The sequence below is a fragment of the Zingiber officinale genome, chromosome 2B (assembly GCF_018446385.1).
Source record: "Zingiber officinale cultivar Zhangliang chromosome 2B, Zo_v1.1, whole genome shotgun sequence".
NCBI classification, from domain to species: Eukaryota; Viridiplantae; Streptophyta; class Magnoliopsida; order Zingiberales; family Zingiberaceae; genus Zingiber; species Zingiber officinale.
This window is the reverse complement of record NC_055989.1, coordinates 106,094,372-106,164,687: the sequence shown is the minus strand read 5'-3', so window position 1 is coordinate 106,164,687 and position 70,316 is coordinate 106,094,372. Positions and strand designations below refer to the sequence as shown.

The window sequence follows — 70,316 nt, the reverse complement described above, 5'->3', positions numbered from 1 at the left end:
AGAAGGGCGGAAAAGTTGACAGAGATATTCATATAAAATATAAGTAGAATAATTAAAAATAAAGGAATATTGTGCTATATATATGTTATTTGTAATCTTAAGTACTTCTAAAGTTTAAAGGGGAATAATTAAATCTATTATATTCTATAAAACTAAATGTCGAACTGTGAGTACAGAACATATAAGAATTATAGATATAAGGATATTAAAGTAAATATGCAAATATATAAAAATGGATATGTGTTGTTGTTTTTTTTTTTATTTGCTTGCAAACTTGTTTTATAGATAAATTTTCTAATTTTTATTATTGATTATTTGTTTATCTTTGATTATATCATATTAGATGAGATAATTTTATATATGTCTCTTATATTATATCATATTAGAAATGAATTAATTTTCTTATATAGATAGAAGTAACAAATTACTTTTTTTAAAAAATAGTTTTAATATATAAATTCAGAATTGTAATTTTTAAAAATTCTTCAACAAGGTGATTTACTTGTTTGATTATTCTAATAATTCATTGACTTTGATTTTTCATTTAATTTATTTTTTATAGTAATTTTTTAATCAAAAATTGATGTGCAAAAATAGATAAGGGGTTTCAAGAAAAAAAAATTATATATAATGATAATTGTTTTTATTTGTTTAGTGAAAAAAAGGAAAGAAAAATTAATTATATATATATAATTTGTTTTAGATAAAAGAAAATGCTTTGACATGAAATGCAATAAAGTTTGCTTTCCATAAGGAATGGATACAAATTAACTAAATGTCGAGATATGAGACAAAAGGAAAAGGGAAATAAATTCCAAAGTGTATTGATCAGTCTATTGATTTGATAAAGTTTATTATGTTAGATTTTATTTCTCCATTGCCTTACATGTGAATTTATAACACACGAATTATCCATTAAAGATTAAATCCAATAAATAAATCTATGTTTAATTGTGAGTTCGGTTTAATAGATATGGATTAGGTATGTAAAAATTCCTAATCTATTTTTTTTTATTATTGATGGACTAATAATAAAAATAGATTCTAAGGTGATAATTAAGCTCATCTAGATGCTGTTCACAATCCGTCTCTAAATTATATGAAAGGAGATGAATCATAGAGTTAGTTTATAATAGATTGTCAAATGAGAGAAATTTTTTATAAAGGATATACACTTGTCGGGATTTGATTCCTTCCTATTGTCCAAATCTGTCAATTTTTTTCCTCCAGAAAAGAGAGATGATATTCCTCGCCATAACCCCCACTGAAGATCAAGTTTGCTTCTTGATCATGAGGTTGAGTCGGCAACTTCAAGATCATGGCTTTGAACTTCGATTTGGACAAAGCTGATACATACAAGACAATAAAGAATTATATCAACATCAACCAAAGAAGAACAAAATGCTCACTTCTGATGAACAATTCATCAAAGGCTTTTGCCAACCAAACAATCTTGTCTTCATTCTTCCATGATGAAGGTGATTTCTATTTCTTCCTCTCTGTCTCTTTGTCATCTCTGTCCAGCTTCTTTAGTCTTCTCAGGCTCCCGAGGCAGACATTTGACCCTTACAAGCTCACCCACTTCAATGATGACCTGAGAAACTTAACAAAATCCTGATCAAAACTCAAACAGCTCAAGCTGTTGGTGCTCGAAGAACAGGCGAATACTGAACAAGTCAAACTGCATGGCAACGCTGCAAACTGATTGGCAATTGTTAGACAGTGTTTGTTGCTTTTGTTCTTTACCTTTAAGCCTTTCACCAGGTCTTTCCTGGTGTGGGAAGCACTGCTAGACAAAAATGGGAGGAAGATAAAGAGGATAAGATGGATAAATGGAATATAATATTTTTTTTTATAACAATTAAATCATAAAACACATAGTTTATTTATAAACTGCTTATATAACTTATGACAACCCATTAATTCCACAATTCACCCCACTAACTCAACTATTCTATCCTACTAACTCCACAAATGTAAATACATTGAATATAGAATTTTCTTTTAACAGCTACTAGTACTACTCATTACCACCTCATTAATCCACTAACTCAATTGTTAATTTTGAGTCATTTTATTAACACTCCCCCTTGATTCAAAATTAGAAACACTAAAACATGATCTAAAATAAATAAACTTGTTTCTTGAAAGTGACTTCGTCAAGATATCCACCACTTGTTCATGTGTACTGTAGTGCTCCAACATAATTTTATTATTTGCAACTAAATTTCGAATGAAGTGTAAACGAAAATCAATATGCTTAGTCCTCGCATGAAAAATCGGATTTTTTATCATTGCAATCGTCGCCTTGTTATCACAAAAAATAGTAGTTGCATCTTTTTGTTGTCAGTGAAGATTTGCTAGTAATCTTCTAACCCAAACTGCTTGACATGGTGCTGAAGTTGTTGCTACATATTCTACTTCTGAAGACGATAAGGCTGTGATAACTTGTTTCTTTGAACTCCATGAAATTGCTCATGGTCCAATATTAAAAATACTAGTTGAGGTGCTCTTTCGATCATCCACTGAACTTACAAAGTCACTATTAGTGAACCTGCAAAGATTAAATTTTGAAACTTTAGTATAATAAATTCCATAATTTACGGTCCCATCAATATAGCATAAAATCCTTTTAGTTGCTCCAAGATAATGTTTCGCAGGATTTTGCATAAACCTAAAAATTACACCAACAGAAAAGACAATATCTAATCTAATATGAGTTAAATAAATTAAACCTCTAAACCCTAATCTAATATGAGTTAAATAAATTAAACCTCTAACCAGACTTTTTGAAATTTTTTGCATTAGCTTTTTCTAAACCATCTTTCAGTTACAAATTTTCATTTATATTCATTGGTGTAGTAGCTGGATTGCAATTGAATAAGTTGAACCCTTTCAGAAGATCTGCATATTTTCTTTGTGAGATAAAAATCCCATCAACTCATTGCTTCACTTCAAGACCAAGAAAATAATGCAATATTCTCATATCTGATATCTCAAATCTCTTCATCATATTAGATTTAAAATCGGCCAATAGAGAATCAGAAAACTCATATAAATTATACAATCAGCATAAATACACACAATAATATAATCATCTTTACCTTGTTTCTTCACATAAAGAGTGACTTCATTTTCATTTCTTGTGAAACCATGTTGTCGAAAATAACCATCACTTTTGCTATCCCATGTCCGTGGGGCTTGTTTTAACCCATAAAGTGTCTTTCTCAACTTGTACACCTTCGTCTCTTTGCCTTCAATTATAAAACCTTCTGGCTAATCTACATAAACTTTTTGCAAATCTCTATTCAGAAATGTAAATTTAACATCAAATTAATAAACAAACCAATGCAATTGTGCATCTAATGCTAGGATAATTCTCACAGTTTCAAATCTAGCAATCGGAGAAAAAGTTTCTTCGAAATCAATACCTTGTTGTTACGAATACCCTTCTGTAACAAGCCGAGCCTTGTGTTTCTGAATGGAACCATCAGCATGATATTTTGTTTTAAACACTTACTTAAGACCAATCACGTTCTTGCCTTCGGGTAGATCCACCATCTCCCACGTTTTATTTTTATGGATTGCAATTAACTCTTCTTTGATTGCATTCCTCCATTCTTCTTTTGTTACTACTTCTTCAAAGGTTGTAGGATCTGTAACAAAAATAGAAAATTGACTTGACTTATAGATTTCTCTCAAAGATCTAACCTTTGCTAGAAGTGCTTCATCAGAAGATTCTTATAAGGAGGATGAACTGCTACTTCTTGAATTTGATGGTGAGGAAGCTAGTGATCCCAAAGGAGATGATTCAATGCCTTTTGTTGTTGGAGTTCTGTTCTCCATTGGGATGTGAACTTGAGTCTCGTCACCTTGTGTATTCCAATTCTACCTTGAATTTTCATCAAAATCTATATCTCTCCTTATAATTAATTTGCTAGTAAGAGGATTATACAACCGATATGTTTTTGATTGATTGCAATATCCAACAAATATGCATTTTCATATTTCTTCTCAAGTTTATGACAAAATTGAGAGTTAATCAAAGTAATACATCTAAAATTTTTTAAGTGATTTACCGATGGTTTTCTACCTCGTTATGCTTCATATGGTGTTTGATTCAAAATGACCCTTGTTGGAAAAATATTCAGCAAGTAAACTGATGTGGCCACTGCTTCAACCCCAAAAAGATTTGAAAGTCCTATGATATTTAGCAAACTTCTAGCCATTTCTACAACTGTTCAATTTCTTCATTCGACAACACCATTTTGCTCCAGTGTATAAGGTGTTGTCAACTCCTTATGAATACCATGTTTTTCACAAATTTTATTAAATTCTTTAGATAAGAATTCACCTCCTCGATTTGTACGAAGAGTCTTTATTAAGGTATCCTTTTGATTTTCCACAAGCGCCTTGAATTTTCTAAAATTTCAAAAGTTTTCGACTTATCTGTTGATACGGTGCATGATCGCGGGGTCAGAGAGATGACGTGGTCGGAAGTCAATCCCTTAAGATGGTCAGAAGTCAAGCTCGTGTGGCGGTCAGAAGTCAAGCTCATGTGGCGGTCAAAAGTCAGGCCTACGTAGTGCTCAAGAGTCCGACCTACATGGAGGTCAAGAATCCGGCCTATGTGGAGATCCAAGGGTCAAGTTATAAGATGGTCCTGGTCAAGCACAAGTGCTAATCCGAGGTTAAGCCTACGTGTCGAGTAGGAAATCGGAAGCAAGGATACAGGTCATGACTTATAGTCTTGCGGCACAGGACACAGGCACCAAAGCGTACAGGTCGGGATGTGCCAACCAAGGATATATGTCAGGATTTATAGCCTTGCGGCACATAACACAGGGACCAAAGCGTGTAGGTCGTAAGGTGCCAACCAAGGATACAGGTCAGAACTTATAGCCTTGCGGCACAGAATGCAGGAACCAAAACGTGCAGGTCGTGATGTGCCAACCAAGGATACAGGTCAAGATTTATAGTCTTGCGGCACAGAACACAGGGACCAAAGTGTACAGGTTGGGAGGCGCCAACCAAGGATACAGGTCAACATTTATAACCTGGCGACACAGTACAGGGACCAAAGCGTACAGGTCGGGATGTGCCAACCAAGGATACAAGTCAGGATTTATAGCCTTGCGACACAAGACACAGGGACCAAAGCGTACAGGTCGCGATGTGCCAACCAGGGATATAGGTCAGGATTTATAGCCTTGCGGCACAGAACACAGGGATCAAAGCGTACAGGTCGGGATGTGCCAACCAAGGATACAAGTCAGGATTTATAGCCTTGCGGCACAGAACACAGGGACCAAAGCGTACAGGTCGTGATGTGCCAACCAAAGATACATGTCAGGATTTATAGCCTTGCGACACAGAACACAGGGATCAAAGCGTACAGCTCGGGATGTGCCAACTAAGGATACAGGTCATGATTTATAGTCTTGCGGCAAAGAACACAAGGACCAAAACGTACAGGTTGTGATGTGTCAACCAAGGATACAGGTCAGGATTTATAGCCTTGCGACACAGAACACAGGGACCAAAGCGTACAGGTCGCGATATGCCAACCAAGGATACAGGTCAGGATTTATAGCCTTGTGGCACAGAACACAAGGATCAAAGCAGACAGGTCGAGAGGTGCCAACCAAGGATACAGGTCAGGAATTATAGCCTTGTGACATAGGATACATGGATTAAGGCATACAGGTCGGGACCGACAGTATCGGACTAAGGCGTACATGTCGGGACAGAGAGAATTGGACTAAGGCGTATAGGTCGGGACAGACAGTATCGGACTAAGGCGTACAGGTTGGGACCGACAGTATCGGACTAAGGCGTACAGGTCGGGACCGACAATATTGGACTAAGGCGTACAGGTCGGGACATAGAGAATCGAACCAAGGCGTACAGGTCAGGACAGACGGTATCAGACTAAGGTGTATAGGTCGGGACAGGCAGAATCAGACTAAGGGTTACAGGTCGGGACACAGGATAAGTGGAACCAAACCAAGGCATACAGGTCAAGATGCAAGGTAAGGCAGAGTAGGAGTTCACAAGACAGACAAGCAGGACAGGGCTGGTGTCTAGATCGGGATTTGGGAAGCGACAAACGCAGGTCAGGAAAGGTAGGTCTACATCCACAGATCGAGCCCGGAAGATACAGGGACCCAGTCCAAGACTAGGATTAACAGATCGGGGTAGGCATACACTACACGACAAGCAAGCCAGGGAATCGTAACAACCTGTCAGGGAATAATCACTGACTGTCAGAGAATATGCTAACGGTCGGATGCTCATCGCCCGCTGATTTCCTCCTAGACCTATAGGAGGACACCATGTGTCATTCACCGCCAGACAAAGCCTGATATCCGACATTCTCTGACACCCGTCAGACTCCAGAAGCATCCTTCGCAGTATAAAAGGAAAGTTTTGTCCCTTATGCAGGTACACTCACTCGTCTTTTCACACTCGTCTTTCACTTTTCGTCCTTTCTCTGTGCTTCTGGGAAAAAAGTACCTGACTTGAGCATCGGAGGGCCTGACCTGGGGACTTTTTCCTTGGTTTCTGGTCTCTAACGACTCGTGGGCTCGTCTAAGTGTGCGCAGGACCCTTGCTTCGTCACCACCCCTCGTCATTCGCTCGTGTAAGCTTTTTCCCGAGGGTGCTAGATCGACCAAGCTCCGCAGCGACTTTCTGTCAACCCGGCGACAGCGCGACCGACCCCCATCCGACTCAGCTTCAGGATCATCTACTATAAAATATATCCAACTCTTTCGACTAAAATCATCAATAAACATTAAAAAATATTTAATCCCGCCAAACGATGTAGTTCTCATAGGACCACATAAATTAGTGTGAATTAGCTTAAGACATTCTGAAGCTCTCCATGATTGCCCACTTGGAAATGACTTCCTTATTTGTTTTCCATAAATACATCCTTCACATAAACCAAGAGAACTAATTTGAGGTAATCCAAAAATCATACCTTTCTTATTTAAAAGTTCCATGCATGTTGAGATGCTCATATCTCAAGTGTCATATCTTGGATTTATTATCTTCGCTAGCAATAAAAGTTTGGTTTCCCACATTAGAGATCTTCAATGGAAACATCTTATTTTCTATCATTTGCACACTAACAATAGACAGTCTAGAATCTTTGTCAAAAATAATACAAACTTCGTTATCAAATTAAATACAATAGCATAGCCACCCATCATCAATTGCTCAATACTCAACAAACTATGTGCCAAACTAGGAACAAAATAGACATTATAAAATAATTTTACTTTACCATTGCTAGTCTCCATGGCAATAGTGTCTTTGCCTTCGACTTGTATCTACTTATTATTTCTACGTTTTACTAGCATCTTCTGTGATTCATCAAGATCTTTAAATAATGACTTATTGTCAGTCATGTGATTCAAATATCTACTATCCAAAAATCAAATATCGTTTTGAACTTCGTTATAATGAGAATAAACTATAAATAACTTACTTTCCTCGTTTTCTTCTTTAACATGATTTGCTTGTGAGCCATTTCTACAATTTGCCTTTATATACCCAAATCTTCTGCAACCATAACACTGAATGGAATTTGTATTCCATTTGTGATCCCCGTTGAATTGCTTCTCTTGTCCACTAAAATGGTTTCTTCCTCTGCCACGTCTTCTACCACGAAAACTTGCTCTTCCACGACCTCCGTTAGTGTTGATTGGTCCTTAGAAGATCGTACCGACTCCACTGTACAAAAATTTTGTACAAGTGTCGAACCTTTCCTAAACAACCTATTGTGTTCTTTAGAAATTAAATTAGGAATCACAAACGGAACTTAACATTATTAATTCCAAATTTAACTTATCTATTCTTAATGGTTTAGATTTGGATCGCAAACGATGCTTAACATTATTGATCCAAATCCACCTATGTTATAAATTTAATTAAATATTAATTTCCAAAATTACCTTCCAGGACTACATGGCAAGGCACTAGTCCTTCTTGGGTATGAGATCATCCACCACCGCCTAGACAAAGCCTTTTAAGGAAAGCTAATATTTAATTTCCTTATATAACTCTAGGTTTAACCAAAAAGAACAATCGAATCACAAATTCGAAAAACAAAAAAAACACAAACTCGAATCACAAATTCGAAACTATAGAATCATATGCCTCTTGTGTTTGGAATTCATACAAAGAAAAACTAGCATGATGCGGAAAATAATTACTAGTTATATCTTTTCTTTGTATGCTAATAACCTCGAGATCTTCTGCCATATTCCTCGTCTTCTCCCGGACGTCGTGTGGGCGACGATCCTCCAAGATGAACACCACCCAAAAACTCCTCCTTCTTCTCTAATATTCGGCCACCACCACCACCAAGGAAAAAGAGAGCAAGGGGAAAGGAAAAAGAGAGGGGCCGACCACAAGAGAGAGCACAAGTAATATAATAAGAATTGATTCCTCATGAGGCCTCTCCTCCTCTTCTTTTATAATACTTGCCCAAGGCATACAAGGAAAGATTTTTACAAAAAATTAAAATCTTCATCTTGTTTTTCCTTTCCTCCTTTTTAATTCCTTTTTTTCTTCTCTTTGATTGATTTAATTGATTGGCTGGCCCCTTGCTTGGGCACCAAGCAAGGGTGGCCGACCCTAAGAGGAAGGAAAATAAAACTTTGTAAAAATTTTATAAACTCTTATAAAATTTTACAAGCTCTTTTTTAATCTCCTAATGTGGATGTTTTAAAAAAAATAAAGTTTTCTTTATTTTAAAACAAGTTTTAAAATTTAAAACTTCTCATTTAAAATTTTCTTTTTTAACATAGTTAAAAAAAGAAAAGTTTCAAATTTAAATGACATTAGAAAAGGAATTGTACTTCTCTAATGTGCCTTGCTTTCATTAGCTGGTCCACCTCAGCTCGGATGATCTTATTTTGCTCGACTAAGAAGTTTCGCTTCTTCTTCTTGACCGATCGGGAATCAGGCAGAAGATGTAGTTTGTGTTTAGTGTTAGAGTGTATACTGAAAGCCTAAGTTTTTGTAAACATTTATTTCGAATAAAGAATCACATTTGGTCAAATCATCTACATTTGTTGTAGTTGTTCAATTAATTTATATTGTAGATAACATAGTATGTGGTGTTACATACAGAAGATGATGTTATCAATACCTTATAAATTATAAACAGTAGCTCATGACCAAAATGGAAAGGAACAAACCATTGGAAGGTCATAGTGTAATTAGGAATTAGTTTATCTTGACTATATAATTACACTAGTACACTTAGAGTGTATTGAGTAGGACCATTTGAGGTCGTTTCTTTTATACTGACTTTATAAAGGAACAAATACCTCAGTTATTATGAAAGTGTGTGCTCTTAATCCTAATATAATAACAAGCACATATATTTGATATTTATTTCTTTAATTTATCAATGGGTGAGATTTAGTTCGATGAATCAATAAGCTCGATAAGTTGGGAAATGATATTACTTATAGTGTGTGTTGTTGATTATAGAAGAAAACTGTGTCCTAGTAATCTAGGTTGATAATGTCCCAAGATGAGCTCATAAAGATTGTCATGTTAAACCTTGCAGGTGGATTTAGTCCGACATGACGATAAGGTTGAGTGGTACTATTCTTGGATTAAGATATTGATTAAATGAGTTGTCAGTAACTCACTTGATTAGTGGGCATTCGACATCTTAAACACAGGGAGACTAATACACTCATAGTAAGAAGGAGCCCAAAAATGTAATTTGGGATTGGTGCGGTAATTCAATAATAGTTCTCTACTGGAATGAATTATTATTGATAAAATTAAGTTGTGTGTTCGGGGCGAACACGGGATGCTTAATTTTATCGGGAGACCAAAACCAATTCCTCCTCTCGGTCCCTATCGTAGCCTCTTATTTATAGAGTACTATACCCACCTTCATACCCATGAGAAGGGGGCCGGCCAAGCTAGCTTGTGGTTCAAGCTAGGGCCGGCCAAGCCTTGGGTGGCCCTAGCTTGAACCCAAGTTTAGGTGGCCGGCCCCCATTAAATTAAAAAGAATTTTAATTTTAATTTTTATTATGTGGAAGATATAATTTATTACAGAGAATTAAAATTAAAATATCTCTCTTTAAAAGATCTACAAAAGATTAAAAGAAAGAGATTAGATTTCTTTCCTTATTTGTAGATTGGAAAGATATTTTATTTTTTCTCTTTGAAAAATTATTCACATGTTGAAAATTAAAATTATAGAAATTTCTTTTTATCAACCATGAAGGGATTTTAAAAGAAAATTTTATTTTTTAAAATTTCCAAAGACAAATAAGGAAGTTTTAATTGTTGATTAAAATTATCCTATTTGCTCTACATGAGGTGGCCGACCACATACAATTAATTAGGAAATTTTATTTAATTTTTCTTAATTAATTGTTGTCAAGAAAAGTTAAGGAAATTTTATTATAAATAAATTTCCTTATTTGCCAAAGTCAAGGAATATAAAAGAATGGGTAGAGGTGCCTTCATGGGTTACAACTTCTATTGTTCTCTCTCTCTTTTCCTTGGTGTTGTGGCCGGCCATCCTCTCTTTCTCTTTGTGGTGGCCGAATTCTTCATCTCTCTTGAAGCTCTTGTGGTGGCCGGATACTACTTGGAGAAGAAGAAGAAGAAGGAGAGAAAGCTTGCATCCCTTGGAGCTTAGTTGGTGATTTTCTTCTTCCTTGGTGAAGCTTTCTTGTTTTGGCCGAACCTAGCTAGGAGGAGAAGAAGGTGTTTGGTGGTTTCTCATCTCGGAAGATCGTTGCTCACACAACGTCCGAGATTAGAAGAGGATTACGGTAGAAAATCAAGAGGTCTTTCTAAAAGGTATAACTAGTAATTTTTCTTTCCGCATCATACTAGTTATTTTTGGAAACAATACCAAATACAAGAGGCTTACGATTCTAGGTTTTCGAATATGTTTTTCGATGTTGTGTTCTTTTGTTTTTTTTTTCTTTGTGATTTGATTGTTCCTTTCGGTTAACCTAAAGTTATTTTAGGAAATTAAATATTAGCTTTCCATAAAAGGTTTTGTCTAGTCGGTGGTGGTTGCTTCCATATTTAAGAAGGTCATGTGCCTCGCCACGTCAGTACTGGGAACCAATTATGGAAATTAATATTTAATGGAATTAATAACTTAAGGTGACTTGGGTCGAACGTGTTAAGTTCCGTAGGAGATCCAAGTCAAAACCTAAAAGAACAAATAGATTAAGTTTTGGATCAAACGTGTTAAGTTCCGCAGGCGATCCAAAATTTAATTTAGAAGAACACATGGTAGCTAGGAAAAGGTTCAGACCTTTGTACAAAATTTTTATACAGTAGAACCTCTAGATTTTCCGAGTAGCAACCAACAATAGCCACCTCGGGCTTGGCTCCGGGTAGCTCTTCGGGGGACCAAGCGAAGATGCCCCTATTGCGAGTCAAGCATTTGAGCAGATCTGTCTTGATCTCGATAGGTAGGTCGCTTGATATGCAGGTGAGACTTTTCGAATGCTTAGGATAAAGTTGGACCTCCTCCCAAGGGATGGGCTCCTCTGCTATAGGCAGAGATTCCTCTTGGATGACGTGGATCTTGCCATCATGGGTTCTCTGAATCTTACGGGCCTTCACTTTCATTATGTCGATATAACACCTACGAGAGACTAATAGCTCACCTTTGACTTCCCCGACCTGGTCTCCCACAGGGAATTTATTCTTCTGATGGAAAGTGGAGGTTGTCGCTCGAAACTCGTGTAGTGTCGGTCTCCCCAAGATGACGTTGTACGAGGACAGCAAATCCACCATTGTGAAAGTGCTTCTCCGCATCCTCACCAAGGGCTCGCTACCCAATGATATGGCTAGATTGATTTGGCCCATGAATCTTATTTCATTGCTGGTGAAGCCATATAATGAAGTGACTACCTGGAGCTCACTGACGTCGATTTGCATGCTCTACAATGCGCTCTTGAACAGCACGTGGACAGAGCTTTTGGTATCCACAAAAACCCTGGCCATGCGACTGTTGGCTATGACGGCTTTGATTATTAGGGCATCATAGTGAGGGAGCTCCAATCCCTCCAGGTCCTGCGGCCCAAAACTGATTATGGGCCCAGCAGCTTACTCTCGACTGCATCCTATAGCGTGTATTTTCCAGGCAACGCTCATGAGATTTCTGAGCCCTAACGGAATCTCCATCTGTGCGCCCCCTCGGAGATTATTCTGATCTCTCGAATAGCTGCATTTCCCCTATTCTCTTCCTCCAGGGATTCCCCTGGCTCCTTGATGTGACCTGGCTGTTGGCTTCCTGAACTTGTATTGTCGAGCAGGGGCCTACTTGACTGACCTGTCATGGCCTGCTGGCCAGCCATCGGCATTTGAAGTTTGGACGCAATCTCATGTGGAGGCAGGCCCAATTCAGCAGCGCGCTGCGAGTCACAGACGAACTGGAAGCAGTTCCCAGTGGCATGAGTGTAGGACCTGTGGTAAGTGCAATAGCGAGGTCCCTACTAACCGAGCCTTGGGACTTGGACAATTGCCACACGTGGGGCCGACTTGGAGTCTTGATCGGGCGCGAATTGCGGTCGGGCATTCCGGCGGGTGGAAGAGGCGCCCGGAATAACAGGTCCTCCGACGCTCAAGCCATGTACTTTTCCCCCATAAGAACAGTGTACAAAGGAGAAAGAAAAGTAGAAGACAAGTGCGAATGTGCGAGAGACCGTAATTGCTCAAGGGAGAGGACCTCCCTTTTTATATGACAGTGTGTACCTCTGGAGCTTAACTGATGTCAGGGAATGTCGGGTGTCAAGACCTGTCTGGTGATGGAGGACGCGTGACACCCTTTTGTGGACTGGAAGAAGGTTCCAATCGTAGATGACCGCAGAATATTGGAATATTTCCTGACATACAACAGTTATTCTCTGACAAGCTGTTACGATTCCCTGACCTTGTTGTCGAGTAGCATCTTTTGTCCCACCCGGGTATGACTAGGGTAGTTAGGGATGATCTGTCTGGTCTAACACCTTACCTAAGTCTTGAGGGGCATTGAGAGCTGAGGTGATATCGCTCAAAAGCTGACCGGGAGTTGGCCTACTGAGAGAACCAGACTTAGATATAACCGAACTTTAAAAATTCAACCAGTCAGAGCAGGCCAGGCCCCATCCCGATTGCACATCCTGATTCAGATTTGGGATCCTGATTTGTAAGCACCCGGTCGGGCATTATGCGTCTGACGACACTAGGCGGTCCTACCTCTTCTTTCCCTAGCTGCTAATTGTCACATCATCCTGACTGTTAATTATCACGTCCTCCTGACTGTTGACTATCACATCCTCTTAACTTCTAATCATCACATCTCCTTGACTTCTGATGATCGAATCCTACTATTGCATTGTATCACCGTTCTAGTGTTACTATGGCCGCGTGAGCAGTGGAAATCGGGACTTGATAGGATCCTATTGTTGAGGAGGGAATCAACCCAATGTACAATGTTATGATAGGGTGATGACCCGATCGAATTTATCAAGGTTGTATTACAACTATACCCAGGCGAGAGAAGAGCGAAAATCTACAACCAGATTACATTTGACTTTCATAAACATTGATTAAAAAGTTAGCCGAATCACATTGAGAATACAATAAGAGTATGCCACTTTCTCTCTTGATTAATGTGTTTTTATGCGATGACTACCTCACTTAAATATATATTCATATTATTATAATCATGTCTTCTAAAATTTGTATTTTCTTACTTTCTTTTTGTTATTTTTATTTTTTATTTTATTCATTTTCTTTTGCCTACATATTCATCTTAATATTCTCATTTCTATTACTATCATTATATACTTGTGTGATTACTTCGTAACTCAAAATTTAATTTCATATAAGATAACAAATTTAATCATCATTTTATAAATTTTACCATAAAAAACACCTTACACCTTCCATTATTAATGCAATTTCATATAAGATAACAAATTTAATCATCATTTTGTAAAATTTTACCATTAAAAAAACACCTTAGGCCTTCCATTATTCAATTGTTCAGTTTGTATCTTATATAAAAGATAAATTATTTATGTATTTTTTTTTTTATTTTTTAAAAAACATAAATATATTATTTTGTTAGAATTTTAAATGTTTTTTCTTAAATCATCTTAATAAAAATTAGGTGATAGGCCAACTCCAAGCCTTCTTGCTGACTTGGGAATGAAATAATTAAACTCAACTAAGCTCGTCTCAGCCCAAGCATGACCCATTTACTCAAATAAAGTATTCACCTTTTGGTTCATAGGAGATCTTAATAAATTACCATTTTCGTGGAGTTAGTAATCCCTTTTGACACATTAGATCTTGTATTTAAACTGATGGTTAATTAGATTTTGACTCAGGATCTAGCTCTTATGATGATGCTGATGTTAAATGCCAATTGGGAAAGTGGGTAATCGTGAAGTTATATTGATTACTTGTACATGAGTCAACTTAATTTAACATAATTCGAACCCTAAATTTACAATCCTATAAATCCACATGTTCACAACATCAATATTTATGAATCAATATAAATCAATTAATATATCTTGAAAGTTTTAATATGGAATAAAAATCTCATTCATAATAGAATTTTTATTTCTTTTCTATCTCTTTTTCATTCACATTTTTATTTTTATCAGCAGTACCTACCTCAACCAAAACTAGGACTCTTCCTCCTATGAAGTTGGCCAAAAGGCCCAATCCATCTCTTTAGCAGCCGTGCTCACTCGAGTCGGGTCTACATTTCTACCTTCCTAACACAATCATATCGGAGGATCCGCAATTGCAGTACAATGAATTTACACACAGAGCCCTTTCATATTCTCAGTCGATTCCAAGAGGAAGAAGAAGCAGAGAGAATGGACCAGTCGCCAGTGAGAAGGAATGCATATGAATATAGTGGCCAAAAGTTAGTCATGAGACCTGCAGAGAGTAAAAGCTGCGAGCTGGGAGCACAAGCCAACAACACAGTTCTTCAGTGGCTCTCACGTTTTCTACCACGCTCTTATCTAGAAGTTATAAGTGTCAATTTTGTTTTTATTGACACACTGCTAATTAATTTTATAATAACTGGTTCGATGTTATAAAAAAATTTTATACGAGATAAATTCAAAAATATTAACATGTGATTTATCAATTCAGTATTTTTAGTCAATCATTCGTCAAAAAAAAATTTATCTCTTAATTTATTAAATTTAAAATTTAATTTTTATTTGTCTGAACCAAATTAAAAACACGTTCTAATGCATCATTATCTCAGGGCTAAAGGGCAAGTTCTGCCAATAAGTACGATTTTTATGTGTCCATATTTCCTTGGTTTTTATTATTTGGTTTGCTTAAGAAAATCAGTCTAAGGGTACTTTATGAAACGAGTGTCCTTTAATAAATACCAAAATTAAATTATGCGCTTTAAGTATTTTTTAAAACTTGAGTACTTATTTGCTAAATTGATCATTTTACATTATACGAATTTACCATCCAAATCGGCCTGCAAAGATTAGATGGTAAAGTGAATTTTATCAAGTTTATGGACCTGAACGTAAAAGAACTAGTAAACTTTTTGGAGCAAAATGTAATACTGACAATGCTATTATAAGGACTTATTCGGCCATCCCGCTCACCACCACTGCCAACGCCGCCTCAGTGAGCGTGAGTGCGAGGCCTCCTGAGAGGGAGAGCGAGTTCCATGCCCGAAGCCCCGTTTCCCCTCGCCGGGAAACACTCGCCTCTCGTCCGCCGATGGCCGTCTCGCCCGACCGCTTTGCCGCCGCCGCTAACCTCCTACTCTGCCCCGAGGACGCCGGCAAAGTCTCGTCCTGGGAGGAGCTGGAGGAGGAGGACGACGACTATATTGAGGCAGGCGGAGCCGCTTCCTCTGCTGCTGCCGAAGAATCTGAGTGGCCCCCACCAACGGCTTCCGATGATGATTATTCCGCCACCATCGCCGCCCTCCTCGCGGCGGAGGCCGACCATCTCCCCTGCCCCGACTACGTTCCCCGCATCCGCGCGCGCGCCGTCGACGCCTCTGCCCGCCACGACGCCGTTAACTGGATCCTCAAAGCACGTGCTCTCTCTCCTCCTTTTATTCCTTGAATGCCCCTCGTGTCTCAATTACTTCCCGCAATTGCTTTCCATAGGTAAACGAGTTTTACCGATTCCGTCCGACGACGGCGTGGCTCTCCGTCAACTACCTCGACCGCTTCCTCTCCGACCATCTCCCGCCGGTAACCATTCTTTAATTCATCGACCAATCTATAGATCAATTGACGTGGATGGGCATTTTGGGGGCAGAACGGGAAGGGAGGGTGGCCAATGCAGCTACTCTCGGTGGCCTGCGTCTCGGTGGCGGCGAAGATGGAGGAGACGCACGTGCCGCCGCTTCTCGATCTCCAGATCCTGGATCCGCCGTTCGTGTTTCATCCCCGCACCATCCGACGGATGGAGCTCCTCCTCGCCACCGCATTGCGGTGGCGCCTGCGCGCCGTCACCCCCTTCGACTTCCTGCACCACTTCGCCGCCTCCCCCGCCCTCCTTCCCCGATCCGCCACCGCACTCATTTCCCGCGCTTCCCGGCACGTTGTCTCCACCCACCTTGGTATGTATCCCATCCGCGCAATGCCGTAAACCTTCCGAATCGATCGCGCGCTTATTTTCGCTCGGTGTTCCTTTTTCCCAGCAGTGGATTTCTTGGAATATCCGCCGTCGGCCATCGCAGCGGCCGCGTTGCTTCGCGCGGCGGAGGAAATCGCCGATTCATCTGCCGGGGACATCGGCGACCTGGCGCCACGCCTCGGTGCGTGGATAAGCAAGGTAATTAACATATTAAAATGGCAGAGCCTAACTACATCCGGTGCGAATACCGCAATTCACAATTGCCAATTGGACAATAATATAAACGACCTATAATATGAATTGTGAAAGACTGGTAAACGTAGAAGCGGTGACTGGACACCGATGGGCGGGGACTTGTCTCGCAACTTTATGACAACCGAATCGGGCAGAAGACTTTTACTTCGGGCAGTTAAAGTATTAACGTGCAGCTGTTTGTTTTTTTGACTGTTCTCGAGGAGCAGGAAGTGGTGAGTAGGTGTCGCCAGCTAATGCAGGATCACGCCAACGGCACGTGCCCAGCAGCTCGGCCGGCGAAGACCGCGGACCAACCCGGGGCCAGCTGCGAAACCGGCCAGAGGCCGGGCGACGGCGATGGCGACGGCGATCCGCGTTGCTCCAAGCGCCGGCGACTGGGGGAGAGCGTCGATAATAAATTTAATTAAATCAAATTCCAAGGATTAAGAATGTAATCTCCTTATTATTTTTGTGATTAAGAGAGGAGCCTCGGTGATTTTGTCCCTAATATCCGTTTAATTAATTCCGGCCGTTGGATCATTCACGGGATCTGGATGACGCGATGCCGACGTCATCCTGACTGCGACATTATTTTCGCGTTGTTGCCCGCCAGCTAAGAGTCTCCGTCGTCCACGTGGAGGATAAAAGAGATGCATCCGACGGTTCGTGGGGGACGAAAAGACCGCGGCCGTCGTTTCCCGCCAATCCCCTGGACGCGTCCGCATGGGGAAGTTTTTTTTTTTCGCACCGTACGCGAATGGACATTAATGTCCCTACGGAACCGTTGACCCCACTCCGGTCCGGTCTAAGGCAGTATATGGATTCCTCGTCTCTTGGGCCCGCGACGAACTTGGTTGATCCGGGAATTGAAATTTTTATTTTATTTTTAAAAAATTTAACTTAAAATGGAAAATTTAAGACGTTCATGGATTTGTTTGTAACTCAAATATAAAAATTTTAATGTTTTCTACATTTTTTTTTTATTTTTTTAGTGGACTTATGAGTTGGCTTATCGAGTTTGTAACTTGTTAGGGCAGATTAAGAATTTTTCAATCTGCCAAGATGATAATTTTACTCATCTGACCCTATCAAATGATCGGTACACTATGGACCGATTCGTCCGCTATTGGTCGATTTGTTTGATCATTTTGTTATCATGATTATTAAAGGGGCAATTTACTTAGGAGAGTGGAAAGTGATATTAAGAAAAAGTTTTAGCAGTGAAAAAAAATACTGTTATTTATTTCATTAAAATTTTCAAATTGAAGAGAAATGTAATTCATCAACGGATAATTTTGGAGCTAAAATTGATCATCTCTAAATCAGACGGAAAGCAGTTGATGGGAAAAAATGATGCATATACACTTTTTTATTTACAAATTATACTATATAAAAAAAATGATATATGTACCATTTTTAACATATAAAATTATACTATGTACTTAAAAAATGATCGTATGTATTCTTTGTTTATTTATAAAATTACATCATATCATATGTATTCATCTTCTATCAAGATAAATAAACATACAAAGAAAGAGATTTTTTCATCTTTTCTTTTCTCTTTCTTCTAGGATAATTTTCTACTGTTTACTAAACATAACATAAATATAGTGGGGAATCCAAGAATTATTTGAGCCGTCATTAATAAATGATAGTAAATATTTATTTTTATAACCTTCCGTAAATTAATACGAATAGTATTTTGTTTTTTTTAAAGTAAAAATAGAAAATAAATTGATATAAATTTTACTGTAAATATTTAAATTTTCTAGATTTAAAATTTTTTAAAGAACGCCTTATTTTACAATTTAGAGTTATTTAGGGTTACATATTAATTTTATATAAAACTATTATATTGGTCCTAATTTATCTAATTTGAGATATTTTAGGTATAATAATTTTAAATATTCTACGTGATTATAAATTATTTTACGTTGTTCCCTTTTCATTTATTTTGAATCAAATAAGAAACTATATAATGACTTCATAAAGTCCATATAAACCCTAAATTGGTCTAAGCTTATATTGTACTGTGTAAACTAATAATTACATTGTTTAACGTTGATAAACATGGATGATTTTTTTCATTAAAAATTATTATATGGGTATTGATATGGTAGAATTTGGATATTTAGTGTCGAGAGCTTCTCAATGCCTCCAGTATCAAAATATTGGAGAGAACTGAAAGAGATCTTAGTCCTACGCCAAAGGCTCAAGTACTAAAAGCATCCGTAACGCCACGTTAAAACGGCATTATAATGTCACTGTAGCTTTAACGTGGCGTTACAGAACGCCGCGTTAACATTAATCTCTTGAACGTGTTTATTGTTCTAAACGCGTTCAAGCTCCATTGAACGCTTCATGGGGTGGGCCCGCCCGGGCCCACCCCATGTTATAAATATAATTTTAAATTTTTTCCACCCATGTTATAAATATAATTTTAAATTTTTATTTATTAAATAATTTATAAATTATAAAATTAAAAAAGTAATAATTTATATTTTAAAAGTAATATTATTATTAAAAAAATAATAATAATTTAAATATTTTAAAACATATTTAAAATATATTTATTTAATATGATATAATTTTAAAATGGTTGAGTGGATTGTGGGATCCATAAATAATGAGTTTTAATGTTAAAAGGGATAAGGGTGAAAGAAGATGTTATTATAATGAGTATGTGGCAGTGGGTCCCATACTTTTTGATGAGATAATGAGTGTTATAACATTGTAGTATTGTGGATGCCCTAAGCTTGATGACTAACTCCCTTCAATTTTTTTTCCTTCCGGACAGATCCGACCGGCCCTTGGGCAGTCCGGTTTTTTGGTTATCCCAACTCCTCAATCACATATTATTATAGGGCATCATATATATATATATATATATATATTTTGATAGAGCCATCTATCATTGCGATAGATATAACGGAAAGAGAATTGATTTTATAAAAATGAAAATGCACTTTTGATTTACAATTGTTTTCGATGAATCAAATTAAACACATATTTAAGGAAGGAAACAAAATTTCAGTGTTTCGTGGGTTTCTCCAAGAATCTACTCAGCTACCGGTCCGATAGAAGAAAGAGAGGGAATGGAATAATTGGAGAGGGTGGAACGATAAGCAGAAAAAGATCCAATAGATGAAACAAGATCGTCTCATTATTGACGGAGTGAGTTCACGGGATCGTAAAGTGTTGTTACTTTGTGGGGATCGACTCACTCGATGATCACCAGCAACTTTTTTTTTTTTTAATCCAAGTATATGGGCTTTCCTATTTATGGAGGTGGACAACCCTCCTCCTAATTCGTCCATGGAGTATATCTGGAAACACAACACTAATAAGTTGGCGATCAATTCCCTTAGTCGCGTTGTCCTTGTAAAATTGTCCGACGCCAAATCGATCAAGTACTTTGCTTATGAAGGCAAACTCTCAATTTTTTCCGCAAATCGATCAAGTACTTTGCTTATGAAGGCAAACTCTCAATTTTTTCCGCACATGGGTACTATAAGTACCCCGTAGTAGTTTTGATGTGATCAAACCAAGTCAAGTTAGGTCTTGTTATGTTTTGATACCCTGTGTCTAAGTGTGCAGGAACTTAGGAGCACAGGAAGTCGAGCGAAAGACGCAACTAGCGAGAATGATAATACAGGAGAGAGTCGACGGGCTCGGTGCGTCCGAAAGACGAGGTGCTGCGGAAGAGTACGCTGACGGATAAGAAGGAGGTGCACGACGTTTCCGAGGGACGAGAAGTTAGAGTGGAAGGTTACTTGAGACGGATGGAAAATAAGTTCAGGTGAGCTATTTCGGATGGTCGAAATCAGCCAAGCGAGCGGAATACGCTGGCGGATGAGAACGAAGTGCGCGGTGGTTCCAAGCGACGAGAAGCCAGAGCGGAAGGTTGGTTGAGAAGACCGGAAAATAGATTCAGGTGAGCCCTATTTCGGATGGCCGAAATCACCCAAGCGAGCAAAACTGGAACAAGTGCCCGGATCGAAAAGTCAACAAGAGGTTGACTCGTGGTCCGGGCGTCCAGATCTAGTCCGAGCACCCCCGGGGCGCCTCACCCAGCGGGGGCTAGATCGAACTCGTCCGAGCGCCCGGAACCCTTTATGCGCCCGGGCAAAACATATTATCAAAATGCGAATTCATTTGAGTCTAATCCGGATTTATTTGGATTAACCCACTAATCTTAAGGTTCATAGTATTTTAGTCAAACTAAAATAAACCTATCTCTAAATCAACATGTTTTCTATGTGTGCGATTTAATAGTTCTCGTAGTATTGGCAATGTCTCTAAAATAACATTTTAGATATATAAGTAATGAGTGATATCTAACAATGCATCATTGCTACTCAAGTGATGAAAATGTTGATTGTTGAGTTGTCGACATGAAAGGACAAGCCGCCACACCCCTCAAAATTAGGGCAGAAAGAGCTCGGCTGTCGATGCCTCCCTTGAACCTCGCAATACTTGCCATTCCCAACCCCTGGCTTTGGCATCATCGGTCAACTGTGGCATGCCACCCTACCTCCGGCGAGAAGGCATACAGGAGAGGTCCTTCGGTGAGAGGATGCCATCAGAGTTGTTGAGGTCAAGCCAAGCTATAGAAGGGGATAGGAGAAGAGGAGCTACATGAGGGGGGGATAGGACAGTGGAGGGCTTCGACTTTGAGAGGCAAGAACAACGAGGCTGTCGGCTTCAAGGAGATTGATGAAAGCGACGAAGAGGAGAAGAGGGGAGTCGCGAGAGCACTGGTCACAGGATCATAGAAGTAGAAATTAGGGGTTTTAAGACCAGTCGATTTCATTTATTTGATTTAACCGAATAAGAAAATTTAAAATCAAACCAAATAACCTGAATTAACCATTTTTTTTTTAAAAAAAAATAAAATTCTGAAATAGTCGAATTGAGTTATAAAATTTGGTCAATTTATTCAGTTTAATTGAATTTTTCTCACCTCTACTGTTTCTCGCTTATGTTGCGTGACTGAGTGAGTCGAGGTGCTTGAGTCACTTTTAGATGCCCCGACTCTCAGTCGTGCGATGGAAGTGCGGATGGGGTGATGCATAGTATATCAAAATTCTATAGTGCATGCAAGGCATCATGTTGCACTCAAGCGCCCAACTTAGGCCCACATGAGGGGTGTGCAAGGTATATATATATATATATAGTCTTGCTGCACTTAGGAGGTCAACGTGGGCATGCATGAGCGTGTATAGGGTACCACCCTCTCTCTCTCTCTATATATATATATATAGTTTTGATATCCTTATTTAGCCTTTAGGTTTAGAGTTTGAGTTATAGTATTAAAGTAAAAAAAAATTACACACAGTGCTCACAAGGTAAGTACTATAAGGTAAGCATTAAATCCTAAATTATGGACCCTAATTTGTAAAAAAAAAAAACAAAATTATACATGGTGCACACTTTTTGAGCTTCATAATAATTAAGATAAAAAAAAAAAGTTGAAGTATATATCTATTCGAATTCAATTTGTAACTCGAAAAAATAAATAATTATGACTTGAGCTCGATTCGAAATAAAATTTGAATTCGAGTATCAGAATTGAATTATAACTCGAAACGACTTAAATTCAAATTTAGTTCGAGTTATTCAAAGTTTAATTTGAGCATATTTATACTAAAATTATGAAAAATATATAAATAGAATTCGATTCAAGTTTGACTCACGAGTGACTCATGATCAATCAAATAAAATATTATGAGTTTGAATTTGGCTTAAAAAGATTATCAAACGCATTCAAACTCGACTCAAATTCAATAATTTCATATATGAATTAAATATTTTTTAGTTGGCTCAAGAAACCCAAGAACGTACTTGATTCGCCTACTCTCATGGTATTCAAAGGAGCAATAAGAGAACTAGACTTCGAATAAGAGAACATACTTAATGTACATAAGTTGTGTTTTAAATTTATTCGGTAGGTGAATCAAAAGGAAAACTAAAAACTAAAATAAAAATTCAATGTTGTAGCTCAGATCAAACTCATTGGGAGTATTCGCTTAACGTAGAAATAAAATTAATATGGCAAACATTCGAGGAGTGTTTGTTAGAAAGTAAGAAATGACTCATCAAGAGAGAAGTTATATTTACGCTAGCTGTAGTTCATTTTTGTCAACAGATGGTCGCTAGAATTTTGTTTTCGTTTCACCAGAAATTAAGTCAAATGCTCTTCTTTAAAGAATAAGGGATAGCCCAATTGGATTTGGTGTATGTAAACTGATATAAGGTTTAAATGGTCAAGATGGTTTAGTTTTGAATGCTCAAAACATAGATCCCCCAAAAGTTTAGGTGTCTCCTTATTTACTTATCGGGATCCGACTCGATCGAGTGGCTGAATCACATGGAGAATTTGGTCAACTGAATCAGTAGGGGAACGGCTTAAATTATTTTAACTGAATGAACAAGAGTTTAAGTAAGCATAATGCTACAATGCTTTTGTTCTTATAAACTCAACAGAAGCAAGCACAATGCTACAATAGTTAATAAATGCATGTATCAAATAAGAACAAACAACAAAAGGCAATTAATGGAGTATATGAAGATCACAAAGTAACAATTAATGTATCTATCTGTTTGAAGGCATTCGCTTCAGATGGCATAACTACCAACGAACAACAAAACAAGATATGAATTGTATATGCAGACGAAACATCTATGAAATGGCCAATGATTTCCTCGACCTGGCTTGTCGGCGGCCGCCATTGAAGTGGGACCTCATGTGCCCGCCTAGCGCTTGCCCTGTCGGGAATGACACATGGCACACCGAACACTCGTGCGGCTTCTTCTTCGCCACTGCTCCGGATATCACCGCTGGGCGCTTCCGGTGGCTGGAATTGTGGACTCCGAGTGCTCTGTACGAGGAGAACACTCCGCCGCTATCTAAGGCGCGCGATAGCAAGAGGAGCCCGAGGAGGCAGTCCTGCTCGTCTTCGTCGAGGAGAGAAGAAGGCGGCGGAGGCGAAGGACGAGGGCGCTCTGTTCGCTGTCGCTTAGGCGTCCACAGGGCCGGCAGCGTGCGTTGGAGGAAGCCGGTGGCCATCTCTGTCTCTAGCGGCGGAAGCGGAAGAAGAAGCAGAAGAAGAAGAATAAAGCTGCGAATGGAATTGCAGAGTGAATGCGGCAGCATTATTTATAGGGAGAATTCCGCGAATCCCAAACAGAGTGGAACTCATTCGAAGAATTCCCTAATTAAATCCTAACGCGATCCAAATTGCCTGAGAAATACAGGAATGCCATCTGTAATCGGAAAGATTTACCAGATTTCCCAACGGTAATAAACGAAGGAACCGTCTCCTAATCATTTTAGGAATTAATGTTTTCTATTTTAGCAAATAATTGATTATTCGAATTTCCATTTTCAGTTAAGTGACGTCGACTCGTTTCCGAACGTATATATATATAAACGCCTCCATGGAGAAGAGACGCCATCGCAAACTTGTTAGCTTGGCGTCTCGTCGGTCTTGGCATCATGGACTGGAGCCGCGGAGAAGTCCTCGGCCGCGGCAGCTTCGCCACCGTCAGCCTCGCCCACGTCCGCCTGCTTTCAGGGGATCATCCTCTGCCTCCGTTGATGGCCGTTAAGTCCACGCCGCTCTCCGCCTCCGCCGTCCTCCGCAACGAGGAGGACGTCCTCTCCCGCCTTGACGGCTGCCCTTACTTGGTTCGCTGTTTCTACTCCGACGTGGTCTCCTCCTGCACAGAGGAGTCTTACAATATTTTCCTCGAGTACGCCGGCGGCGGCTCGCTCCGTGACCTCCTGCTGCGCTCCGGCGGCCGGTTCCCCGAGCCCGCCGTCCGGCGCTACACCAGAGCAATTCTCCTCGGGCTGAATTACATCCACGAATGCGGCTACGCCCACTGCGACGTCAAGCTGCAGAATGTTCTGGTGTTCGACGGCGGCGCCGTCAAAATATCCGATTTCGGCCTCTCCAAGAAGGCCGACGACCGCGCCAAAGGTTTCCGCGGCACTCCGCTGTATATGTCGCCGGAGGCGGCGGCCAGAGACGAGCACGGAGCGCCGGGAGACATTTGGGCTCTCGGGTGCGCGGTGGTGGAGATGGCTACCGGTCGGCCGCCGTGGCCGAATCCGCCCGACGGGGACGCGTGGGGGTTACTCTTCAAAATCGCCTTCAGCGACGCTTCGCCGGAGATCCCTGCGGATTTATCCCAAAAAGGGAAGGATTTTCTCAGACTCTGCTTCGCCAAAGACCCTGCCCAGAGATGGACGGCCGAGATGCTGCTGAGACATCCATTCGTTGCTTCGACCGACGCCGTCGAGGACATCGCAGGTGCACCATGGCAATTCGCTACTCCGCTCGGAGCCTCTCCGACGAACGTACTGGAAATACCTTCCTATACTTCATCTTACCCGATGGAAGACGAGAATATTCCGGCAGATTCATGCGATCTGTCTGCAGCGGATCGAATCCTGGAGCTCTTGTCGCCGGCGCCGCCTAATTGGGCGTCCTGTCCTCGCGCAGATTCCAGCTGGATTGAAGTGAGAGCCGGCGTGCTTATGCAATCAATCTCACCTTGATCGATTCGCCATTAATGAACTAAATCTGCTGAATTATCAGCAGTAGTTCAATCTTCCTTACAAAGTTGTTAGTTGCTTACAAACTTTTTATACGTATGCAATTCTTCTTTCTTCGGCAAGATTGAAGAAATTAAATAAAGATAGACAATTGTTTGATGCAAAATTTTGTTGGGCTCTCTACTGTTTTTCATCTAAAGGATGTTTATAAAAAAAACAGAAAGCAAAATAAGCTTAAAATACAGAGCACGTGTGATGAATTTAATTAGCTTTTAGGATCTAAGTTAGTTTCATTTAATACTAGTTTGAGAATAAAATTAAAAGAGTGATCCCAATTATGCAATTAGTCAAAAGGTTTTTCTTTCTTTTTTAAATCAAAAGGATGCCAGTGCTGTTATAGCAACTTCTATGAAAATTTGACTATTTCATTTTTAATAAAAATTACTATATACTATGATATTAAAATAATATTTATTAATCTAATTAAAATTATTTAAACTTTATTAAAATTACTTTTAATTTATTAAAATAATTTTAAAACTATGATAAAAACTATCAAACAACTATATATATATATATAGAGTTGTAGAAGTTATTAAATAGTTAATATTATAAGTGTTAAATTACAGTAGCCACAGAGTAGCTTTTCTACAATGTAATAGCTAGTCATAATTAATACAATAGCGCTTCAAGTAAGGAATAATATTCTAGTAGCGTAACTGTTACATAATGTAGAAATTAGTCATAATTACTATGATATTAAAAATAAAGATATTCTTGAAATAATACATTTGGTGTTTCATCATTTTAATTTTAATTTTAATTTTTAAAAAAAAAACTCTTTTGACAATGTACATAATTTGAGAACCCTTTTAATTTTCACTCAAATAAAAAAAAATTAAAAGTGAATAAATACCATTTGTAACTATAACTTGATCCTCTTCTATTTTGTTATTTTAGACTTAAGAAAATCATATTTATTTTATATGAAAAAGACAAAAAAAAAAAAAAAAATTTGATTGTTTCCTTCCTGAATTATTGGGCCTAATGGATGTTTTCTCAATGGGCAACTAGAAATCATAGAAATCAAATGAGATCTTCTGTCTTGAAAATGTTGTGTCCTCATGTCTCAACACCGATCGGACGACTATGACATTTTTATGATGTACACTGCATCCTTGAGATGTGATTTAGTTCATCCGATCAATACTGGGACACGGGACACAGTATTTTCGGGACAAAGAAACTCATCTCACTAGAAATGCTCATAGCTCACTGCTGAGCTTTATAACGGGAAGAGATAATGACTACGGTTCTTGTATAGTTGAATAGACGCCTGGCTAAAGTTGCTCAACTTCGTCTCTGTTCTGTACCTTTTGCAGCAAAGTTAAGAGGATCTCGAAGGCGAAGGGAGGGAAGAAAAAGACGTAACCTTTTGACTCCATTGCCATTGCTCCCATCTTTCTAGATCTCATGTGATACGTAAAGATGTAAACTTTCCTGGTTTTTCATTGCAAAAAAGGATTTTTATGATATTAAAGCTCCGCCACATTTCAGCGTCAGAGACTCAGAAATGTGGGGAAGACAATTGTCTCGAGGACGCAATGAACCAAGGTATGTTACTATCATCGTTTTTATTCAGTATTCCCTTTGGATATCTATGACTTATATTTTTTTTTATAATTGTCCAAGCAAACTAATGCGATATATCCGTAAATACTCACAGAAATACTTTGGCCATCGAGATCTCCTTCGTCTTCGCCGTCCCTAGAAGATCCATCCTCTTGCGAAGGCAAACTCCCGGTATTTTGTTTTCCATGACAGAGATCATGGTTAACCAAGCCTCATCGTGCGATCTTAAGGATCTAGTATAGAAATTTATCCGAGGACCTGAGGTTATTGGAAAGGAGATCGAGAAAACAATGAGCAGCATTTTACCTCTGCAAAACGCGTTCATCCGCAAAGTAAAAAAATCCTGAAAGCCCCCGAGTTGTAATTGGGAAAACTCATGGAGGTACTTTTATGGACTCACAAACTGTTTGAACTTGTGATATAGTGGCTAAAATGCAACCACCTGAAAAAATGAACCTTGAGAACATGTTCCAAGTATTGAAAAACTGCTCGAATTTGCATGCGAAAATGGAAAATTTCAGTTGCATAGAATGGCAGAACATAAAAATTTCAAAAGTCACTAAAATGTTTTTTGGAACGATTTATTAACTTCTTGATATCTACCCACCCCACTCCACCAATGCATGAAACTCTGCTAGCAGGTGCATTCAAGGCTTGAGAGCAAGTGCCAACCCAAACTTAGGAGCCTTTTCCAAAGCCTTGGTGTCGAACTCACTAGAGAGGTTGAGAACCGATTTTGGCCTCAGTTCATGCTGCAAAAGAGCTCCAAACTTGCCTGAGTTGTTGAACCGCACCTTTACAGTTGTTAGGGGATCAACTTCGTATTGCCCTCCAACTGTCATGGTGTTCTTGTTCGTGGAGAATTGCCTCACAATCTCAGCACCCACAGAGGTCTTCTGTGCCGCATCCAAGTGATGTAGATATGATGCTCTCAGAGTATCTAACTTGTCCTCCCTAGGAAATGAAGTTGACAGATTGATAAATTGTGCGAGAAGGCCATGCTTTAAGTTGACATGGTTACTAAGCAGACTTACAAAACTATGGAAACATTGTATTCCGGTTTCGTGAATCCAACCCCAAGAGTATACTTGCCAAAGTTTCCTGAGGCAGTGTCAAAACCGGCATCTATGCCAAATGCAGCCGCTTTGGTACCAAGTGTTGCAGAAAGTTCGACCACTGGAGATTGCTTCAGAGATACTACTGAAGCAATACTTGCATGATCGTGGAAATATTGCAGCTCCAACTAGAAAGATTAGAAAAAAAAAAAAAAAGATAGGTTAAACATCCCGTATAAATTTCTTCATGATGTAAGTTCAGAAGAGAACATTGCTTGCTACCTTTCTGGAGTGATAATCAGGTATCTTAAAAGTTGCAATGGCCTTAGTATATGGAAGAGCATCTGAGATGGTAATTGTTGTCAAAATCTGTTGAAAAACAATTAAAGAGAATCACTTGTTGCTCATAATGTGATTTTTAACAAGTAGGAAAAGAACTGAAAACGCACATTTGAATTAGTATCAACTTTGACATCAATAAGAGTGTTCTTGTGCTTGTATTGTGTGCTAACATCAAAGGTATAATGCCCTCCTTTATTGACTGCAGCAGAAGTAAGTCCCTGATTGACGTTCATAACAGATTAGGGCATTTCTTTTTGCCACAAGAAACCAAATTAAGATAGCAAGCAAACCCAAAGTAATCTACACTAGTAAGATCTACAAAGGCAACTGTAAAACCATTCATTGCAAAGTGATAATTTCAGATTAACGATTGGCATGGTATGTGTAGGAGCATCTGACAATTTTGAAGAAATGTAATAGACTTTAACCAAAAAGAAAAAAGTTATCTCCACAGACCTAAGCAAGAGAAGTCAACAAGATACATACCAAGGCTTGCTTGTCATCAGTTAATGTCACTGACATAATCCAATCCTATGTGCAGGGTTGCATTAATCTTCTATCAATCAACATAAAACTATTAACTATGTCAAAAAATTTGATGATCGTGCATCTTATTCATATATATAGTGACCATGACTAGAGAGGGATAATATCCATATAATGCACGCCAAATAGTTGGTGGCATATGGGCTTTTCTTATTCTGCATGAGATGAAACAAAAATCAGAAAGTATAGAGGAAGCCTGATCCTTAAAATTTATAAGCAAAATTTTATAGGTAATATAACTGATTCTAAGAATTTTAATTAAAAAAAAAATCATTTTAAGATCCAGATAAAATTATGCCTCTTTAAAGGTGCAATACAAATACCCTTCTTTCAAACAGTGAAAGAAGAGGCAAACAAATAGTTATAAGAAGAACACAGGAAATTAGTTATTAAGTTGACAGAATTTGTTTCAAACGACCACAGAATGTTACTGTATTGCACTAGCGTTGCTAACCGATCATATATTTGATAGATGTGTACTAATTCATGGTGGTGTTAAAAAGGCAAAACCAAAAGAGAACAATCTGTTTGGAGTTAACACTGTTGTTAATGCTAACAAGGTTGTCAAATAAGATTTGCATCATGAAGCATTTTGACAAAATTTGCAATTGTAAAATATTAGGTTCATAGATATTAAATTATAAAGTAGATTACAATATGATATTTATTCATAAAAATACTTAAAAGGTTTATCTTACATATCATTTATTTTATTTCATTTCATTAAAGATTCAAATAAAATGGGCAAAAGACTCTGGAATGCTTTTAACCACAGAAAAAACATGGTCCCTCCCACCTTGGTCGTCGTGAAGAAGGCCAAGACCATGGTACATGAAGAGAGGAATGCTTTCTTTTTTACAAACCAAAATTGAAATCCTTATTATTTTTCAAACAGAAAATCCATCCTTCATTCTTGTAATGGACACAATTTATTTCAAAACTTTTGGCTTAATCTGATGCCCTAATAGGCTAGGTATGCTTTTAACGAGTAAATTTAATTTTCTATAGATTTCCCCCCCCCCCCCTGTTCTTACAATCACTAATGTGGATCATTTAGAGTTTTTCGAAAGTCTCTCCCTCTCACACGTACGAAACAACAACTGAATCAAAGAGATTTCACCGCGACAAACCAATCCAGCAAGACAAACAGGGAAGAGGAAGGAAAATTCAATGTGAAAAATCAAATGTCCAGAAGAGGTTTTACCAATCCGGAGTCACTACAGGTGGAGATGGTCAGCTTCTGGTCGTTAGTGTAGTCTTTGTTAAGCAGATCTGCATTCCCAACAACAGAATCCAAGCAGAAAAGAAAAAAGGTACGAAAGAAACTCCAGATTAGAAGCTCGACGAAGATGGTTGAGCGAGAAAAAGGATCAAGAGCTGGATCGGATCATACCTTTGGCCTTCTTGCCGATATCGGAGAAGAGGCCTGGACCCTTCATGGCGGCGGTAGAAATGGGAAGAGAGAGAAGGGAATTGTGGTTTAATGATTTGAGTGAGTGCTGTGAATTTAAAAATGCTATAGAAAAAAAATCGCGTCTCATGTCGTGTCCGGATGCCAAATTCATTAAGGCATCAAGGGCCCGTTCCATTTAAGAAAAATGACTCTTTTAATATTTTTTTTAAAAAAAATATTCTATAATAAAAATAAAAATAAAGAACGTTTTTTTTCCAACAAGATTACACGTTTTTTCTTCACGAACACATTGTACACTTGTCCTAACACTCACGCGAAATTAACAGCGGCCTCGTGTCTCGGCGATGGGGTGGGACCCATTTTCACCCTTCAAAGTCGGCGGGGGCAGCGACCAGTGGTTCGGAAGAGAAGGGGCAATCAGAGGCGTAACCGGAGCGGGCGGTGCGGCGGCGGCGGCGGACGACGGACGGAGATGGCGTCGAAGGCGGCGAGAACTCCTCCTGCTGTTCCTTCGGCCGGCAGTACTCGACGGCGAGCGCCGCCGGCGCGGCTCCCCCTTCGGCCAAGCACTGGTACGCCTTCCTTTCCATGTTCTTCCTTATGGCTTGGATCACCATCGGTATCAAACCCTCCATCAAGATTCAAAAGTGACAAGACCTCGTCTAATTTTCTGCTAGCTATACCGATCGCTGAAGAACAACTGGGAATTTATAGGGAGGCGTGGGCGTGGAAAAAGACTGGTAATCCGTGGGCTGTCGTCGTGGAATTGGATGCAAGATTATTCTTCGATATCTATCGCTCAGAAATCTTTAATCGAAGAAATCCCAACACTTTTGTGCCCGACGTTTTTGACCGAATTCAGTCACCAAAGTCAAAAGGCTGCATGTTTGATGTATATATCCGCAGGTGCATATAGACGACTTTATATGTCAAGCGGTGGGCTGCTGTCCGTTAGAATTGCCGCACTGGTTTTTTTTAAGTCGAATTATGATTTTGACGTTCTAAACTCTCTTTGGAAAAGGATGAGTTGCCCAGGAAGGCCGGACTGTCTGGTATGATCGAGTGCCCAAGCTAGCTAAGTGCAAGCTGGCCGAGTGTCGAGATGGATTGAATTGCTGAGTGGCTAAGCTTCGAGTCCGAGTGGAAATCTGGACTAAGTTTTAGGGAGGCCTATCTTTTCTTGAAACAAATTCGTCAATTCGGACAGTGCTTTGAAGTTATATTGAACAACTATTTTCTAAGATGCAACGGTAAAATCATGATCACAATCAAGCACCGATTTTCATGGCAAATGAAATTGTATTCAACTGTTATCACAGATTCACAGGGAAGTGAAAAGAATTCCCGAGCGGATCTCTTTGTACACTACTAAGAATAATACTCTTTAAGGGCTCATATAGTATAATTTTAGTGATATTAAAGTTATAGTGACATTATCGAAAAATGCCTTATATCGTCTTATGCCTCTTACATTTGTATATTATCATTATAAAATATCAATTTTAATTTTAAAGTATCTTAATTATAAGGATATAATGACAGTTGAAAATATCAGGAAAAATAATTTATAAAGTCAAGATCATTTTAAAATGTCATCTTAATTAATCTATAATGATACTATTAAATATTAATTATAATAATTTATAAAAATATTAAAAATTATCACTAATATTTATTAAAAATATATAATCTTAATTCAAAATATACGCATCATTACAATTCATCCATCACATAGAATAGAAAAAATTTACATCCAAAATATTTAATTCATTCATCATATCATCACAATTTATCACATCATCACAATGCATCCACCACATGTCACTTAATTTTTATTCATCTAACAATCATTTGAGTTAAATTTACAAATGCAATACTAATGTAAAAATATTGATTCCAAAACTAGATAAATACAAATAAAATGTACTCAAAACATTAAGTTTTAAAATTAACAAAGTCTTGTAAAATAAAAAATATAGTTAAATTACTATGAATTATCTTCAACCTGTAGGACCGTTAGATTCGATAGAGGGAGGGGGGGGGGGGTGAATATCGATTCGAAAAAACAAGAGTTTAAACGCAGCGGAAAAGTAAAATAGACACAATGGTTTTACTTCGTTCGGAGCCTGTGACGACTCCTACTCGAAGGCCCGTGGTCCTTGACCACTTTCATTGGGCAATCACTAGCAATTCGGAATAATAATTACAAAAGAACCGTACAGGGAATGCTAATGAAACTGAAAAACAAATACCGACAAAAGGGGAAAAGAACGGAGCGTAGTGTCGGAGCTTTGTTGGCGTCGCACTGAGCGTCGAGCAGCAAGACCAGCAGTAGAAGAGTTCTCAGCTTGATTGATTTCTGAAGCTCCTGCCTGGGGCTTCTTATATATGCTGTTCCGGGCGCCTGGATTCCTTCCGGGCGCCTGGAGTGTGACGTAACTGCTCAAACCAAGATGCTCCACGTGGCGACAACTTGGTTGGATAAAATTCGCCTTCCGGGCGCTCGGACTACCTTGTTCCAGAAAACTCCCTTTTCCTGCAAAACAAAGTTAGTCCGAGGCAAATGTATATCCTGTAAAACAGATTGTCAGCACAGTTAAAGTTCAACAGATAAATAAAAAGAGTATGACTTAGATTTCGTCTCTCCGAGACCGGAATCTAGTCACGATCTCGACTTAGACATCCGAAATGGATCTAAGCCGGATCGACGCCTAATGTCCCATTCCCGGGAACGCGTCCTCACAGTCACTCCCTTCCAATGACTTACCTTGCTTACCTACCAGACGTCCGGTCAGCCCGTCGACCCGTCTGGACTTCTCGCCAAGCGTCCGGTCAGCCCGTCGACCCGCTTGGACTTCTCGCCAGCTATCCGGTCAGCCCGTCGACCTAGCTGGACTTCTCGCCAAGCGTCCGGTCAGCCCGTCGACCCGCTTCTCGCCAGCTATCCGGTCAGCCCGTCGACCTAGCTGGACTTTTCCTGCACACTTGATCAAAGTGTCAGACAACAACACAACTAACTTAACCTATTTGTCATTCATCAAAACCTGGGTTAGACCGTTAGTGCTACCCGCACCAACAATCTCCCCCTTTTTGATGGAATGACAACCTGGTTAAGTTAGTGAAAACATATGCAAGAAAACAACATGCATTTATGTGGTTGTAAAGTTTGTTAGTTTGTATTTTCAAATTGGTTTAGCTAACTTAACTAACTTAACCACCTAACCCTCCTCCCCCTTTGGCATTCATCAAAAAAAATGAACAAAGGTAAATAACCATAGTGAAGAGTTACTGTAACAGGTAATCAAATTTTGAAAGATAGCTAAGTTTGGTTCAAAATTTGAAAGATAAAAGTGCAATTTATAACACCAAGTTTAAAAAATAGTCAAGTTGACTTGGGGTAGACAAGTTGAGTAAATTTTTATGTTTAAGTAACATTTAATTTTCAAAAAGGTAAATTTTTCAACTTCGATTTAAACTTTTCAAGAAATAAATTTTTTGCCAAAATTAAATTTTAAGGCTAATTTTGGAAATAGTTAATTTTTCAAATCAGGTTTGAAAATTAGGTGGGATTAAACTTTCACATTTTTCAAATACTTAGTTAAATTTAACTTTTTGTAAATCAATTTTCAAACATAGGTTAGGTTTTAAAAGGCATTTTTCAAACATACAAAATTTGAGTTTATTCTCCCCCTGAACTTGATACTTACTCTAACCAGCTGTCTAACCAATTAGCTACTAACTGACTATCAGAAGATAGTAGCTTTCACTTGGTTAGTCAGATTAAGTTAATTATAACCAGTCAGTGTTTGACCTGACTGATGAACTTTAATCTGATTAATGTCTGACTTGTATTTAACGTCTAGACTTATGTTGATGCACTGAAATAAGCATCTTAAGTCCAGACAGTTGGCCTATGCATCTCACCCCTTTCTATGTTTGTCAAACACAAGCAAGGTAAACCTAAGGTGTTGGTGAGATGCTCAAAAACTAGTCTTATGGGTACATACTTTCTAAGGATTCAAAACTAGTCTAAGGCCAAAACTGTTTTTTGAAAATCTAAAAATGGAAAGTTTTGAAAACAACCAAATTTGACTTATAATTTGAAAGAGTGATTTTTGAAAGCAATTTTGAAACTTAAAATTTCTAGTCTATTGAGCACATTCCTAATTTTCGGCGTAAGTTGCTAAACTCACTTTCAGGGAGTGGTTTTGTGAAAATGTCAGCTAAATTTGATTTGGACTCAATGTATTTGAGTTCAATATCACCTTTAGTAACATGATCCCTGATAAAGTGGTGCCTAACTTCAATATGTTTGGTTCTTGAATGATGCACAGGGTTCTTGGTTAAGTTAATTGAACTTATATTGTCAATTAATACTTTTACATTTGTAATGTTTAAGTTGAAATCTTTTAGAGTATGCATCATCCATAGTAATTGTGCAACACATTCACCTATGGCTATGTATTCTGATTCAGTTGTAGATAGAGCAACACAATGTTGCTTTCTACTAAACCAGCTAACAAGTGATGAACCTAATAATTGGCATCCTCCACTTGTGCTCTTGCGGTCTAATTTACATCCAGCATAATCTGAGTCAGAATACCCTATTAGTTCAAAATTATTGGTTCTAGGATACCAAATTCCTACATTTATTGTTCCTTTAAGATATCTAAAAATTCTTTTAACTTGTGTCAAGTGGGATTCCTTAGCACAAGTTTGGTACACATACTAACTGCAAATAAAATATCAGGTCGGCTTGCAGTTAAGTATAGTAGGCTACCTATTGCACTCCTATAATATTTTAGGTCAACTGATTTTCCATTTGGGTCATTATCTAAGATTGTGTTTACTGCCATAGGTGTTTTTATTTCTTTTGTATTTTCCATTCCGAATTTTTTAAGTAATTCTTTAGTGTATTTGTGTTGATAAATGTAATTTCCCTCATTTGTTTGTTTGATTTGTAATCCTAAGAAATATGTTAATTTTCCTACTATGCTCATTTCAAATTCTTTTTCCATTAGATTAATAAATTCCTCTAAAAAATCTGAATTTGTTGAACCAAATATTATATCATCTACATAAATTTGTGCAATAAATATGTTTGAATTTAATGATTTAACAAACAAGGTTGAGTCAATTTGACCTTGTTTGAATCCTTTAGATGTTAGGTAGGATGTTAGCCTTTCATACCATGCCCTGGGTGCTTGTTTAAGTCCATATAATGCTTTCTTTAACTTAAATACATAATCAGGGTGTTCTAGACTTTCAAACCCAGGAGGTTGACCTACATAAACTTCTTCTTTTATTAGTCCATTAAGAAAGGCAGACTTAACATCCATTTGGTATAGTTTGAACCCTTTATGGGCTGCATAACTTAGTAACATTCTAATGGATTCTAATCTGGCTACTGGGACATATGTTTCATCATAGTCAAGTCCTTCAACTTGACTAAATCCTTTTGGTAACCAGCCTAGCCTTATTTCTAGTAATTTCCCCAGTTTCACTTAGTTTGTTTCTGAATACCCATTTTGTTTCTATTATTTTCTTATTCTTAGGTGGTGGAACTAGGTCCCAGACCTTATTACGCTCAAATTGTGCTAGTTCTTCTTGCATAGCTATTATCCAATCTGGGTCTAGTAGGGATTCATCCACAGTTTTGGGTTCAATTTTTGATATTAATGAAATTTGACTTAGGTTTCTAAAGGATGATCTGGTTTGAACTCTTAAGTCTGGGTCACCGATTATTTGATCAATTGGATGATTTGGGTTAACTCTTATTGTTCTAGGAGGTTGATTCTCTTGATGTTGTTCCTCTTCTTCATGACTTAGAGTTTGGTTGGTTTCTGGAACAAACTCAGGTGTTTGTGTAGATCCTATGTCTTGTTTAGTTTCTTCAAACTTTACATTAGTAGTTTCTTCAATTTTTAAGGTAACCTTATTGTAAATTCTGTAGCCTCTACTATTTAGGGAATATCCTACAAAAATTCTATTTTCAATTTTAGAGGTGAATTTTCCTAAGTGTTCTCTTGTATTTAAGATGAAAACTGGGCACTCAAATACCTTAAAATATTTTATATTTGGTTGTTTATTATAAAACAGTTCGAAGAACGTTTTGTTATGAGTTTTATTTATTATTGTTCTGTTCTGGACATAGCAGGCTGTACTAACGGCTTCTGCCCAAAAGTATTTAGGTAGGTTATACTCATTTAACATTGTTCTAGAAGCTTCAAGTAAGGTTCTATTTTTTCTTTCTACAATTCCATTTTGTTGGGGGGTTTTAGGGCATGAGAACTCATGATGGTAACCGTTTTCTAGACAAAAACTGTTAAAGTGGTGATTTTTAAATTCTCCCCCGTTGTCACTCCTAATTCTTTTAATTTTAAGATCTTTTTCGTTTTCAATCTGTTTGCAAAAATTTGAAAAAATTTCAAAAGTTTCATCTTTATGTTTTAAGAATTTGACCCAAGTAAACCTAGAATAATCGTCTATAATTACTAAGCAATATAAGTTTCCATTTATAGATTTGACTCCATGGGAGTCAAAAAGGTCTAAATGTAGAAGTTCTAAGATTGAGTTAGTTTGTGGTTGATTTGTTTGTTTGTGGGTTGATTTAGTTTGTTTGCCTTGTTGACAAGCATTACATATGGTTGAATCTAAGTTAGGTAGCTTTGGTAAGCCTTTTACAAGTCCATTTAGTTTACTTATATTTCTAAAGTTGGTGTGAGACATCCTCCTATGCCATAACCAAGTTTCTTCTTTTTGTGTTAAATAACACTTAATGGAAGAAATGGTTAAGTTGATGACATAGATGTTGTCTTTTCTAAAACCTTTTAGGCTTATGGTAGGATTATCTAGATGTTTGATTGAGCATTCTGTAGATAGAAATTTGACATTATACCTAGTATCACACAATTGACTTATACTTAGAAGATTATATTTAAAGTTTTCAACAAGTAAGACATTTGTAATTATAAAGTCTAATTTTAATTCAATATTACCTATACCAATTACCTTGAGTTTGCCATTGTTTCCAAAGGCAACTGTTCCTAGGCTTTTGTAAGTGAGTTGAGTGAACTTGGTGTGATTTCCAGTCATATGTTTGGAGCAACCACTGTCCAAAATCCACTTGGTTTCCTACAGTAAGTAGGATTTAAAGTTAGTCTTTTGAGCATGTATTAATTTAAGTTTAAAATTAAGATTTTGAAATTAATTTTTAAGTTAAAATTTTGAAATTAATTTTTAAGTTAAAATTAAAAATTTTGAAATTAATTTTTAAAGTTAAAATTAAAATTTTGAAATTAAGTTAAAATTAAAAATTTTGAAATTAATTTTTAAGTTAAAATTAAAAATTTTGAAATTAATTTTTGAGTTAAAATTAAAATTTTGAAATTAATTTTTAAGTTAAAATTAAAATTTTGAAATTAATTTTTAAGTTAAAATTTTGGAATTAATTTTTAAGTTAAAATTAAAAATTTTGAAATTAATTTTTAAGTTAAAATTTTGAAATTAATTTTTAAGTTAAAATTAAAAATTTTGAAATTAATTTTTAAGTTAAAATTAAAATTTTGAAATTAATTTTTAAGTTTAAAATTAAAATTTTGAAATTAATTTTTAAAATTAAAATTTTGAAATTAATTTTGAAATTACTTTTTAAGTTAAAATTAAAAATTTTGAAATTAATTTTAAAGTTAAAATTAAAATTTTGAAATTAATTTTAAGTTAAAATTAAAATTTTGAAATTAATTTTAAAGTTAAAATTAAAATTTTGAAATTAATTTTTAAGTTAAAATTAAAAATTTTGAAATTAATTTTTAAAGTTAAAATTAAAATTTTGAAATTAATTTTTAAGGTTAAAATTAAAAATTTTAAAATTAATTTTTAAGTTAAAATTTTAAAATTAATTTTTAAGTTAAAATTTTAAAATTAATTTTTAAGTTAAAATTAAAAATTTTGAAATTAATTTTTAAGTTAAAATTAAAAATTTTGAAATTAATTTTTAAGTTAAAATTAAAAATTTTGAAATTAATTTTTAAAGTTAAAATTAAAAATTTTGAAATTAATTTTTAAAGTTAAAATTAAAAATTTTGAAATTAATTTTTAAGTTAAAATTTTAAAATTAATTTTTAAGTTAAAATTAAAAATTTTGAAATTAATTTTTAAAGTTAAAATTAAAATTTTGAAATTAATTTTTAAGTTAAAATTAAAATTTTGAAATTAATTTTTAAGTTAAAATTGAAAATTTTGAAATTAATTTTTAAGTTAAAATTTTGAAATTAATTTTTAAGTTAAAATTAAAAATTTTGAAATTAATTTTTAAAGTTAAAATTAAAATTATGAAATTAATTTTTAAGTTAAAAAAAATTTGAAATTAAGTTGTGAGCCTTATTCATCTCACCTGAACTATATTATCAATCAGGGAATCCTATGATTTTGTGAGATGAAATTGGTTTGATTATAGACTTTTGGTTTAACTTGTGTTAGATTCAGACTTAGCTTTGGTTTCCACAAATAGGCATTCTTCGAATAAACTTCTAAGCTTGGTGAGTCACAAGGACATCATTAGAAGTAACCAACCTTTCGAGGTTTTCCGAATAGTCCTATCCACGGAACTTAGTACTAAATCTTGGTCTAACTGGTTAGGATTCGTTTAAGGGTAGCTTCGGTCAGTTCCACTTGGCCAAATGCACCAGATCGAAACCATATCTTTCTAGACATGCGATGCCCAAGTTTCCCTAACGTACTATCATCCAAAAATTTCACCAATACCATGATTCAAGTTAAACTTGGTCTCTAATTCTAATTGCCCTGCCGGGTTTGTTAGTTTTGGGTTACCCTGTCGGGTAAGTTAGTTTTGGAGGTGCCAGCTATTCTGGAGCCTCCCCCTGAATTATTGGCCATTAATTTAAGTTTTAATTTTAGGCTTGTGTCGATTCTTTTTATAGTTATAGTTAACTTGGTGATAATTTTGTTGTTTCTTAAACTGTTTAGATTTTGAATTTGATTTATTTAATTTTATATAATGTATTTTTTCTTTAGGTATATAATATTGATTAAGTCCTACTTGCGTGGTCAGACACGCTTTCGGAACCCAAGCTAAATTGGTTGACTTGTATTGGGTTATTAATGATTTGAAGGTTTTATTTGAATTCGACTTATATCCTAGTCCGGTTTTATTATAACATGTTTTTTGATTATTTAGGATTAAGTCTAGATTTTTTGATCTTGTTGTAAATTTTTCTAGCATTTCTTTTAAATCTTTAACATCATTTTTTAACGATAGATTTTCCTCTTCAAGTGTTAGATCTTGAGTTGGATTCGAATTTTTTAATTGTTCCTTGAGGTTTTGATTTTCCTCAAGAAGTGATTTGTTTTCATTTTCTAATTTAGTTAATTTACTATTTAAACAGGAAATAATTCTAAAAAAAATTTTGTTTAAATTAAAGTATACCTCATTCGGGCCTTCGGAAACGAGTACGGACTCGTGGCTTGTTTCGGGTTCAGACCCGTCTTCATCTTCCGACTCGTTATCTGTTTCGGCTTCGCGGGCCATCAGTGCGAGGTGGCTCTGATGTTTCTGCTCTTCTTCCTCCGATTCGTCCGAGGAGTCATCCCACGTTGCTTTGAGTGCCTTCTTTTTGGTTGGCTTTGGTTTGTCGAACTTTAGTTTTGGACATTCGTTCTTGTAATGTCCCTTTTTGTTGCAGCCGTAGCAAGTCACGTTCTTTTGTTCTGAGGGAGAGCTGATCTTTTGAAGATCCTTTTCAAGCACTTCTCTTTCCTCGTGAACATTTTTCTTACCAAGTTCACGAGGTGTTCTTCGTCTTGAATTGATCGGAGTCTTCTTGAAGTTCAGCTTGCTTTTCTTTTCTTTGGAGGAACTGCAAATAGAGATATACCTTTCTCGGCTCCAGCATTAGTTTGTTCGTGTAATTCTAATTCACAAAACAGCTCGTCTAATTTTAAGTTGGAAAGATTCTTAGAAATTTTGTAGGCATCCACTATTGATGCCCACAAACTATTACGTGGAAAGGTGTTTAAAGCGTACCTTATTAAGTTTCTGTTCTCCATTTGGTGGCCTATCGCATGAAGCCCGTTGAGGATGTCCTTGATCCTCGCGTGTAGTTGATTCATTGTTTCTCCTTCCTGCATTTTTGTATTAAAAATTTTATTTAGAAGCTGTCTCGTTTTGTTACCTTAGCGTCGCTCGTTCCCTCGTGCAATTCGATCAGCTTGTCCCATAGCTCTTTAGCGTTTTGTGTGGACCGACTGCTCAGTTCTTCTCTTGTCAATCTGCATCGTAGAGTGTTGATCGCTTTATTTTTTGATGCTTTTTCTTGAGATCCGCTGTCCGTCTTGAGGATCCACTAGATTCCCGACGTTGTCCACTGGAATTTTGTAAGGTTTCGTAATGCTCATCCACTGGTGAAGTCTGCTTTGAGGTAGACCTCTATGCGCTTCTTCGGAAAGTCGTCCCGTTGAAGAGTGGAGGTCGACTGTTGAATCCTTCTTGTTGGGACATTCTGTGCACAGGTAAATAACCAAAAAAATATCCCAAGACTTGGTCTTGGATTAGTAGTGCGGGAATAGAAAAAAAATCTAGATTCGTGTTGCACTAATTTAAATTGATTAGAGAAATATTAAGTTAACGAAACACCAGTTTTAAAATTAATTATTGAGAAAAAAAACAAAAACAATTCACCCCCTGTCTGATTGGTGGTTGCACCAAATCAGAGCGGTACCTGCTCTGATACCACTTGTAGGACCGTTAGATTCGATAGAGGGGGGGTGAATATCGATTCGAAAAAATAAGAGTTTAAACGCAGCGGAAAAGTAAAATAGACACAATGGTTTTACTTCGTTCGGAGCCTGTGACGACTCCTACTCGAAGGCCCGTGGTCCTTGACCACTTTCGTTGGGCAATCACTAGCAATTCGGAATAATAATTACAAAAGAACCGTACAGGGAATGCTAATGAAACTGAAAAACAAATACCGACAAAAGGGAAAAGAACGGAGCGTAGTGTCGGAGCTTTGTTGGCGTCGCACTGAGCGTCGAGCAGCAAGACCAGCAGTAGAAGAGTTCTCAGCTTGATTGATTTCTGAAGCTCCTGCCTGGGGCTTCTTTTATATGCTGTTCCGGGCGCCTGGATTCCTTCCGGGCGCCTGGAGTGTGACGTAACTGCTCAAACCAAGATGCTCTACGTGGCGACGACTTGGTTGGATAAAATTCGCCTTTCGGGCGCCCGGATCCCCTCCGGGCGCCCGGACTACCTTGTTCCAGAAAACTCCCTTTTCCTGCAAAACAAAGTTAGTCCGAGGCAAATGTATATCCTGTAAAACAGATTGTCAGCACAGTTAAAGTTCAACAGATAAATAAAAAGAGTATGACTTAGATTCCGTCTCTCCGAGACCGGAATCTAGTCACGATCTCGACTTAGACATCCGAAATGGATCTAAGCCGGATCGACGCCTAATGTCCCCTTCCCGGGAACGCGTCCTCACAGTCACTCCCTTCCAGTGACTTACCTTGCTTACCTACCAGACGTCCGGTCAACCCATCGACCCGTCTGGACTTCTCGCCAAGCGTCCGGTCAGCCCGTCGACCCGCTTGGACTTCTCGCCAGCTATCCGGTCAGCCCGTCGACCTAGCTGGACTTCTCGCCAAGCGTCCGGTCAGCCCGTCGACCCGCTTGGACTTCTCGCCAGCTATCCGGTCAACCCGTCGACCTAGCTGGACTTTTCCTGCATACTTGATCAAAGTGTCAGACAACAACACAACTAACTTAACCTATTTGTCATTCATCAAAACCTGGGTTAGACCGTTAGTGCTACCCGCACCAACACAACCATCATATTATAAGCAAAATTCAAGTAATCGTCGTCTACCAAGAAAAAGCAAGACATGAGAGATTTGAGATCTCCAATGCTCTATTTCAATGCAGAATACAAGAAGAAAGTCTCGTATGACCTTATGTACTCAAAATGATTGGGTATGTGGAGAACCTACAACGATTGAGATTTCCACTAGACCAAGAAATGACCACTGACCTTATTTTATAATCATTGCTTGAAAGCTACAGTCAATTTGTCATGAATTATAACATGAATGAAATTAGCAAGTCATTACCTGAGATGTTGAGTATATTGAGAACTGTTGAACTCAACCTTAAGAAAGCAAAACCTAGTACCATTTTGATTGTACCAAAGGGGAAAGACAAGTGGAAGCCTAAAGGTAAGGGTAAGACCCAAGCCAAAGGCAAAGGCAAGACTCATGCATTGAAACCTAAAAGTAAGGTTGCTAAGGAAGAAACCTGCTCCCACTGTGGTGAAAATGGACACTAGAAGAGGAATTGCAAATTGTACATAGAGGAAGTGAAACGGAAGAGAAGTGAGACTTCTGCCACTAGTGCTAGTGAGAGATTGTTAGTATTAGCCCTAGTACCAATTATGAGATGATTGTAAAGGGCTTCTTTTGTATCATATTTCATTATTAATAAAAGACAAAGTTGGTTATTATATTTATTTCAATTCAGTGTCGAATGAATAAATATAATAATGTCCTAGAGTAGGAAGTTCTAATCTACAACATATCAATTGGTTGAATTGATAGTGAGATATTGTAGATATGCATAGAACACTACTCTTAACTATTCCTAGTCAAACATTAATATGCAAGAACAATATTAATGTGTTGAGACTAGTATGTAGGTCAACGGATGACTTAATCTCATAAGTCATGGATATGAGATATCAGGTTAACACATGGGTATATATTAGAAAATATATACTGAATGACCTACCATGAGAATGTTTCATGGATCATTATATGAGTGTCATAAACATTTTCATGTTGAATAGTCCTTGGACCTGAAGTCACTATGGTTCCCTACATAAGGAGTTATGTACTTTGGTATCGACAAACGTCACCTGTAACAAGGTGAACTATAAAGTCGATTACTGGGTATGCAATAAGTTATGCGGAGGAATGTGAGTGATGTAGATAGGATATATCCCTTCCACATAACATAAGTGATATCTGTGGGCCCCTTGATTAGTAGGACACAATAATGCATGGTCATGCTCAAATGAGTCAATATGCGATATTGAGCTTATTTGATTGAGTGTGTCTGCTTAGAGATCAAGAAACACAAAGATTGATAAGAGGATGACACGTTCTATGTCTTATTGATCAATCTAGATATCAAGAATAGAAGGATCGAGTCATACAAGATAATAGACACAAAAAATATTAGGTCGGATCTCGACATTCTCATCATTTGGGTAGCAATGATACATTACTAGATGTCACTCATTGTTTATGTATCTAAAATGATTTTAGATACATTGTCAACGTTACGAGAGTCTATTGGGTCACACACAAAAAACATGTTAATTAGGAGATGGATTATGAGGTTAAGTTTAATCTAAATTATACACATTGAGTTAAACTCGAATGAATTCGGATTAGACTTATTGAGTAATGGGTTAGATTCATTGGTTTATTGGATTAATGACTTATTGGATTAATGATTAATCTAATATTCTAAATCCAACACATTAAGATTAATGAATATTAATAGAGATTAATATATTATCATTAATCAAAAGGAAGATCAAAAGACAAAAATATTTTTGTATTCATTGAATGAATATAAAAACTATTTATAAAAATAACCTTTAGGTGAAGTAACATTTTTGGGTAAAGTAACCTTTTGATGAAATAACCTATTTGATAAAGTAACCCTTTTGCAAAGTCACCTTATATAGATGAAGTGACCTTTTGGGTGGTGTGATATTCTTGGTTTTTGCTCTTCTTCCTTCCTCCACTCTTGCCCCAAAACAACCTTGTGTAGTTGTTAGCACAACAAAGGTTGTTTCTTCTCCAAGTCATGAGTTCGTGAGATGGACAGAGAATGTGTTCGTGTGGATACCGTAGAGGCGTGAACATGCTGATCGTGTTGAGATCTGCATCTAAAGAAACGTTGCTGTCGGGATTACGAAAGGCACGAAGCAAAGGTATATATCTTTTAACAAAATTTAGTATATAGTTTCCTTTGCATGGATCTTCTAGATAGGAATTTATTTTTCTGCTACGCTTTTCGACGCATTTAGCGCTATAGTTCCTTATAGAAAGGGAAGTTAAGGGTAATAAAATTATCACATTTATAAAATTTATCTTGATAAGTTATCTAATAGTAGGATGTTTTGTTTTTTAATAGTCCTTACTATTAAAAAATATTTATAGTAGCATTTTAAATTAAATGTCAGTACCAAAATATCATAATAGCTCTTAGTTTTCAGTCATATTTTTAGTAGCGGTAGAGAGGTGAAAATGGGAAAAGAAGTGGATGGAATTTGCATATATTCGTCTATTCTGTCCAAAGGTAGAGCGGATCGCTCTAATTAATGGTAGAATAAAAGTCATCTGCTCAGATGAGATTTACTAGTTCATACATTAGGGAGAGGACGTTTGAATTTTCTGGACCGCTTTTTTAATTTAGGGGATGATAGTATGTATTGGTAGAGATTAATGATCTCCATCTATTTTATAAGTGAGATCATGTATTCCACTAAAAAGTGATCTAGAAAATTTATCCTTTTATTAATCATAATTAGTGGATTATGATGGACTTTATCTATTTAAATGATGGGACATCCTCTTCTGATCCGTAAACCCATGCTCATTTTCGTCCGTCTGGCTCGAAGTGCCGATACTTCGCTCAAGTGGTTAAGGTTCGTCATTAACGCGCGACAGTTTTAGATCATTTATCCAATTGAACATATAAAAAAAATTAACTCAAGTGATAAAACTTTGGTGACTCACTTGGGCAATCGAAGTCCAACCGACCTGATTTCAAAACGCACAAGCAAAAGGATTGTAGACGAGTAAAGTGCAACTCAGATCTTAATTAGATTTGCACTCCTGCGACAGACGCGTTCATATTCATAACATTCAAACAATTATTGGATATTCTATTTAAATCAGCTTTAACATTCAATATGGGACTAAACTTAGCTCATTTTTCATTCACATTTTCAACAATTATTTATCTAATTTATTTGTATGAAACTTGAAGGCGACTGCGCGGTGTGTGTGCGAATATATACCTCACTCGCCGAGCTCGAAGGCCGGCACCGGGAAGCTATCGGAGAGGCCGGTGCCAGTCTTGAAGGTGATTTTCCCGGTGGAAGGATTGTCGATGTACATCTCGACGACGGAGAGCCAGAGCAGGAGTTCCTTGGTCTTCACCCCGGTCATCTTCTTCATCTTGCGGTCCTCCACGATGGCCGTCACCTCGGCGGCGTACGACACCTGCCGTTTGATCATCTTGAAGGTGTGGTTCTTCTTCTTATTCTGGACCAGCCATATGAAGCCGGTGGCCTTGTTGTGCCCGAACTCCTGGATGTCGTCCAGCGGGAACAGGCCGTCGGGGAGGCCGAGCTGCTGCAGCAGTTGGACGGACTTCTTTTTGCAGAGGGCGTCTCCGTGGTACACCTCGGCGCCATCGCGGTGGCTCTCGATGCTCTGCGACGCCATTGATCGCGATTTGATCTGAATGCGTTGGCTCTGTCGATCTGTTTGTTGGATGATGAGGAATGAGAGGGGAAGGATTGGAGTTATATAATTGCGCATATCTGGCCGTGCATGATACGATCGATGGCCTCGCCGTCTCTGCTCCACCGAGCCGACGGATATTTCAACTTGGAGCCGACGGATATTTCAACTTGCAAGGGTGTCAGTGTGATTTTGGAACGATTTCGTCTGAAGATATTAATTTCTTTGATACGGTAGGTGTCGGCCTCTACCCCATGTCAGGGGCAAAGTTGTTGTTAGTCAAGAGAGCGTCTAAATCAGGTCAAGTCAAGTCCGAGTGTGACCTGACCTCCACACCCGGCTCAGCAGGTGATCCAACCTCCCAGCACTCAGTCACTTCCGTCTAGGGCTGTACATGCATAATCTAAGCGTTCGTGAATAAACTTGATCTTGGATTTGGTAAGTGATCCGGTGGTAAGAGCCCGGGACCCCCTAACGAGGGGTCAACGCCACGTGGAGGTCAAATGGCCAAGTAGCCCGCCGGAGAAGGGTGAGCCGACCGGACTTGGAAGAAATGGATAAAACCGATCGGCCGACCAAGGGACATTCGGTAGTAAAAGGCGCCCCGACCGGGTCGGGGTTCCGACGCTCTGTCGAAACAGTAGTTAAGAGCCGAGCAGAAGAGCCAGGAGAAAATGACACTGCTAACAGTCTCTACATAGCGCCTACTAGAAATTTCCCCAGCACACCAATGTCAACGGCAGGCCGGACGCGAGGTGACTGCCGTCCGGCCAGCGGGTAAAAGGAGGAGGGGCCGGCCGGACGGACTCCTTGTCCAGCCGGCCGGACGGACTCCTTGTCCAGCCGGCCGGACGGACTCCTTGTCCAGCCGGTCGGACGCCCCGGATTATGAGCAGTAAAGAAGGGGGAACATCTTCTGGCAGCCGTCAAGTCATATGGCTAGGCCATACTCCTAGTCTGACAACGGGATGTCCTGTTGTCCCATCGAAGGCGCAATGAGACTGTTGCAGTATGGCGTCAGGTAAGCTCTCTGACAGGTGCATACCGGGGTATGGGCTGCAGACACGTATGCACCTCGGTGGACGTGCATTAGTTCTTTCACCGTTTTATATAAAGAACCTCTTACTTCGCCGGAGGTACGCACGCTACGAGTTTTGGAGCCCCTTTCTCTCTATTGAGCTTTGCCTGACTTGAGCGTCGGAGGGTCGCCGCCGGGAACCCCTTCCCGGCCCGACTTCTGTGCAGGATCGCCGGAGCTTCGGAGGTCTGCGCCATCGACTAGAAAAGCGCCACGTGCCCAGCGTCCTTTGGTTCGACGATTCGGACAGGATCAATTTGGCGTCGTCTGTGGGACCGCTCCTGCATCCGATCGGAAACAATGGACGAGGCTGGACGACAACACACGGTGACGCTTTCGAACGAGGAACTCGACGCTCTGATCGAGATAAGGGCCGCCAAGCTCGTGGAGCAAAAACAGAAAGCAACATCAGCGTCTGGTGGTCGAGCGGAAGCGCCACCAGCCACCGTTGCATTTCATCGAGCCCTGTTCCGCACCCCTGAAGCCGTACCAGCTCACAGAGATAGGGGATCTTCTTCGGATGAAATGCCTAGACAAGATGCCAGAAAGGGGAAAGCCCCCCGAGCGGACGCATCGCCCGAGCGGATCAATCGCCAATTTTCAGAGGCTATTCTACGAGACCCCCTGCCCAAGCATTACGTGCCTCCGACGATCGGCGAGTATAATGGGACAACCGACCCAGATGATCATTTGGGTAAGTTTGACAACACGGCAACCCTACATCAATACACAGATGGGGTGAAGTGTCGGGTTTTCCTCACCACCCTCTCCGGGTCGGCTCAACGGTGGTTTCGGAGGCTGCCGGACGGATCCATCACGAGCTTCAAGGATTTCCGAACGGCCTTCCTCCACCATTTTGCGAGCAGCCGACGCTACCAGAAAACAAGCGTGAGCCTGTTCACCATCAAGCAAGAAGCCCGTGAATTGCTTCGAGGTTACATCCAGCGGTTCAACCAAGTGGCGATGGACATTCCAACGGCCACCTCGGAAACTATGATGAATGCCTTCACACAATGCCTAGTGGATGGAGATTTCTTCCGATCGCTCATCCGAAAGCCGCCCCTGGATTATGATCACATGCTACACCGGGCTAACGAGTACATCAACATGGAAGAAGCGCAAGCGGCCAGGAAAAAAGAAACTCCAGCCGAGCGGCCCCCTCCGTCCGAGCGGAAACAACATGCCGCTCATCAGCCGCCCAGAGGACCGAGGGTCGAAGTAATCCGAGCCCCCCATAGCCGATCCCACGTGCAAGAGGTAGGTGCCGCTCGGCCAAAGCCAAAGAAGAAATGGACCCCGATGTTCTGCTCCTTCCACCGGACGGATACGCATAATACAAGGGATTGTCGAAGTTTTCCCTTCGTGGCTCATCCCGTGCCCCGGAATGCCGGACGACGGTCTCCCTCAGTCGACAGGCGGCAGAGAACTCATGACGCCGAACGGACACGAACCGATAGGCCGCAGCAACAGGCCCCCGATCGGCATCGTTCTCCAAGGCAGGAGAATCGCCGAGCGTCCAGAGAACGGTCCCGACCGTCCGCTCGGGAAGAGGAAAATAGAAGCAATACTTCCCGAGGCGAGATCAACGTTATTGCTGGCGGGCCGACCGGAGGAGACTCCAATCGAGCTAGAAAGGCAAGCGTCCGGCAGCTCCAAATTCATGCGGTCGGCTGCAGCCAAGAGCGGGCGAACGGACCGGAAATCAGTTTCGGGCCAGGGGACTTGGAAGGAGTTGAAGTACCCCACGACGATGCTCTGCTCATCAAAGCAGTAATAGCCAATTACACTATTCACCGCGTATTTGTTGACACAGGGAGCTCAGTCAACATCTTATTCAAGAAGGCGTTCGATCAGCTGCAAATTGATCGAGCCGAGCTGTTACCCATGACAACTCCGCTCTACGGGTTTACGGGCAACGAAGTTCAGCCGGTCGGACAGATCCGACTGGCTACCTCGCTGGGAGAAGAGCCGCTCAGGAGGACAAGGACAACAAACTTCGTGGTGGTCGACTCTCCCTCGTCCTACAACGTCATTTTGGGACGACCAGCGCTCAGCGAATTCCGAGCGGTCGTCTCAACCTTCCATCAGAAGATCAAGTTCCCCGTGGAGGGCAAAGTGGGAGAAGTACGGGGAGATCAGCTAGCAGCTCGGCGATGCTATATCGAGATGGTCCGAGCAGAAGCCAATTCCGCTCAGAAGGCGCCCCGAATCGAGGTAAACGCCATCACTGAAAAGCCACCCTCTTTAATTTATGAAGAAAAAGAGGAAGTGCAGATTCACCCAGCCCGATCGGAGGCCACGACTTTTATTGCATCCGATCTGGAGGAGAAGCAGAAAGAGGAGCTGATCCAATGCCTCCGAAAAATCATGATGTCTTCGTCTGGTCGACGCATGAGCTGCCTGGAATTTCGCTAGCATAGCGCAGCATGAGCTACATGTCCGACCGGACGCACGGCCGGTGAAGCAAAGAAAAAGGGACTTCAGCGCCGAGCAGAATTCCATCATCCGAGCGGAGGTGGAAAAACTTCTGGAGGCCGGCCATATACGCGAGGTGCAGTTCCCGAGCTGGTTGGCCAACGTAGTATTAATCTCCAAGCCAGGCAACAAGTGGAGAGTGTGCATAGATTTTCGGGATCTCAACAAAGCTTGCCCGAAAGATTTTTATCCTCTGCCCCGGATAGATCAGCTGGTGGACTCTACGGCCAGCTGCGAATTAATCTGTATGCTTGACGCCTACCAGGGATATCACCAAGTGCCGCTCGCCCGTGAAGATCAAGAAAAAGTCAGCTTCGTGACGGCCGACGGCACCTATTGCTATAAGGTGATGCCGTTCGGATTGAAAAATGCGGGAGCCACTTATCAGCGCTTGATGAACAAAGTGTTCAGAGAACAGATCGGGCGGAATCTAGAGGTATATGTGGACGACATTCTCATCAAATCCGTCCGAGCGGCCGATCTCCTGGAGGACATGGAGGAGACTTGCCGAACACTGAGGAGGTATGACGTTAAACTAAATCCCCAGAAGTGTCTGTTCGGAGCGAAAGGAGGATGTTTCTTGGGTTACATCGTGACCGAGCGGGGTATTGAAGCAAATCCCAGCAAGGTGAAAGCCCTGCAAGATATGCCGCCACCGAGAAGCACGAGGGAAGTGCAGCGTTTGACCGGTCGGATAACGGCTCTCTCCAGGTTCATCTCCAAAACTGCCGACCGGAGCCTCCCTTTCTTCAAAATATTGCGTAAGGCCACTAAGTTTCACTGGGATGAAGAATGCGATCGGGCGTTCGAAGACTTGAAGGCCTATCTGAACTCTCTCCTAGTATTAGCCAAGCCGACTGCTGGTGAGCCGCTTTATATGTACTTATCTTCAACCGAGCATGCAATCGGCTCGGCTTTAGTGAGGACGAGCGAAGAAGAGCCCGTGTATTTCCTTAGTCATATTTTAAAAGATACTGAATATCGCTACACTGGCATCGAGAAGCTGGCTTTTGCTCTGATCCTCGCCGCTCGGCGCCTCCGTCCATACTTCCTGGCGCATACTATCATCATCAAGACCAATAGCCCGCTCGGACGTGTGTTACTGAATCCAGAAGCATCCGGGTGGCTCATCAAATGGACGACGGAGTTAAGTGAATTTGACATCCAATACCAGCCCCGCTCGGCGATCAAAGCGCAATTCTTAGCCGATTTTGTGACTGAGGTGCAAAGGCCGGAGCCGGAAGCTATGTGGAGAATATATGTGGATGGGTCGTCCACTCGGCTCGGAAGCGGGATTGGAATATTGTTGCTCTCCCCTCAAGAAGAAAAGATGCACTTATCCGTCCGGCTGGATTATAAGGCTACCAACAATGAAGCGGTATGAGGCCCTCATGGGCTTGCGGTCGGCATGTGGGAGCGGTCGGTAACGCCCACTCGGATTCGCGGTTGGCGCTCGTGACTCTCGGTACCTTCAAAATCAATAGCGCTCGGCTCAAGCTCTGTTGAAGCCTTGGTAGTCGAAACCGATTTTAGAAGTTATTGTCCGGAAGATACCTAGAGCGTAAAATCAAGCGGTGATGAGTTAGCCAAACTCATGAGCTCAATAACGCCGTCGCCATTCAGCCCCAATTGAAAAATCTTGTTGGTAGCGCACGTCGACGGATGGAAGGCCTCACATTTCCAAGCTGGCGGACGCCCATCATAGAGTTCCTCCGCCGGGCGCCACACCATCCAATGAGTATGAAGCCCAACTGCTAAGGAGGAGAGCCGGTCGGTTCACACTCATCGGCGATCAGAAGGTTTTCTCACGCCCGTTGTTGAAATGTGAGCTCGGAGGACTCGGCTTACATCCTCCAAGAAGTACATCAAGGATCGTGCGGAGGACATCCAGGCGGACGAGCACTAGCTAAGAAGATCCTGCTAGTCGGACAGTGTCGACGTGCCTTTCATGCCAAAAGTACCATAACTTCAACCACCGACCGGCAGAAGAAATGAAGGCATCAACAGTTTCCTGTCCGTTCGATCAATGGGGAATGGATATTGTTGGTCCATTCCCGATGGCGACCGGGCAGCGAAAATTTTTGCTAGTGGCGGTTGATTATTTTTCCAAGTGGGTGGAGGCCGAGCCGCTAGCCAAGATCACCGAACAGATGGTCAAAAAATTTATCTGGCAACACATCATCTGTCGGTTCGGCATCCCTCGCCGATTGGTCTCAGACAATGGACGACAATTCACAGGGAAGATGCTAGAGGATTGGTGCAAAAGCTACGGCATCGAGCAACACTTCACGTCCGTGGCTTATCCCCAAAGCAACGGTCAAGACGAAGTGGCCAATCGGGAAATTCTTCGTATTTTGCGCGCTCAGCTCGACCATTTGGGAGGAAGTTGGCCATATGAAGTGCCGGGCGTCTTATGGGTCATCCGAACGGCTCCAAAGGAAGGGACGGGCGTCACGCCTTTCCACTTGGTGTATGGCGGCGAAGCAGTCATTCCTGTTGAAGTCGGAGTCGAATCCGCTAGGATCCAAAGCTATGATGAGGGCAACGCCAAGCGGAGGAACACAGAGCTGGATCTGGTCGAAGAGGAAAGAGCCAAGGCGTCCGTCCGGCTGATGGCGTACCGGCAACGGATGAAGCAAAATTACAACCGCCGCGTAATCCCCAGATCATTCCAGGTTGGCGATCTTGTCTGGAAGAAAGTCAAGCCGGTCGGCGACGTCGGCAAATTGGAGGCACCGTGGGCGGGCCCGTTCAAAGTTATTGAAAAGCTCCGCTCGGGCGCATATTATTTGGAGGATGAAGCCGGGCGGCAGCTGGATCGACCGTGGAGTGCAAATCATCTCCAGCCTTATCGAGCTGGATGAAAGGTGCATGAATGTAATTCATTTTTGTGTATATACTAGTCGCCTGCGTCCTTGTAATGCAGGAAGCAAAAAGATGAAAACGCATTGAGCATTATCCGTCGAACGATTTACTGCGTGAAGACCCCGCGCCGTTCGGCAGGGGGAATTGTACCCGAGCCAAAGGCTCAATATCGAAGGCCCCGGGCCGTTAGGCCGGAGGTATATTGTACGAGCCGCACGCTCGATAGCGAAGACCCCTCGCCCCTCGGCAGGGCATATATAATCAGTTAAAAGTTAGCCGTAAAGACCATCGAGCTCCGACGTTAAATATCGAGAGACGAGCCGGCGTCTAAAAATGTCTGAGCGGAAGACCGTCGAGCTCCGACGTTAAATATCGAGAGACGAGCCGGCGTCTATAAACGTCCGAGCGGAAGACCGTCGAGCTCCGACGTTAAATATCGAGAGACGAGCCGGCGTCTATAAACGTCCGAGCGGAAGACCGTCGAGCTCCGACGTTAAATATCGAGAGACGAGCCGGCGTCTATAAACGTCCGAGCGGAAGATCTTCGAGCTCTGACGTTAAATATCGAGAGACGAGCCGGCGTCTAAAAACGTCCGAGCGGAAGACCGTCGAGCTCCGACGTTAAATATCGAGAGACGAGCCGGCGTCTAAAAACGTCCGAGCGGAAGACCGTCGAGCTCCGACGTTAAATATCGAGAGACGAGCCGGCAAAAACGTCCGGCGGAAGACCGTCGAGCTCCGACGTTAAATATCGAGACGAGCCGGCGTCTATAAGCGTCCGGCGGAAGACCGCCGAGCTCCAACGTTAAATATCGAGGCGAGCCGGCGTCTATAAACGTCCGAGCGGAAGACCGTCGAGCTCCGACGTTAAATATCGAGAGACGAGCCGGCGTCTATAAACGTCCGAGCGGAAAACCGTCGAGCTCCGACGTTAAATATCGAGAGACGAGCCGGCGTCTATAAACGTCCGAGCGGAAGACCGTCGAGCTCCGACGTTAAAAATCGAGACATGAGCCGGCGTCTATAAACGTCCGAGCGGCTCGCATTGCAAGAATCTAGTGCAAACCCCTTTGAGATAAGGCGCAAAGCTAGAGATGATTAATTAGAATTAAAAATGTGAGCAAGTGAACGAATGACGTTCGAGCGCCGAGCGGCTACCTAGTTGCATGGCGAAAGATGTTATTGAAGGCAAGCCACTTGAGTCCACGTTATAGCGTAAAGCCGAGCGGAGGAGTTATAAAGAACACTTAAAATGTGACGAAAGAAAAATTTCTTGTCAAAACAGAAGTTGGAGGAACAGAAAAGATTATCTATTATGCACTGGGTGAACCAAAGAAGCTACTACAAAAATAAGTTGAGCCGAACGGCTGGAATACAAAAAAGTTCAAAAAACGCTTATCACGCGTCAAAGTCAAAAAGAGTGTCTGGGATGGCGCCCATCACGGTCGCGAGGTCCTCGTGGGGGATAGCCAGCTCGGCGGGCAGGTGGCCCTTGGTCTTCAGGTAATCTACCACCACCTTGATCGCTTCTTCGAAAGTGAGGGATATCTTGTCAGTAAACTTCTCTCCGAAATCTTCCGAGCGGAGATACGCCTTCCTCACTTCGTCCGAACGGGCCGACTCCCCCTCTTGATATTCTTTGAGCGCGGCGTGGGCAGCGTCGCTGGCGACTTGGAGATCCTTCAAGTCTCCATCAAATCTTTGGAGATCGGCCGAGCGGCTCTCCTTCTCGGTAGCCAGCAAAGCATCCAGATCCTTGATGCGTTACTCCAGCCCTCGGATCTCCACCTTCATTCGGTCCATATCATCGATGGCCTGGAACTTCCGGGTGGTCGCCGTCTTGATCTCCTTATCTCGTTGCTTGATCATCGCCTCAAGCCGAACGACCTTGCTCGCCAGATCGGAAGCCCTTTTCCGTTCGGCATCCAGTAGTTTTTTGGCCTTCTCCAGAGCGGCCGTCGACTGCCCGGTACCCCCCGCAGCTTTTTGTTTTTTCAACTCGTCCTCCGGTTCGGCCAATCGATCGCTAATGGCGATCTGCTCCACCCAGTTCTGCTAGCAAATGTGGACAGGTTAAAAACATAATTCAAATACGCAAACTAAGAAACAGAGCATACCCCGGTGGCCTGTTGTAGGTTGCTGTCGCCGAGCTGCCCGGGAGTCATCTTGGCTATTCGACGCCGAGCGTCCACCCAAGCTTGGGAAAGAGGGCCCGTCAAGGTGATCTGCTGCTCAGGGACCATTGGCCGATCAGCAGCAGCCATGTACGCCTCCGAAGGAAGGCGCAGAACGATTTTAATTAAATTCTGGCCGCTCGGCTCGCTCTGAGAAGCGTCGGCCTTACCGGACGGCCCACCGGTGGAGGAGGAGGGAAGCTCGCCCAAGCGCCTGATACGGCGCAGAGTTCTTGTAGGACTGGACGGCGGCACCTCGGAGCTTGCCCTCGGAGAGCCATGTGGGGTCGGGGTACTCTCCAGGGAAACCGCCCCGGACAACACTGGAGCATCCGCGCCCCGCTCGGGCTGTGGTTCATCAAATGGAGTTGAGGCAGATGCGGATTCCGGTCGTCGGCGTTTCCGCGTGCGTAGCGGCACATCATCGGCCGAACGGCCCTCCACCTCGGCTTCGGTAGAAGGTTCTATATCGCCCACAGCCTCATCGTGAGGGGCAGGGGCGTCTAAGGCTTCGGGGACAGTTGGAGTCCCCTCACCTTCTTCGCCGGCCGGATCAGCTGGAGTCAAGCCCCACTCGGCGACCTCTTTGTTCTTCACCGCCTCGATCTGAGCGGCTGTCCCATCGGAAGTGACGCCACCGCCATACGCTGACGAACGTACGATCGCCACGTATCATCGGGATATTGGCCGCATTTAATGAGCTCCCCTTACCGTGCGCAGCGCACATGATGGATAGTAGGGGAGAGCATCGGACATGGATTCCAAGGAAACATAAGGCACGGACAAGATGCCGCCGAACGGACGAGCATCCTTATGCCTGCCCAAGCGGCCCAATGCAGCGATCCTTACTCAGTCAGATCGGCAGTCCAGTCAGTCGGACTTCGCCTCCTTCGACTAGACTCGAGGGGAGGCAAGTGATCCGGTGGTAAGAGCCCGGGACCCCCTAACGAGGGGTCAACGCCACGTGGAGGTCAAATGGCCAAGTAGCCCGCCGGAGAAGGGTGAGCCGACCGGACTTGGAAGAAATGGATAAAACCGATCGGCCGACCAAGGGACATTCGGTAGTAAAATGCGCCCCGACCGGGTCGGGGTTCCGACGCTCTGTCGAAACAGTAGTTAAGAGCCGAGCGGAAGATCCAGGAGAAAATGACACTGCTAACAGTCTCTACATAGCGCCTACTGGAAATTTCCCCAGCACACCAATGTCAACGGCAGGCCGGACGCGAGGTGACTGCCGTCCGGCCAGCGCGTAAAAGGAGGAGGGGCCGGCCGGATGGACTCCTTGTCCAGCCGGTCGGACGCCCCGGATTATGAGCAGTAAAGAAGGGGGAACATCTTCTGGCAGCCGTCAAGTCATATGGCTAGGCCATACTCCTAGTCTGACAACGGGATGTCCTGTTGTCCCATCGAAGGCGCAATGAGACTGTTGCAGTATGGCGTCAGGTAAGCTCTCTGACAAGTGCATACCGGGGTATGGGTTGCAGACACGTATGCACCTCGGTGGACGTGCATTAGTTCTTTCACCGCTCTATATAAAGAACCTCTTACTTCGCCGGAGGTACGCACGCTCCGAGTTTTGGAGCCCCTTTCTCTCTATTGAGCTTTGCCTGACTTGAGCGTCGGAGGGTCGCCGCCGGGAACCCCTTCCCGGCCGGACTTCTGTGCAGGATCGCCGGAGCTTCGGAGGCCTGCGCCATCGACTAGGAAAGCGCCACGTGCCCAGCGTCCTTTGGTTCGACGATTCGGACAGGATCAGTAAGAGTTTGTTTATGTTCGTTTCGTTCAATATACATAAGATTAATTAAACAAATAAGTTAAACAACTTTTTAAGTTAAATAAAAAAGCTTGAACATATATGTGTTCAGCTCGTTAACGTTCGTGAACAATGTTCATGAACAACGTTAATGAACAATGTTCACGAACCATATTCATTAATAAAATTTTTTTCAATATGTTAAATAAAAATAAAATAAAATAAATAAATTTAAATTATCAAGCTCAATAACCAATCAAAAAATTAAAAGTTTCAAACAATCAAACAATCTTGAATTGAGAGTTTGATAATATCTAAATGAACCAAGCTCAAGCCAAGCTTGAATCAACCTCAAGCCAAACTTCAAACAAGCTCAAACTCATAAAAAATAAACCAAGTCAAGTTTGAACACTCATTTCAAAAGCTTGGTTCATTTTAAGCTCGGCTCGGTTCGACTTGGTTATCTTATTATCAAACAAGTTTGAACACCCCAAAGCTCAGCTCGGCTCGGCTCGACTTGTTTACATCCCTACTTCCGACTCTCGACATCTGGTTCAACATAAGCCTGACCTCCAAGCACTCAGTTGTCCCAATTCCGGACCATTATCGATCACTCGACACTCAACTCTCGATGCCGATACCAACATCACTCCTCACCTAGTAAGGAGGGTGGGGTTAACATGGAGAACGTGGAACGTGGAATGTGGAGAATGTGTGTAGGCGATAGTAGGTTCGATCATGGTATAGAATTGACGGTTCGACGGTTTAGAACCGACAGTTCGACGATTCAAAACCGACAGTTTAATTATTCGGAACCAACGGTTTGGTTCGGAATTAACAGTTCAACGGTTCAATGGTACGGAATCGACGGTTCGACAGTTCAGAACCATCAGTTTGACGATTCTTAAGTGTTGACCCTTAACCTCAATCATCTAAGATGGTTAGGTTCATGGTTCAGAACCATCAATTTATGATTTGTGTACAATTTATCACAATTCATCACGGATCAAGATTTTAATTATATTTTAAAATTTATAAATTTATAAATTAACTAACAAAACTCTCTTAATTAACTAATAATTTATAAATTATTATTATTTACTCTATTAATTTACAAGAATAAGCAAATTATTGATTAATTATTAAATAATTAACTAATAAATGAATATTATTACAGATAAAATGGATAGGATATTTGGCCTGAAGATATCTAGTTCAAATCCAACATCATTATTTTTTAATAAATTTAGATCAATAAAAATATATCATAGACATCTATATAATTTTTAAAAATATATATATATGTTCAAACGAACTGACGATTCTGATTAATTTAGCCTTGAACCGTACTAGACTTGGAGGGGATCCGATTCAGACTCAGCCCATGTGCAGGTCTAGGCGATACCCCCTCCACTTGGAGGAAGTACGTGTGCTCTGCTTCCTCCGCTATGGTAAAGGATATAAAAGAATGTCTGCTCCCACAGCAGACACATTTATGTATTGTTACTTCGGGCCACTTGTTCTCTACTTTCTCTTTTTTCCAATCACTAAAGTTGATTTATGCGTCAAAGTAGCTGCATCAAGGTCTTAACCTTCATTCCGGTTAGATATATGTGAATAGTTTGTTTCCATTTTCCAATCACTAAAGCTGATTTATGCATAAGAGTAGCTGTATCAAGGTCTTAATCTTAATTCTGTTAGATATGTGAATAGAAATGAGATAAAAAAAGGAAAGAAGTTCTCTATTGTGAATAAGATTTTAGTCTCATTCATATATAATGATGATGTAAACAAATGTATGGGAAGATGCTCTCTATTATGTGTGAGTGTGCAGGGAGTATAAATCTAAAATCCGGATTGCACTGACCCATATTGACTCGTATACGAGCATGACATGCGCGTGCTGAATGTCGGACCGGTCAGGGCAAAAGTTGTTAAAGTGGAACAACTAGCATTTTATTATGTAGATTCTTTTTGCTGCTCAATAAGGTAACGGAAGCATTAATCATTGTTAATAGAATTTCGTAACCTCCCGGATAATAATGGTCGGCCACTGGGTATTGAATGGTCATTACTCACCATTCAATATTGATAAGGGATGGTGCTCCTATAAAATGGGAAATCATGGTCTTGAGCAAGAGATAGAGAAAAAAAGCAGGAGCTCTCTATCTCCGTTCCCCTTCTCCTCTGTCGTGCAACTCTTGCTTGGCGGAGTGTCGGTGATAGCAGTTGGGTATCATTTAATTCGCTGTGACCATCAGTACTTGATGGGAATCACGGTTAACCGTTGTATCCTGAGAAACAGACGATTTGAGTAAACCTTGAAGTACAGTCGGAGTGGACGAATCCGTTTCAAGAAAACTGCAACCATCACATGCCTCAGTCCATTCACTCGCTCGGCCTCTCTGCCTGGCCGGCCGCACGCTCACTTGGCCGCTCGGCCTTTCTGCCCGCCAGTTCACTTGCTCGGTAACTAGGCCGCACATTCACTCGGTCTCTCGGGCTGCTCTCGTTGGTCAGCCAATCTGCCCGATCGGTCGGTCGCTCTACTACTCTATCCAATCAACCACTTGTCTACTCTGCTCGCTTGGCGACTCAGCCACACTGCCTGCTTGGCTTCTCTGCCCGACTGAACACTCGGCCTCTCTGACGCTCAACCGCTCTGTCGCTCAGGCTACCCTGCCTTCTACTATGAGGTTGTTCTACTCGGTCAGTCACTCGGTCTGATATGTGACTCGGTTGTCCTGCTCATTCGACCGCTCTGCCCGCTCGACCCCACTATCCAGTCGACTACTCTGTTTGATCGGACACTCGTCCAGATCTAGGACTTGGTCACTCGATTATACATTCACTCGTTCGGCCGCTCACCCATTCGGTCATCTCCATCGCTCGACCTCTGAGCCACCTGGATGTTGGGTCCGCTCATCTCGATAGATAAATTAAATTTAATTAAGTATAATTTAAATTCAATTAATTTATATATTAAATATATGATAGATGAGTAGTCCCACGCATTCTAACTCTTTTCGACAGTTGTAGGGATTCACCTTGAAAACTTATGACTTGTCACCGACTCTCTTATTGTTAGGCCCCACATCCTCGGTCTTGGATCGGATCATTCTTAATTAGGTAAAAAGATCCATCGATGTACTTTGTAAGTGTTTAATCAAAATGGAAACATCGCTTATCGCTGATAAATGTTTTCTTATTGCCATATCCTTTTCTACAGTGATTCCTGCTTGAAAAAAATAAAAGAAATCAAGTTGAACGATCGTTTCAATTATTAATTAGTTCATTTTAAGTTCGATTTCCTTAATTATTTTATCAAATAAATTTGAACAATATAAAGTTTGACTTACTTAACTCAATTATAGTTTATATTTAGACTTTATCTAATTAATAAAAAAGTAGATGATTTTCTTTTCTCACTCATCAAGTAAAGTAAAGTTATATTATAATTTATGCATAGTAAAAAACAAATCGATCAACAATATATTCATCTCATTTGAAATTTAAATTCTGATTCTCTTGTTATCTCGTTGAGTGTTTTATCATCACATCACACTCGTAAGGGCACCACTGACTAAAGTTGCACCATCGTAAGTAAGTAGCTTTAGTTAAAATTATACTACTTCATATCAATAATTTTGACCTAGATTGCACCACCTTATAATAAATAAAATTTGACAAGACCATCTAAAAATTTACAAGACCATCTTAAAATTTATTTAAAATTCCAAGCGTATATATGTCCATTTTTTTATAAGCATAAATTTGACAATTAAATAAAATTTAATTCTTAATAGTTTAATCCTAATAATTGATATATCATTAACATGTATAGTTGTGGCAGATTGGTCCACCCACTCTATTAATTTATTTTCTTCATTTTTTATAAACTAAATTAAATTTTATTATTAATAAAACATACTGAAAAATAATGAATTATAGAAATTCATTAATTGATTTTTTTATACAATTATTTTTTAAAATTTAAATCGATATAACCTTTATGTTTGATATATTATCCACTTTGATTCATTTCATTTTCCGAATTCTGAGCATATATGCAAGCTACTCTCCTGGCTTCGGCGTTTTGATTCAATCCCAGATCTCTTCGTTCCTCGCCGGTTTCATGTTGCTTTCCTGAATCGCTCTGATCTCAAGGCTTCATCGGTTGGTTTGCCGTTCTGTTTCTCGCCCTTCGCCGGCACTTGGTGGATCTTCGATCTAGGCGATGGTTGTCTGCAAATGCCGCAAGGTAATTTTGGATACGATTCCACTACTTTTCCAGTTGCTATCACTGCGAAGATATGTTTAATTTTTTTTCTAGATCCTTCCTTTTTGATCCTTCCGTCGGTTCAAAATCGTGTCCGGAACTTCGAGGCTATCGCCTTTGGGCCCGGACCTTTGCAAAATTGAAAGCGAAAAAGGTGGTTCGGAGTCTGATTAGAATTTCCATTTTATCTCGATTTTTTAAAGCTAGGATTTCTTTCCAGGGTTATTTTGATAGGCCATCGATTTCTAGCTTAAATTTTTATTGAGAGAGGATATTTTTGAAAATATGATCAATGGATATGTTTTATAGAGAGCTCTATTTGTCCTTGAAAGAGAAAATATGTTGTGCATTTGATAATTTTTGGCTGGTGGATTTTTCTTTTACTGATGGATATCTGGTTGGCAGGCAACCAGGCTTTATTGCTTTGTCCACAAAGTTCCTGTCTGCGGAGAATGCATATGTTTCTCGGAACATCAAATCTGTGTGGTACTCATCTCATCTAAGTTCTGGTGTAATTTGGAGTTCAGTTCAATTACAAATCTGCCATTTTTTTATAACTTGAATCATTCTGATGTGCTCTTTGAATATGTTTTAACTATTAACCTCAGACGGCCAGTTCTTGTGTATGCCAAATTCAACTTATTCTCATTTATATGCTACATAGATAGCCTTGGATACAAAACCTAGGGTTCTTGTTGAATGCTGCAAATCAGTTTCAAAGATGTCCCTGTTTTTCCACTCATCATTCAACAAATACGTAATTCACGTCCTCCTTATTTTGCATAGATGATGATATCCAGAATAGTGAGTTTCCTTCTTTCAATAATATGAGTTTTGGTTGCTTCTCTGTATCTTAGTGTCAAGACTTTAATCACTTTATATTGTGATTGCAAGCCACAAATTCTGGTACATTGATATGGCATTTGCACTGTTGCCAAGGAGTTGGATTCTTTCTTCAATCATGAGGATGTTTGCACTTTGTTTAACATAAATATTTCAGTATCATTGATTTTTAATTCTTTGAATATACAAATTAATTAATTGATAATCACATGGAGATCCATGAATAATATAGGTACTGACAGAGGGACACACTTCAACTTCATTTTTACATGAATTTCATCAGTTGTTCTATTGTGTTATTGTTGAGCATAATAACATTGTTATAGATACTTTGCCGTATGGGACTAGGCTTTAGGACTTGTTATATATACCACTATAAGTTGAAGAAATTAAGACCTTTTTAGTGCAACTTTAATTTGTCTGAGAACACCTCTTACTATTTACCCAGTAATTATTCCTTTGTTAAGACATGGACTGTGACAGGTATGGTTTCAAATTGATCATGTAGTATGGAAACTTGAGGATCCATTATTTGATAAGAACACAAAGATGTGTCAGCAAAAATGCCTTGGATCTAGGCCTTTTGACTCTAATTACATATGCAGCTTTTAACAATCTTGTGTAGCCAGTTTGAGAAGAAGATAAGGATGTTTTTTATTCTAGCTTGTAAAACTTGATAGTTAACCCCATGTTGCTTGTGTTGTTAGATGTTAAATAATACGTCCATTATGACGATGATCACCAACAAGGTTATATTTGTTCAATAATTCAGACTTTTTTTTTGAGAACGGTAAATATATATAAATGTCACCAAACCAATACAAGCTCTAGATGTCTACAAAATGATAGATATTGATCCGGCCGTAAGAAGGGGGGACCCACTTCCTGAAGGGTCTCAGCCTGAGGACCGATGAAAGGCTGTGCGGTGGATGGCCGAGCCGAGCGGATGGGTAGGTCCGAACGGAGCTATAGATAAGCCCATCCATGGGCTCATGTTTCCGACGCCCAGGCAGGAAGACCGAAGGGCCGAGCGGGAGTCCGCTCGGCAGGGGCCAAGGGCCGAGGGGGTTGTCCGTTCGGCCAAAATAGGGGCGAGGGTATAAAGGGGGTCGAGTGGCCTATGCGCTCGACTTAGGATATGAGATGTCAGCCGAAGCATGTCTAATGATTAGGCCGTACACAAGATCGCACGATCTTGCCGTCACATCATGGAGAGGCTGATACCGTAGCAGTATGGTCTCATGGACGTCTCCCTGACAGATCCATATTTAGACATGGCCCTTCTGACAGACCCATACCTGGGCATGGTCAAAGGCAGGTGGTTGCTTTGATTGGCACGCCCAGCTTCTTTGAGAGATCTATATAAGGCTCCATTTCTCCACCGGAGGTATGAAAATCTTCATTTGAAGCCACCTTTTGTTATTCCTCACTGACTTGGCGTCGGAGGGCCGTCGCCGGACCCCTCCCGGCTCGGTTTCGTTGCAGGTTCACCGAGCATTCGAGGATCTAGCAGAAGCGCCACGTGCCCGGCCCATCGATTCCGGTTGGACAGATCAAATCGCGCCGTGGAACGCCTCGCATCCGATCGGAACAATGGACGGCCGACGACAAAACACGGTGACGCTTTCGAGGAAGAGCTCGCCCTGGTCGAGATAAGGGCCGCCAAACTTGTTGAACAAAAACAGCGGCCGAACGACAAGAGCAACAAGCGACATCTGCGTCGTGGCCGAGCGGAAGCACCTCCAGCCACCGTCGCATTTCATCGGCCTTATTTCGCACCCCCCAGCTCGAAGAGATAGAGGTTCTTCTTGGACGAAATACGGCGGGACGAAAAGGTAAGGCTCCCCATGGATTCATCTCCGAGCGGGCCAACCGCCAATTTTGGAGGCTATTCTACGAGACCCTCCGCCTAGCACTACGTGCCTCCGACGATCGGCGAGTACAACGAACAACGGACCGGATGATCATCCGGTAGTTTGATAAGACGCCACGCCCATCAATACACCATGGAGTGAAATGCCGCCTTTCTTACCACACTCTGGATCGGCTCAACGGTGGTTCCGGAGGTTGCACGAACGGATCTATCACAAGCTTCAAGGATTTCAACGGCCTTCCTCCACCACTTTGCTAGCAATCGGCGTTATCGGAAGACAAGTGTCACCTGTTCGCCATCAAGCAAGATCCAAAGGAATCGCCGGGCTTACATCCAACGATTCAACCAAGTGGCGATATCCCAACGGCCACATCGGAGACGATGATGAACGCCTCACAAGGCCCGGTAGATGGTGACTTCTTCCGATCGCTCACGAAAGCCGCCCGAGATTACGATCACATGTTGCGTCAGACGGCCAACGAATATATAAATGTGGAAGAAGCGCAAGCCGCCGGAAAAAAACTCCAGGCCAAGACTGCTCACGCCGAGCGAAGACACCGCCGGACCACCCAGAGGACCGAGGTCAAGCACCGATCCTCACGCCGATCGCACGTAAGAAGTGGCCGCCGCCCAAACCAAGAAGAAGTGGACCCTGCTCGCCTCCTTCCACCATCGGACACGCACAACACGAGGGATTGTCAAGTCTTCCTTCGTGACTAATCCCAGGAGAGCCGAACGACGGTCTCCTCCCATCGACGAAGACAAAGGAAGCCGACCGGACCCGCACCGAGAGGCGACATCACCAGACCGATCGGCACCGATCCCCAAGACGGGAGAATCGCGGGCGCCCAGAGAACGGTCTCGACCGTCCGCTCGGAGGAGGAAAACAGGAGCAATACTTCCCGGGCGAGATCAACGGCCGAGGAGACTCCAACCGAGCCGTAGCTCGGCGACTGCAATCCACGCGGTCGGCTGTAGCCAAGAGCGGGCAAGTGGACCGGAAATTACTTCGGGCCCGAGATTTAGAAGGAGTAGAAGTGCCCGACGACGCTGTTCATTAAAGCGGTAATAGCAAATTACACCATTCATCGCATATTTGTTGACCAGGGAGCTCGGCCAACATCATATTCAAGAAGGCGTCGATCACCGCAATAGATCGAGCCAAGTCACGCCTACGACGACCCCGCCTACGGGTTTACTTGCAACGGTTCGGACAACCGGCTAGCCACCTCACTGGGAGAAGAGCCGTAAGACAAGGACAATAAACTTCGTGGTGGTCGACTCTCCTCATCCTACAACGTCATTTTGGGACGACCGGCGGCGAATTCCGAGTGGTTGTCTCAACCTTCCACCAGAAGATAAGTTTCCCGTGGAGGACAAAGTAGGAGAAGTGCGGAGATCAGCAGCTCGGCGGTGCTATATAGAGATGATCCGAGAGAAGCTTGTTCCGCTCGGAAGGCGCCCGAATTGAGGTACACGCCATAACCGAGAAACCTCCCGCTTTAATTTATGATGAAAAGGAGGAAGTCCAGATCCATCCGACCCGATCGGAGGCCACGACTTTATCGCCTCGATCCGGAGAAAGAAGTAGGAGAAGGCGATTCAATGCCTCCAACGAAATCACGATGTCTTCGTCTGGTCGACGCATGAACTACAATTTCCCAAGCCTAGCGCAGATGAATTACATGTCCGACCGGACGCCTGACAGAGGAAAAGGGACTTTAGCGCCGAGCATAATGTACTGGGCGGAGGTGGAAAAACTTCAAGGCCGCCACATACGCGAGGTGCGTTCCCGAGTGGCTGGCCAACGTAGTCTTGGTCTCCAGCCGGGCGGCAAGTGGAGGGTCTGCATCGACTTTCGAGATTGAACAAGAAGGATTTTATCCTCTGCCCGGATAGATCAGTTGGTGGACTCCACGGCCGGCTGCGAACTAATTGCATGCTGACGCTTACCAAGGATATCATCAAGTACCGCTCGCCGGGAAGATCAAGAAAAAGTAAGCTTCGTAGCTGCTGACGGCACATATTGTTACAACGTGATGCCGTTCGGATTGAAGAATGCCGGAGCCATCTATCAACGCTTGATGAACAAGGTGTTCAAGGAGCAGATCGGGAGGAATCGGAAGTTTATGTGGACGACATTCTTATCAAATCCGCCCGAGCGGCCGATCTTTTCAAGGATATGGAAGAAACCTTCCGACGCTGCGCAAATACGGAGTCAAACTAAATCCCCAAAAGTGCCTGTTCGAAGCCAAAGGACGTTTCTTGGGGTATATAGTGACCGAGCGGGAATCAAGCAAATCCCAGAAGATTAAAGCTCTGCAAGACATGCCGCCCCCAAGAAATACAAGAGAAGTGCAAAGGTTGACCGGTCGGATAACCGCTCTATCGAGATTCATCTCCAGAACCGCCGACCGGATTCTTCAAGATCTCGGATGCCTAAATTTTTGATGGAGAATAACATGTGCATTCAAGAGTCAAGACATATATTCTCACCGTTTAGCTTATTTCTTCTAAGTTTATGTTTACAACATGCATGATCTAGCTTAGTTTTTCAGAGATGGAGGAAGACGGGTCTCCGCAGACCTTCAAAACTCTTGGTTTGAAGGAAGAGTTGGTGGAAGCTTGTGAGATTTTGGGGTGGAAAGCCCCTACAAAGATCCAAATTGAGGCAATTCCCTTTGCTCTTGAAGGTTCGTGCTCGTCCCTTCCCATTTTTTAGTTAATTTGTCCTTATCATTTTAAACTGATAATTGGTTTTGGATGAAAATAAGGAAGCTTGAGGAAGCTATGTGGAGAATATATGTGGATGGATCCTCCACTCGGCTTGGAAGTGGGATCGGAATAGTACTACTCTCACCTCAGGAAGAAAAGATGCACCTATCCGTCCTACTGGATTACAAAGCTACTAACAACGAGGCGAGTATGAGGCCCTTATAGCCGGATCGCAGCAAGACGCGTGGGAGCCGGGTGACACTTTATTCGATTCACGCCGCTCGCTCTCGACCTTTCAAATCAACGTGTTCGGCTCAAACTCTACCGAGGCCTTTGAAAACTCAAAGCCGCTTTCCGAGAGGTGCTTATTCGTAAGATTCCCGAACGGAGAACCAGCGGCCGATGGGTTAGCCAAGTCATGAGCTCGATAACGCCACGCCCTTCAAAGAACCAATCAAAAATACTACCGGTAGCGCGCCGACCTGGACGCAAGGCCTCACGCTTCCAAGTGACCTGAGGACACCTATTATAGAATTCCTCCGCTCGGGCACCACACCATCCGAGAATATGCAGCGGCTCCTCGGAAGAAGAGCCGGTCGGTTTACACTCATCGGAGATCAGCTTTACAAGATTTTTCGCCCTTTGCTGAAATGTGTAAGCTCGGAGACTCACCTACATCCTCCGAAGTACATCAAGGATCATGCGGGGGACATCCGGGCGGCGGCTCGTTGGCAAGAAGATCCTCTTGGCCGGATACTTTTGGCCAACCTTAAACGCCGCTCGGACAGTATCTACATGCGAAGTATCATAACTTCATCCACCGACCGCAGAGGAGATGAAGGCATCAACCATCTCACGTCCGCTCGATCAACGGGAATGGATATCAGGTCCATTTCACGGTGACCGGCGAGGAAATTTTACTAGTGGCGGTAGACTATTTCTCCAAGTGGGTGGAGGCCGAGCCGCAAGATTCATGAACAAATGGTTAAAAATTCATCCGCAACACATCATTGTCGGTTCAGATCCCGCCGACTAGTGTCCGGCAACCAAGGTGGAAGATGTTAGAGGATCGAAGAGCTACGGCGTTGAAGCAACATTTCACGTCCGTGGCCTATCCTCGAGCAACGGTGTCAAGTCGCCAACCGGAAATTCTTCAGATCGGCTCGACCATTCGGGAGGAGTTGGGTGAAGTGCCTGGCGTCTTGTGGGCCATCCGAACGACGCCAAAAGAAGGGACGAGAGTCACACCGTTCCATTTGGTATATGGCGGTGAGGCCGTCATTCCATCGAAGTCGGCGTTGATTCAATCCGGATCCAGAGCTACGATGACGACAACGCCGAACGAAGAAACATGGAGTCGGACTTGGTAGAAGAGGAGAGGGCGAAGGCAGCCATTCCGCCGGACGAAGCAAACTTACAACCGTATCCCGGATCATTCGTGTCGGCGATCTTGTCTGAAGAAAGTTAAGTCGGTCCGGCGACGGCAAGCTTGAAGCTCCATGGGCGGTCCCTTCAGTCATCGAAAAGCTCCGCTCGGGCGCTTATTTGGAGGACAAGGACGGTCGGCGATTAGATAGACCGTGGAGCGCGAACCACCTCCACCTTACCAGGCGGGATGAAAGGTGTATCATCAGAATCACCGGTGTGCCGTACTTCATTTTTCGAATGCTCAAATGCAGAAACGAAGAGTCAAAGAGCGAAACGAGACATTACCACGGGTCGAAGGCCTGTCTGCCTCGGACGGTAAATTATCTTAGCAAAAATGCTCGACAAGCGGACCCTGAGCCGTTCGGTCAGGAATACGTTCTCCACACTGAGTGAAAGGTGCGCTAAATGTAATCAGATACGCTCCTCGATGCTATGCAGAAGTAGAGGGATGATAAGACAGGTATCCTCTCGAAACGGAAGGCCAAGGTCGCTCGAGTAAGGAGTTAGCCCTAAAGCCGTCTAGCCCAGACATTCGAGAGCCGCGCCGACCGCTATAAATATCCGAGCCGACGAGCACCGCCGTTAAAAATCGAGACGGTCCGGTCCGAGCGGGAAGCCGACGAGCACCGTCGTTAAAAATCGAGAGACGGGCCGGCGTATAAATAATCCGAGCGGAAAGCCGACGAGCACCGTCGTTAAAATCGAGAGTCGCACCGACGGCCTATAAATATCCGAGCCGACGAGCACCGCCGTTAAAAATCGAGAGATCTATAAATAATCCGAGCGGAAAGCCGACGAGCACCGTCGTTAAAATCGAGCCGCGCCGACCGGCTATAAATATCCGAGCCGACGAGCACCGCCGTTAAAAATCGAGAGGCGGCGTCTATAAATAATCCGAGCGGAAGCCGACGAGCACCGTCGTTAAAATCGAGAGCCCGACCGGCTATAAATATCCGAGCCGACGAGCACCGTTAAAATCGAGAGACGGCCGCCTATAAATAATCCGAAGGAAAGCCGACGAGCACCGCTCGTTAAAAATCGAGAGCCACGCCGCCTATAAATATCCGAGCCGACGAGCACCGCCGTTAAAAATCGAGAGCTATAAATAATCCGAGAGGAAAGCCGACGAGCACCGTCGTTAAAATCGAGAGCCGCTACCGACCGGCTATAAATATCCGAGCCGACGAGCACCGTCGTTAAAAATCGAGACGGCGTCTATAAATAATCCGAGCGGAAAGCCGACGAGCACCGTCGTTAAAAATCGAGAGCCGCGCCGATCGGCTATAAATATACCAAGCGGAAGAACGGATATCGGAGTAAGAAACTGCGGAAACTATAAATATTAAAGCATTCAGGCCCGAAGGGGGGTTGGTCCTTCGACACTCGGCGTCTGTTGACTCCACGCAAGCAGGATACGTGCAGAGCGAGTAGGTCCTCGCTCAGACTTTATGCAATGAGCCAAGCCGATCGGACGCGTGAGGGAGAAAGCTTAAGAGCACGATTGGCGAAAATTTTACAAGCATTAATGTTAAGCAAACAGAAGAATATTATGGACAATGAGTAAGAAGACAGGAAAAGGGACATCGTTTCATTAGAAGAAAAATTATGCCGAACGACACGTACAAAAATTTCACATCCGCCGAGCGGAGGAAGTACAAAAAGTGCTTGAATAACCCACATCACTCCGGATCCTCAAAATTAAAAAAGGTGTCCGGGATGTCGTCGATCATGGCCGCCAGTTCGGGAGGGGGAATGCTCAGGTCAGCAGGAAGATGCCCCCCCTTCTTGAAGTACGCCGTGGTGACCTTGACCGCCTCGAGGAAGGTTGAGGAGACATTGCCACCAAACTTTTCGCCAAATCGCTCTGAGCGGATGTATTCTTGGCGCGCTACGGCTAGGCGACTCGGCTCTCCCTCCTTGTATTTTTTGAGCAACGCCCGGGAAGCAGTTAAGGAATCTTGGAGGGCCTTCAAGTTTGCTTCAGCCTTTGTGCATTCAGCCGAACGGACCTCCCGTTCGGCGTTCAGCTGGGCCTCCAGATCCTTAGATCGCTGATTTAGCGCATGGACATCTACTTTCATTCTGTCCAGGTCAGCGATCGCCTGCCTCTTCCGGCTACCGGCGCGCTTCACCTCTTTGTCACGCTTCTTCACCAAGTCCTCTAGCCGAGCTACCTCAACAGCCAGGTCGGCAGCCTTCTTCTGTTCAAGAGCTTGTTTCTCCCGCTCGGCCGAGGGACCTTCCGACACTTGGAGTTTTTCCAGAAGGCCCTCCAACTCGGCTAGCCGATGGCTAGTGGCAATTTGTTCAGCCCAGCGCTGTAAGGGAAATAATAATGTCAGGAATCAAACAATAGCATGACACGGGAATGAAGATGGGTTTACCTGAGTGGCCTGCTGCATATTGTTATCGCCGAGCTGCTTGAGCGTCATAAGGGCCACCTGAATCTGGGCGTCCTCGAAGAGCTTGGTGAGCGGACCAGTCAGGGTTATTTCGTGAACGGGGCTCGATGGCCGATCGGCAGACAGCAAATATTCCTCCGATGGGAATCGGAGAGTAGTCTTGATAATAGGGTGGCCGGACGGCCCCAGTGATATTATAAGCTACGGAAAAGCGGCGACCGCCCACTCGGACACATATAGTCCAGTCAGTCGGACTCACTGCCTCCTTCGACTAGACTTGAAGGGAAGGCAAGTGATCCGGCCGTAAGAAGGGGGGACCCACTTCCTGAAGGGTCTCAGCCTGAGGACCGATGAAAGGCTGTGCGGTGGATGGCCGAGCCGAGCGGATGGGTAGGTCCGAACGGAGCTATAGATAAGCCCATCCATGGGCTCATGTTTCCGAC

General features: G+C 41.6%; 7 protein-coding genes across 13 annotated transcripts in view; 4 read left to right on the top strand and 3 right to left on the bottom strand.

Annotated features, from left to right (window-relative positions):
• Window positions 1-15,657: 15,657 nt before the first annotated feature.
• Window positions 15,658-17,386, top strand: LOC122049387 (cyclin-D2-1-like). Of its 4 annotated transcripts, none has more exons than XM_042610773.1 (5): window positions 15,658-16,092; window positions 16,170-16,256; window positions 16,324-16,627; window positions 16,712-16,842; window positions 17,106-17,386. In XM_042610773.1, the coding sequence occupies exons 1-5, from the start codon at window positions 15,772-15,774 to the stop codon at window positions 17,304-17,306; spliced, it is 1,044 nt and encodes a 347-aa protein (XP_042466707.1). In that variant the 5' UTR covers window positions 15,658-15,771; the 3' UTR covers window positions 17,307-17,386. The 4 variants fall into 4 exon arrangements, with proteins under 4 accessions (XP_042466707.1, XP_042466709.1, XP_042466710.1 ...); XM_042610775.1 differs by having other exon boundaries at window positions 17,100-17,386; XM_042610776.1 differs by having other exon boundaries at window positions 16,709-16,842.
• A 6,177-nt stretch (window positions 17,387-23,563) lies between these two features.
• On the bottom strand, window positions 23,564-23,950 carry LOC122048534 (zinc finger protein AZF3-like). Its single transcript, XM_042610089.1, has one exon. It carries the CDS (start codon window positions 23,948-23,950, stop codon window positions 23,564-23,566), a length of 387 nt encoding a protein of 128 aa, XP_042466023.1.
• Window positions 23,951-24,379: 429 nt separating this feature from the next.
• Window positions 24,380-25,447, top strand: LOC122048532 (mitogen-activated protein kinase kinase kinase 20-like). Its single transcript, XM_042610088.1, has one exon. The coding sequence runs from the start codon at window positions 24,380-24,382 to the stop codon at window positions 25,445-25,447; it is 1,068 nt and encodes a 355-aa protein (XP_042466022.1).
• A 2,106-nt stretch (window positions 25,448-27,553) lies between these two features.
• Window positions 27,554-30,570, bottom strand: LOC122046672 (mitochondrial outer membrane protein porin 5-like). Its single transcript, XM_042607466.1, has 6 exons — window positions 30,413-30,570; window positions 30,224-30,291; window positions 28,581-28,691; window positions 28,414-28,500; window positions 28,111-28,319; window positions 27,554-28,030 (listed from the first exon to the last, which is right to left on the bottom strand). Exons 1-6 carry the CDS (start codon window positions 30,558-30,560, stop codon window positions 27,724-27,726), a joined length of 930 nt encoding a protein of 309 aa, XP_042463400.1. The 5' UTR covers window positions 30,561-30,570; the 3' UTR covers window positions 27,554-27,723.
• A 13-nt stretch (window positions 30,571-30,583) lies between these two features.
• Window positions 30,584-31,846, top strand: LOC122046673. 4 transcript variants are annotated; one of them, XM_042607469.1, is made up of 3 exons: window positions 30,584-31,005; window positions 31,111-31,339; window positions 31,455-31,843. In XM_042607469.1, exons 1-3 carry the CDS (start codon window positions 30,618-30,620, stop codon window positions 31,489-31,491), a joined length of 654 nt encoding a protein of 217 aa, XP_042463403.1. In that variant the 5' UTR covers window positions 30,584-30,617; the 3' UTR covers window positions 31,492-31,843. The 4 variants fall into 4 exon arrangements, with proteins under 4 accessions (XP_042463403.1, XP_042463402.1, XP_042463405.1 ...); XM_042607471.1 differs by having other exon boundaries at window positions 30,618-31,005; window positions 31,148-31,339; window positions 31,455-31,846; XM_042607468.1 differs by having other exon boundaries at window positions 30,597-31,339; window positions 31,455-31,841.
• Window positions 31,847-45,404: 13,558 nt separating this feature from the next.
• On the bottom strand, window positions 45,405-46,007 carry LOC122049386. Its single transcript, XM_042610772.1, has one exon. The coding sequence runs from the start codon at window positions 45,968-45,970 to the stop codon at window positions 45,542-45,544; it is 429 nt and encodes a 142-aa protein (XP_042466706.1). The 5' UTR covers window positions 45,971-46,007; the 3' UTR covers window positions 45,405-45,541.
• Window positions 46,008-60,368: 14,361 nt separating this feature from the next.
• The window catches only part of LOC122046671 (zinc finger protein-like 1 homolog), a 24,663-nt gene continuing 14,715 nt past the window's right edge, over window positions 60,369-70,316 (top strand). Inside the window, exons 1-2 of the mRNA XM_042607465.1 lie at window positions 60,369-60,594; window positions 61,018-61,098. Of these exons, the coding sequence (XP_042463399.1) occupies window positions 60,571-60,594; window positions 61,018-61,098 (105 nt within the window). The 5' untranslated portion in view covers window positions 60,369-60,570. The remainder of the gene's footprint in view (window positions 60,595-61,017; window positions 61,099-70,316) is intronic.

Bases quoted from the DNA above. Each gene is read 5' to 3' on its own strand.
- LOC122049387 (XM_042610774.1), top strand. From the start codon at position 15,772: ATGGCCGTCTCGCCCGACCGCTTTGCCGCCGCCGCTAACCTCCTACTC. The intron at 16,257-16,323 runs GTAACCATTCTT...TTTTGGGGGCAG, and splicing joins TCTCCGACCATCTCCCGCCG to AACGGGAAGGGAGGGTGGCC. The intron at 16,628-16,708 runs GTATGTATCCCA...CCTTTTTCCCAG, and splicing joins CGTTGTCTCCACCCACCTTG to CAGTGGATTTCTTGGAATAT.
- LOC122048534 (XM_042610089.1), bottom strand. From the start codon at position 23,950: ATGGCCACCGGCTTCCTCCAACGCACGCTGCCGGCCCTGTGGACGCCT.
- LOC122048532 (XM_042610088.1), top strand. From the start codon at position 24,380: ATGGACTGGAGCCGCGGAGAAGTCCTCGGCCGCGGCAGCTTCGCCACC.
- LOC122046672 (XM_042607466.1), bottom strand. From the start codon at position 30,560: ATGAGACGCGATTTTTTTTCTATAGCATTTTTAAATTCACAGCACTCA. The intron at 28,320-28,413 runs GTAGCAAGCAAT...TAATCTTTCTAG, and splicing joins CTGATTATCACTCCAGAAAG to TTGGAGCTGCAATATTTCCA. The intron at 28,031-28,110 runs GTAAGTCTGCTT...TTCATTTCCTAG, and splicing joins TACAATGTTTCCATAGTTTT to GGAGGACAAGTTAGATACTC.
- LOC122046673 (XM_042607468.1), top strand. From the start codon at position 30,618: ATGACTCTTTTAATATTTTTTTTAAAAAAAATATTCTATAATAAAAAT. The intron at 31,340-31,454 runs GTGCATATAGAC...TCTTTGGAAAAG, and splicing joins TTTGATGTATATATCCGCAG to GATGAGTTGCCCAGGAAGGC.
- LOC122049386 (XM_042610772.1), bottom strand. From the start codon at position 45,970: ATGGCGTCGCAGAGCATCGAGAGCCACCGCGATGGCGCCGAGGTGTAC.